The sequence below is a fragment of the Zea mays genome, chromosome 5, assembly GCF_902167145.1.
Source record: "Zea mays cultivar B73 chromosome 5, Zm-B73-REFERENCE-NAM-5.0, whole genome shotgun sequence".
Taxonomy (NCBI): Eukaryota; Viridiplantae; Streptophyta; class Magnoliopsida; order Poales; family Poaceae; genus Zea; species Zea mays.
The window spans coordinates 12,921,880-12,991,935 of NC_050100.1; the positions used below are offsets into that span (position 1 = coordinate 12,921,880).

The 70,056-nt window shown below is 49.6% G+C and overlaps 4 protein-coding genes across 6 annotated transcripts; 1 reads left to right on the forward strand and 3 right to left on the reverse strand.

Moving 5' to 3' along the window:
* Positions 1-13,289: 13,289 nt before the first annotated feature.
* On the reverse strand, positions 13,290-16,876 carry LOC100284874 (uncharacterized). Of its 2 annotated transcripts, none has more exons than XM_020553395.3 (15): positions 16,619-16,874; positions 16,371-16,479; positions 16,202-16,266; positions 16,041-16,079; positions 15,851-15,947; positions 15,643-15,739; positions 15,471-15,537; positions 15,307-15,383; positions 14,994-15,072; positions 14,737-14,867; positions 14,569-14,653; positions 14,382-14,450; positions 14,233-14,300; positions 14,098-14,146; positions 13,290-13,921 (listed from the first exon to the last, which is right to left on the reverse strand). In XM_020553395.3, the coding sequence occupies exons 1-15, from the start codon at positions 16,823-16,825 to the stop codon at positions 13,538-13,540; spliced, it is 1,623 nt and encodes a 540-aa protein (XP_020408984.1). In that variant the 5' UTR covers positions 16,826-16,874; the 3' UTR covers positions 13,290-13,537. The 2 variants fall into 2 exon arrangements, with proteins under 2 accessions (XP_020408984.1, NP_001151241.2); NM_001157769.3 differs by having other exon boundaries at positions 13,307-13,921; positions 14,737-14,816; positions 16,619-16,876.
* Positions 16,877-22,262: 5,386 nt separating this feature from the next.
* On the forward strand, positions 22,263-27,385 carry LOC100273078 (Alkaline phytoceramidase (aPHC)). 2 transcript variants are annotated; one of them, XM_008683189.3, is made up of 3 exons: positions 22,263-22,633; positions 22,745-23,100; positions 26,441-27,385. In XM_008683189.3, the coding sequence occupies exons 2-3, from the start codon at positions 22,844-22,846 to the stop codon at positions 26,958-26,960; spliced, it is 777 nt and encodes a 258-aa protein (XP_008681411.1). In that variant the 5' UTR covers positions 22,263-22,633; positions 22,745-22,843; the 3' UTR covers positions 26,961-27,385. The 2 variants fall into 2 exon arrangements, with proteins under 2 accessions (XP_008681411.1, NP_001140999.1); NM_001147527.1 differs by having other exon boundaries at positions 22,313-22,540; positions 26,441-27,194.
* A 1,935-nt stretch (positions 27,386-29,320) lies between these two features.
* On the reverse strand, positions 29,321-32,609 carry LOC100381668 (uncharacterized). Its single transcript, NM_001356631.1, has 2 exons — positions 32,338-32,609; positions 29,321-32,006 (listed from the first exon to the last, which is right to left on the reverse strand). The coding sequence occupies exon 2, from the start codon at positions 31,978-31,980 to the stop codon at positions 29,737-29,739; it is 2,244 nt and encodes a 747-aa protein (NP_001343560.1). The 5' UTR covers positions 31,981-32,006; positions 32,338-32,609; the 3' UTR covers positions 29,321-29,736.
* Positions 32,610-47,059: 14,450 nt separating this feature from the next.
* Positions 47,060-50,176, reverse strand: LOC100284550 (protein yippee-like). The gene is made up of 5 exons (NM_001157445.2): positions 49,679-50,176; positions 49,490-49,533; positions 47,853-47,961; positions 47,718-47,773; positions 47,060-47,549 (listed from the first exon to the last, which is right to left on the reverse strand). The coding sequence occupies exons 1-5, from the start codon at positions 49,772-49,774 to the stop codon at positions 47,465-47,467; spliced, it is 390 nt and encodes a 129-aa protein (NP_001150917.1). The 5' UTR covers positions 49,775-50,176; the 3' UTR covers positions 47,060-47,464.
* Positions 50,177-70,056: the final 19,880 nt, after the last annotated feature.

Below are 70,056 nucleotides of genomic sequence, written 5' to 3' on the forward strand. Positions count from 1 at the left end.
ATGAGCAACCCGAGATCGAGTAGTTACCCCCTTATGAATGTCGCCGAGAATGGTGTCGATGGGGTGATCTCGTTGGATTGCTTGGTGGACTCTTGGGTGTGGCGGTCTTGGTTCTTCCTCATCCTCCTTTTCTTGATCATTTGTATCTCCCCCTTGATCATTGCTATCATCTTGAGGTGGCTCGTCTTCTTGATTTTGCTCTTCATCATTTTGAGCCTCATCCTCATTTTGAGTTGGTGGAGATGCTTGCATGGAGGAGGATGGTTGATCTTGTGTACTTGGAGGCTCTTCGGATTCCTTAGGACACACATCCCCGATGGACATGTTCCTTAGTGCGATGCATGGAGCCTGTTCTTCACCTATCTCATCAAGATCAACTTGCTCTACTTGAGAGCCGTTAGTTTCATCAAACACAACGTCACAAGAGACTTCAACTAGTCCAGTGGACTTGTTAAAGACCCTATATGCCCTTGTGTTTGAATCATAACCAAGTAAAAAGCCTTCTACAGTTTTAGGAGCAAATTTAGATTTTCTACCTCTTTTAATAAGAATGAAGCATTTGCTACCAAAAACTCTAAAATATGAAATGTTGGGCTTTTTACCGGTTAGGAGTTCATATGATGTCTTCTTGAGGATTCGGTGAAGATATAACCGGTTGATGGCGTAGCAGGCGGTGTTGACCGCTTCGGCCCAAAACCGGTCCGGTGTCTTGTACTCATCAAGCATGGTTCTTGCCATGTCCAATAGAGTTCGATTCTTCCTCTCCACTACACCGTTTTGTTGTGGCGTGTAGGGAGAAGAGAACTCATGCTTGATGCCCTCCTCCTCAAGGAAGCTTTCAATTTGAGAGTTCTTGAACTCCGTCCCATTGTCGCTTCTTATTTTCTTGATCCTTAAGCCGAACTCATTTTGAGCTCGTCTCAAGAATCCCTTTAAGGTCTCTTGGGTTTGAGATTTTTCCTGTAAAAAGAATACCCAAGTGAAGCGAGAATAATCATCCACAATAACTAGACAGTACTTACTCCCGCCGATGCTTATGTAAGCGATCGGGCCGAATAGATCCATGTGTAGGAGCTCCAGTGGTCTGTCAGTCGTCATTATGTTCTTGTGTGGATGATGAGTGCCAACTTGCTTCCCTGCTTGGCATGCGCTACAAATCCTGTCTTTTTCAAAATGAACATTGGTTAGTCCTAAAATGTGCTCTCCCTTTAGAAGCTTATGAAGATTCTTCATCCCAACATGGGCTAGTCGGCGGTGCCAGAGCCAACCCATGTTAGTCTTAGCAATTAAACATGTGTCGAGCTCAGCTCTATCAAAATCTACTAAGTATAGCTGACCCTCTAACACACCCTTAAATGCTATTGAATCATCACTTCTTCTAAAGACAGTGACACCTATATCAGTAAAAAGACAGTTGTAGCCCATTTGACATAATTGGGAAACAGAAAGCAAGTTGTAATCTAATGAATCAACAAGAAAAACATTGGAAATGGAATGGTCAGGTGAAATAGCAATTTTACCCAAACCTTTGACCAACCCTTGATTTCCATCCCCAAATGTGATAGCTCGTTGGGGGTCTTTGTTTTTCTCATATGAGGAGAACATCCTTTTCTCCCCGGTCATGTGGTTTGTGCACCCGCTGTCGAGTATCCAACTTGAGCCCCCGGATGCATAAACCTACAAAACAAATTTAGTTCTTGACTTTAGGTACCCAAACTGTTTTGGGTCCTTTGGCATTAGATACAAGAACTTTGGGTACCCAAACACAAGTCTTGGAGCCCTTGTGTTTGCCCCCAACAAATTTGGCAACTACCTTGCCGGATTTGCTAGTAAGCACATAAGATGCATCAAAAGTTTTAAATGAAATGGCATGATCATTTGATGCATTAGGAGTTTTCTTTCTAGGCAACTTGGCACGGGTTGGTTGCCTAGAGCTAGATGTCTCACCCTTATACATAAAAGCATGGTTAGGGCCAGAGTGAGACTTCCTAGAGTGAATTCTCCTAATTTTGCTCTCGGGATAACCGGCAGGGTACAAAATGTAACCCTCGTTATCCTGAGGCATGAGAGCCTTGCCCTTAACAAAGTTAGACAAATTTTTAGGTGGGGCATTAATTTTGACATTGTCTCCCCTTTGAAAGCCAATGCCGTCCTTAATGCCCGGGCGTCTCCCATTATAGAGCATGCTTCTAGCCAATTTAAATTTTTCATTTTCTAAGTCATGCTCTCTAATTTTAGCATTAAGTTGTGCTATGTGATCATTTTGTTTTTTAATTAAGGCAAGGTGATCATGGATAGCATCAACATTAATATCTCTACATCTAGTGCAAATGGACACATGCTCAATAGTAGATGTAGAGGGTTTGCAAGACTTTAATTCAATAACCTTAGCATGCAACAAATCATTCTTAGTTCTAAGGTCAGAAATAGTAGTATTGCAAACATCAAAATCCTTAGCCTTAGCAATTAATTTCTCATTCTCATTTCTAAGGCTAGCGATGGAAGCATTCAATTCATCAATCCTAGCAAGCAAATCAACATCATCACTTCTAGGATCAATGCAAACATGAGAATCAACCTTAGCCAACAAATTAGCATTTTCATTTCTAAGGTTGTCTAAAATCTCATGGCAAGTGCTTAGCTCACTAGATAATTTTTCACATTTTTCTCTTTCTAGAGCATAAGCATTTTTAACCTTAACATGTTTCTTGTTTTCCTTGATTAGGAAGTCCTCTTGGGAGTCCAAGAGATCATCCTTTTCATGGATAGCACTAATTAGCTCATTTAATTTTTCTTTTTGTTCCATGTTAAGGTTGGCAAAAAGAATACGCAAGTTATCCTCCTCATCCTCATCACTAGATGTTTCATATTTAGTGGAGGACTTTGATTTTACCTTCTTTTTGCCGTCCTTGGCCATGAGGCACTTGTGGCCGACGTTGGGGAAGAGGAGGCCTTTGGTGACGGCGATGTTGGCGGCGTCCTCGTCGTCGGAGGAGTCGCTTGAGCTTTCGTCGGAGTCCCACTCCCGACAAACATGGGCATCGCCGCCCTTCTTCTTGTAGTACTTCTTCTTCTCCTTCCTCTTGCCCTTCTTGTCGTTGTCCCTGTCACTATCACTTGATAATGGACATTTAGCAATAAAGTGACCGGGCTTACCACACTTGTAGCAAACCTTCTTGGAACGGGATTTGTAGTCCTTCCCCTTCCGTTGCTTGAGGATTTGCCGGAAGCTTTTGATGATTAGGGCCATCTCCTCGTTGTCGAGCTTGGAGGCGTCAATTGGTTGTCTACTTGGTGTAGACTCCTCCTTCTTCTCCTCCGTTGCCTTGAAGGCCACGGGTTGCGCCTCGGATGTGGAAGGCTCATCAAGCTCGTTGATCTTCTTGGAGCCCTTAATCATGCATTCAAAACTAACAAAATTCCCGATGACTTCCTCGGGGGTCATTTGTGTATATCTAGGATTGCCACAAATTAATTGTACTTGAGTAGGGTTAAGGAAAACAAGGGCTCTCAGAATAACCTTAACCACTTCGTGGTCATCCCATTTTGTGCTCCCGAGGTTGCGCACTTGGTTCACCAAGGTCTTGAGCCGGTTGTACATGTCTTGTGGCTCCTCCCCTTGGCGAAGACGGAAGCGACCGAGCTCCCCCTCGATCGTTTCCCGCTTGGTGATCTTGGTGAGTTCATCACCCTCATGCGCCGTCTTGAGTAGGTCCCAAATCTCCTTGGCGTTTTTCAACCCTTGTACTTTGTTGTATTCCTCCTTGCTTAAAGAGGCAAGGAGAATGGTTGTGGCTTGAGAGTTGAAGTGCTCGATTTGGGCCACTTCGTCCGTGTCGTAGTCCTCATCCCCTACGGATGGTACCTGTACACCATACTCAACAACATCCCATAATCTTTTGTGGAGAGAGGTTAGATGAAATCGCATCAAATTACTCCACATAGCATAATCTTCACCGTTAAAAGTTGGTGGTTTGCCTAATGGGACGGAAAGTAAAGGTGTATGTTTGGGAACGCGAGGGTAGCGTAGGGGGATCTTACTATACTTCTTACGCTCTTGGCGTTTAGAAGTGACGGACGCCGCGTCGGAGCCGGAGGTGGAGGTCGATGAAGTGTCGGTCTCGTAGAAGACCACCTTCCTCATCCTTTTGTGCTTGTCCCCACTCCGATGCGGCTTGTGAGAAGATTTTTCCTTCTTCTCCTTATGGTGAGAAGAGGAAGATCTTTTCTCCTTCCGCTTGGAGGATTTCTTCTTCTTCTCTCTTCTCTTGGTGCGGGACTCTTCCGATGAAGATGAAGTGCTCCCTTGGCTTGTAGTGGGCTTGTCGTCGCCGGTCTCCATCTCCCTCTTGGTGTGATCTCCCGACATCACTTCGAGCGGTTAGGCTCTAATGAAGCACCGGGCTCTGATACCAATTGATAGTCGCCTAGAGGGGGGTGAATAGGGCGAAACTGAAATTTACAAATATAAACACAACTACAAGCCGGGGTTAGCGTTAGTAATGATAAATGAGTCCGCAAGAGAGGGCGCAAAACAAATCGCAAGCAAATAAGGAGAGTGACACGCGGATTTGTTTTACCGAGGTTCGGTTCTTGCAAACCTACTCCCCGTTGAGGAGGCCACAAAGGCCGGGTCTCTTTCAACCCTTCCCTCTCTCAAACGGTCCCTCGGACCGAGTGAGCTTTCCTTCTTCTCAATCAACCGGGAACAAAACTTCCCCGCAAGGGCCACCACACAATCGGTGCCTCTTGCCTCGGTTACAATTGAGTGTTGATCACAAGAGCAAAAGAGAAAGAAAGAATGCGATCCAAGCGCAAGAGCTCAAATGAACACGGCAAATCACTCTCTCTAGTCACTAGGGTTTTGTGTGGAATTGGAGAGGATTTGATCTCTTTGAATGTGTCTAGAATTGAATGCCTAGCTCTTGTAAGTGGTTGAGAAGTGGAAAACTTGGATGGCAATGAATGTGGGGTGGTTGGGGTATTTATAGCCCCAACCACCAAATGTGGCCGTTGGCTGGAGGCGTCTGCTCGATGGCGCACCGGACAGTCCGGTGCACACCGGACAGTCCGGTGCCCCTGCCACGTCATCACTGCCGTTGGATTCTAGCCGTTGGAGCTTCTGACTTGTGGGCCCGCCTGGGTGTCCGGTGCACACCGGACATGCACTGTTTGATGTCCGGTGCACCGGTATGGGCAGCCCTGACGTCTGCGCGCGCTGCGCGCGCATTTAATGCACCGCAGGGAGCCGTTGGCGCCGCAGGGAGCCGTTGCTCCGCTGGCACACCGGACAGTCCGGTGCACACCGGACAGTCCGGTGAATTTTAGCGGAGCGGCTGCCGCGCGAACCCGAGGCTGGCGAGTTCCGGAGGCCGATCTTCCTTAGAGCACCGGACATGTCCGGTGCACACCGGACAGTCCGGTGAATTATAGCGCGCCGGCTTCCGAGAAATCCCGAGGGCGAAGAGTTTGAGTCTGAGTCCCCTGGTGCACCGGACAGGTACTGTTTACTGTCCGGTGGCACACCGGACAGTCCGGTGCGCCAGACCAGGGGTGCCCTCGGTTGCCCCTTTGCTCCTTTATTGAATCCAACACTTGATCTTTTTATTGGCTAGATGTGAACCTTTTGCACCTGTATAACTTATATACTAGAGCAAACTAGTCAGTCCAATATTTGTGTTGGGCAATTCAACCACCAAAATTATTTAGGAACTAGGTGTAAGCCTAATTCCCTTTCAAAAACAATTTTGAGTTCTTATTTAATTTGATTTTGTACTTGTTCTACTTGCTTTATGTTGTGTTGGCATAAATCACCAAAAAGGGGGAGATTGAAAGGGAAATGTGCCTTTGGGCCATTTCTAAGTGTTTTGGTGATTTAGTGTCCAACACAAGTGCCTAAGTGTAAAAAGGTGGACAAAGTACAAATCAAGAATTAAGGTATGTTTCTCAGACTTAGTACATTGTTTTATGGACTAATGTATTGTGTCTAAGTGCTGGAAACAGGAAAAATCCAATTGGAAATGTCTTGGCTCGAGCAGCCAAGAATCTGCTGAGTCTGGGAGCACCGGACTGTCTGGTGGTGCACCGGACAGTGTCCGGTGCGCCAGGCTGACTCGGCGTGAACTCGGCGCTCTCGGGAATTCGCCGACGGCGTACGGCTAAAATTCACCGGACTGTCCGGTGTGCACCGGACTGTCCGGTGAGCCAACGGTCGGCCGGGCCAACGGTCGGCCGCGGAATCCGTGCGCGACACGTGGCCGAGCCAACGTCGGAAGGGGGCACCAGACTGTCCGGTGTGCACCGGACTGTCCGGTGCGCCAACGGCTCCCAGATCTGCAACGGTCGGCTGCGCCGTTTAAGGAAAGAAATCGGGCACCGGACAGTGTCCGGTGTGCACCGGACTGTCCGGTGCGCCCGAAGACAGAAGGCAAGATCAGCCTTCCAGAATTGCTCTCAACGGCTCCTAGCTGCCTTGGGGCTATAAAAGGGACCCCTAGGCGCATGGAGGAGAATACCAAGCATTCCTACAACATTCCTAAGCACCAAGACATCGATTCCACGCATTTGGTTCATTGTGATAGCATCTAGAGCTCTTGTTGAGTTGTGGACTCATTGAGTTGTGTTGCGAGCTCTTGTTGCGACTTGTGTGCGTGCTGTTGCTCTGATTTTGAGTCTTGTGTGCGTTGCTAGTTTCTCCCTTACTCCGTATTTCTTTGTGAATCTTAAGTGTAAGGGCGAGAGGCTCCAAGTTGTGGAGATTCCTCGCAAACGGGATATTGAAAGGCAAAGCAAAACACCGTGGTATTCAAGTTGGTCTTTGGACCGCTTGAGAGGGGTTGATTGCAACCCTCGTCCGTTGGGACGCCACAACGTGGAGTAGGCAAGCGTTGGTCTTGGCCGAACCACGGGATAAACCACTGTGTCATCTCTGTGTTTGATCTCTTGTGGTATTGTGTTTTGCTGAGACTCCTTTCTAGCCACTTGGCAATCATCGTGCTAACACTTAACAAGTTTTTGTGGCTATAAGTTTAAGTTTTTACAGGATCACCTATTCACCCCCCCCCCCCCTCTAGGTGCTCTCACCTCTGCGTCGAAATTTTCCTCGAAAAAAGATCCTTTCTGCCAGAATGTCTTTCGTGCTTTTCGACTACTTCGAAAGTGGATCCTGAAAACGACGGAGTACACGTAAGCAGCCAAGGCTGACCGAGCCGAGGGACTCCTACGCCTCCGGGATACGGATACCTCACTCATCACCTTCTGCGATAAGTAACTCACGTTCGGATAAGTGATTCCGCGGACCGAACAAGTCTTCACGTTCGAAAGCTCCTCTGCCGAAGCGATTCTTCGAGCCTTCTCGACTGCGTCGGTGACAGAACCCTATGGACGGGTAAGAGTGCGCGTAAGCGGCAAGGCCGACCGAGCCGAGGGATTCCTACGCCTCCGGGATACGGATACCTCACTCATCACCTTCCGTGAGAAGCAACTCTTGCTCGCACAGACAATTCTATTACCGACGAAGAAGTCCAGATACTCGAAACAAGAGGAAAAGAAACGCAGCTTTACAACACGGCGAGGGTGTGTTTGGGCCTCGGCGGCCGCAGAAAACACACGCTACAAGATAATCCGATCCTGCAGGCTCGGATCTTGACGGTTGAAGGGAGCAGCAGCACCCTCGGCGTCAACTACACCTTCGGCGAGGTCCGACCTAGCCTCCGACGGCGACACGGTCCGAGGGTCTCCACTCTGAAGGACGACTTCATCATCACGCCCGGGCCATCGCCGCCCGGGTCTCCTCCAAGAATCCGGCTCGAGCAGGCGGCTCGGCTGGTCACCCCGAGGCCTCGGCCAGCTGTCCCCCGAAGACATCAGCCCGACCCGAGGCCTCGGCAGATCAACTCCGACGTCGGTCCCGCTAACGAACGACCCGGCCAGGCTTCGGCCGACCAAGTCTTCTTTTCGAGCCAACTCTGCCTATGTCCGTGCTGACACCGCTACCCCTGGCTTCGGCTCATCGAAGAGCGACCGAGGGGTTCCTTTAACTAAGCAAGAGAAGCCTCGGACAGCAAGGCCGATCGAGCCGAGAGACTCCTACGCCTCCGGGATACGGATACCTCACTCGTCACCTTTGCACGGGGCGACTCACGCTTGGTGAAGCGGTTCAGACAACCAACAGGCGAGTCTTAGCGCTCGAAAATGAGGAAAAAACATGGCTCCGTGCCAAAAATACATACATGTTCAGGCCCCGACAGCCACAATGAACAAAAACACTGGCATTCAAGGTGCCATTACAAACGGAACTCCGGTTCCACCTCCACAGGTACGAACAACCCCACTCGATGGGGGGGACCTGCGGAGCAACAGAAGACCGACGGGCGGCTCGCCGTCGCCCGCTCCGGCAGCAACGACAATGACCCCCGCTCCGGGTGGCCGAACTGCAGCAACAATGGCCTCAGGGCGGACGCTGCTGCAACCTTGCCCTCGCCTACGCCGACGCTCGAGGGGCGAGGACAAGTACAAAGAGCCGGAGGCCCGAAGCGCGGATGGTGGCGGTGATCCCGTCGGCAACGGGGACTTCTCGAGCTGCCTCCACCTCGGCACCGATAACAGGGGCCGTCAGCCCTCCGACAGATCCCCACTCAGATCCTCCCGGACGAGTGGGGCACCGACCTCTGCGTGGAGGCGCCGTACCGGTGCAAAGGAAGGACCGCCCCAGAACACGAACGCCGCCTTAGCAGCGCGTGACATCTTGGGCGGTCCTCCCGTGCGCACGACGCGACAACCGCCTTCGCGGCAGGAGGGGGCACCGGGAGCCAAGCCGGCGAGTCCAACGCGCCGAGGCTGACGACGCCCGCCGTCGACCAGCCCCGCGTTGTCGAATTCCGCCCCTCTCGCAGGGCCAGTGAGCGCCCTCTCCCTCAAACGATGAAGGAGAGGCTGACCCACGAAACCGCGCGGTAGGTAGAGCTCCGGCTCAGCCTGGCCTCCACCCCAGCGAGGATGATGAACATCCTTGAAGCTGAGGGTGGGACCAAGATCGCAGCCCGGCTTGCTTCTCCCCACCCAGGGGCTGGTGGTCACCGTCTTGGGTGACCACCGGCGAGGGGATGCAGCCGAGCTGACTGATGAAAATCCTTGAAGCCGAACGATGGCTGAAAGGTACCAACTCCCACGGAGTTGCGTTCCTCCAACGACAAGGCGGAAGGACTGCGGGTATCCCCCATCCGGGGGCACGGAAGGTGGAAAGACACGATGCGTAAGGGAGCGCGAAGACATGGTCGCCTTTCAAGGGGATCACCCTCCTTTTAAAGGCGACCCTCCCTACTTGCGTCCCCAGCCGTCACGGGCTGAGTCTTCTCCAACACGCTCCAAGGTCCTCCCCCTACGGCGCGGGGGCTGGGTCCCACACATCATGCAAGCCGGCCCAGAGCAGAAGAAGCCAAACCGCCGCGCGCGGTGCATGCAACCGCCCAGCGGTTATAAGCAGTTCTCCACTTTTGCCCAGACCAGCGGGCGAAAGGGCGGGCAGCCATGCAGGCGGCATGCAACCGCGCCAAGTGGGCGCACCTCTCCGACTTCCAACGCGCCCAGCATGGAAGCCCACGCCCACGCGTCATGCAACCGGCGCGCCGGTCGCTACGTGCAAGCAACTGCACCGCCACTCGCACCACTGCCACGCCTCCTCGACTGCGGAACCAGTACCGCGACTCGAGGCAACCCTGCGTACGACCCAGCAGTGCCAGCCAGGCGCGACGGTCAATGCAGCCAAAAATGGGCCGGCGGTGATGGCGGTGGCAGGCGGGCGGGAGCAGCGGTCACGTCGTCAGCCAAGCTTACGTCCCATCCTGGGGCAGTGAGAGAGCCCTCTCTCACAGCGTGAAGACGACGTGCCCGTGTTCCGTTCCTCGAACGGCTCGCGCACGCGCAACGGCCGCCCCGCGAACCACTCGCCCCGTCGCATTAACTCCACGGCGGGACAGGCGGCGTCTCTGGCAGGGGAAGCGAGCGACGCTTCGCCTTCGCCATAATGACCGCGTCAAAAAAGGTACGCCGCGTCATTCGATTTCGTATCCTTTTCCTTTTCCTCTTTCTCTCTCTTACAACAGGGACCGGGAAAAGGGGATACCCTGAAAAGGACCCTTCTCCGTGAAGGAACCAGGCTCGGAGCCTCCCTACTGATCAGAGGTTCGAAGGCTGGCCCCTCGGAGGGGTTCAACAGCCGCCTCAGAGCACGTGGGCTCCACACCCACTACTGGTCAGAGGTTCGAAGGCCGGCCCCTCGGAAGGGTTCAACGGCTGCCTCAGGCCACTCGGGCTCCACGCCCACTACTGATCAGGGGTTCGTAGGCTGGCCCTCGAAGGGTTCACAGTCGCCTCAGACACAGAGCGAGGGATGACCATGGGTACGTTCGATACATAACCAAGGCTCGGGCTACGCTCCCGAGGTACCCTAGGACATTTCCGAGACCAGCGGGAATGATCTTGTAACGGAATCCCATCAGAGGGAGGCATCGAGCCCTCGGACCCCGTCGACAGGGGACCGGGTCCGGCAGATCACCCGCAGGTACTTTTGGGCGCGCCTCTGTGTCTCTAGCCGACCCCTAGCAAATGGGGCACGGACGTCCGCTCGGATTACCCGCCAGCAGCTCACCGGAGACACCATGTTCGGCGCCCACCGAGGGCAACATGGCGCTTTCCCCCCCCCCCCCCCCCCCCCCCTCCTCCTTGCGGAAAGGCGACGCAGGGGCGTATGTAAAAAAGTCGAGTTTGTCCCTGATCGTCCTCTCGCCCTGTGCAGAGGCTCGGGGGCTGCTCTCGCAAACCCGGCTCCGGCCAAACCGTTGACAGCGTCAACATACCAGCCCGAGAACTTGGAACCCGACCGTGCACACGGGCTACGGCCAGCTCGCATGAGGGAACGACCAGACCAGCCGAAGCATTACGCGAGGCATTAAGACCTCGGAGGAGTCAAACCACTCCTCCGAGGCCTCGGGGGCTACACCCGGCGGGTGCGCTCGCGCGCACCCACCGGAACAAAACGCAACCGAGAAAGGCTGGTCCCCTTGCAAAAAAAGTGCGACGAAAGCCTCCAAGCGAGTGCTAACACTCCCTTCGAGGCTCGGGGGCTACTGTCGGGGACCATAATTAGGGGTACCCTCAAGTCTTCTAATTCTCAGCTGGTAACCCCCATCAGCATAAAGCTGCAAAGGCCTGATGGGTGCGATTAAGTCAGGGATCGGTCCATTCGAGGGACTCGATCACGCCTCGCCCGAGCCTAGCCTCGGACAAGGGCAGCCGACCCCGGAGGATCTCCGTCTCGCCCGAGGCCCCCCTCCAGCGAGGAACATACTTCCGGCTCGCCCGAGGCCCTGTCTTCGCCAAGAAGCAACCCTGACCAAATCGTCGTGCCAACCGACCAGATCGCAGGAGCATTTAATGCAAAGGTGGCCTGACACCTTTATCCTGACACGCGTCCTCCAGTCGACAGAGCCGAAGTGACCGCAGTCACTTCGCCGCTCCACTGACCGGCCTGACAGAAGGACAGCGCCGCCTGCGCCGCTCCGACTGCTGTGCCGCTCGACAGAGTGAGGCTGACAGGCAGTCAGGCCCGACCTCAGGCACCATAGGAAGCTCCGCTCCGCCCGACCAGGGGCTCGGACTCGGGCTCAGCCCCGGAAGACGGCGAACTCCGCTCCGCCCGACCCCGGGCTCGGGCTCAGCCCCGGAAGACGACGAACTCCGCTCTGCCCGACCCAGGGCTCGGACTTGGGCTCAGCCCCAGAAGACGGCGAACTCCGCTCTGCCCGACCCAGGGCTCGGACTCGGGCTCAGCCCCGGAAGACGGCGAACTCCGCTCCGACCGACCCAGGGCTCGGACTTGGGCTCAGCCCCAGAAGACGACGAACTCCGCTCCGCCCGACCCAGGGCTCGGACTTGGGCTCAACCCCAGAAGACGACGAACTCCGCTTCGCCCGACCCCAGGGCTCGGACTTAGCCCTGGCCTCAGCCAACGGTCTCCGTCTCGCCCGACCCAGGGGCTCGGACTTGACCACGGCCACGGAAGACAGACTCGACCTCGACCTCGGAGGAGCCTCCACATCGCCCAACCTAGGGCGCGGACCGACCACGTCGACAGGAGGCGCCATCATTACCCTACCCCAAGCTGACTCAGGCTACGGGGAACAAGACCGACGTCCCATCTGGCTCGCTCCGCCAGATAGGCAATGATGGCGCCCCGCACGCTCTGTGACGACGGCGGCTCTCAGCCCCCTTACGGAAGCAAGAGGACGTCAGCAAGGACTCAACAGCCCCGACAGCTGTCCTTCCGCCAGGCTCCAGCGCTCCTCCGACGGCCACGACACCACACGAACCGGGTGCCAAAACCTCTCCGGCTGCCACGACGGCATGTACTTAGGGCGCTAGCTCTCCTCCGCTAGACACATAGCACTCTGCTACACCCCCCATTGTACACCTGGATCCTCTCCTTACGCCTATAAAAGAAAGGACCAGGGCCCTCTTACAGAGGGTTGGCCGCGCGGGGACGAGGACGAGACAGGCGCTCGCGTGAGGCCGCTCGCTCCCTCTCCCGCGTGGACGCTTATAACCCCCGTACTGCAAGCGCACCCGACCTGGGCGCGGGACGAATACGAAGGCCGCGGGATTTCCACCTCTCTCACGTCCGTCTTCGGCCGCCTTTCTTCCCCCCTTCGCGCTCGGCCTCGCGCCGACCCATCTGGGCTGGGGCACGTGGCGACATTTCACTCGTTGGCCCAGGGACCCCCGGTCTCAAAACGCCGACACTATCTAATATCCTTTTTATGAGCCAAAGCAAATGCATCTCAAATACACCAATTAGGTATGAGGTTGATAGCAAATTCTCAAGCACAATATCTCAATTTATGTGAGAGATTCTTTGACAAAGTATATAATTTGCTACTATATGTCCCAAAAGGATTATAGTAAAAACAGATGTTAAATTTATTGTAGTTCAACATATTATTATATGTAGAATTGTCGGTGCGTACAGCGCACTACAATACATGATATATGCTTTCAATAACATATAAATATAAATATCACTTTTTTATTGCTTAGCATAGAACAAATTAAAAAAATAAAATTTGATACATTATAAACTAAATAATAAAATATATCTATACTTTTTTCTTAGAATATCTCCAATAATTTACTCATCCTTATATGTATATTTAACCTCATACTCTGTGAACAATATAGTCTACACTACAAACAGTGTTTTAGGTTAACATATGGATAAATTGCTATACACGGTATTAAAATGACTTTTGATAACTTAATTATGCGGCAATTATAGGAGAAATTTAATTACATAATAGTTTCTCCCAATTCTGTAATGATAAATTATGTACAGCCGCATTTCCAAAAGATCGATGACCTTGAACTAGAGCTAGAAGGATTTCCCAAAAATTGCAGCTGTTTCACCATTAGTTAAGGAGAGCCGTAGTACTCATGGGTCAGGACCACTAAAAATTATGGGGACCAGCTATTTGTCAGTCAGGATTCAAGATGCGGCACTGGCAAAATAGTCTCGAATCGTTCTCCGTTTCAACGACGGCGGCGGGCTCAGAACAGAAGAGGGGCTGTTCGTCTGTGCTTCCGGGCTCTTCCTTGAATCAAGTGCCTCCTCCTCAAACAATGCCAAGGCCCTCTTCTTTGAAGATTCAGGAGTGCCGAAGTGCAGTGCTCTAGGTTGAAGGGGAGAGTGGCAACCGCTTTGCAATTCGCCATCACCGCTAGTGCAGACAACTCCGTCTCTTGATGTAGTAGCAGGCTCATGGGTAATGGACCTTCGGTACTCGGTGCTTGGTGCTGTTATCCGCTTACGGATCACTGTTGGCGAGCTTACATTTGTACAGTCCATTTTCATGGTACTCCACACACGTACCTGTGATACATAAGATACATACAGAACTGTCAGATGTCCTTATTCATTTCATATATTGCTATGCATTGCTTTGCTCACAAATTGTAGATGCTCTTGTTTACAAGAGACCAACAGAACAAATGGAACCATCTTTAGTATGTGACCAGAAAAATTCAGGCATAACCAAGCAGACTTACCGTGGAATCATCAGAAGATGTTGCTATCTTTCCAACCTCTGATGCACACCTGAAATATGGTAAATTCATATTGAAACGTGAGAATTGAACTGTCAGTAAGAGTTTCACAGAAATCTTTAAGTTTGTAGATCATACCAGTCAACCGAAGTTGCTTCGCCTTCATGGCCTTTCAGAACTATAGGAGCACTTTCAGGTTGATCCACCTATGTCAATGGAAAGAATTAGCGTGGATGTAAATATAATGTTTAGTGTGTAAGAAAGCCAGTAACAGATATGACAGGTACCTGCCACAAGTATACACTTCCATCACTTGATCCACCAAGGATGTGAGTTCCATCAGGACTGATAGCAGACTGCATGGTATAAAATTTAGGTATTACAGAACATACAATGATCGAACTAAACATGAGCAGCTATTTTGTAATTTGTACATTTAAAAGAAGTCAGAAACCCAGATGACCACCCACTGACCTTAACAAAGAAAGACTCTATTTTACTGCCAGTGTAAACCTTTATGGGACCTTTGTTCACATGAAGCACACTGTACAAGTAGATTCTGAAAGGCGTACGGTCAACATCAGTATTTAGCAACGGCATGAAAACTGTTCAGTAGTGTCTGATGGCAAAGTCTGAGTTTACCTGTTATCCATACATGACGCAGCAATGTATGCACCATACGAATCTTGAGACAGGCAAGAGATGCCATGTTTCACCCCCTCCTTCAGAGACAAAAGACCAGTATGTTTGTTCAGAGATTGTCCAGATTTGAGCTACGGAAACACAACATTCCATAATTGTTGACTCAATTTGATAGACATGATTATACTCTGAATTGCACGATTCAATTGCTTTTTGTACTGATAGTTTAACATTCTTTAGTGAGTAGAGATGTTTACCAAAGGTTGGGCCCCTGCTTGAGAGTTTTTGTTGGAGAACGGCACTTTCAGGTTTCGTGTATCCCATATTTTCACAACACTGGCATACATTTTACAAGGTACAATATTAGTATTTAAAATATATAAACGTTGGTTACTCTACAAAATAAAAAAAACAAGAAACAGAGTAGATGATATCAGGCTCACTCATCGTCAGGCAAGTGCATTATGTTCACAATAATATCATAAAATCAATAAGCTATTGCAAACCATACAAAAGTATGAAAGTGGGTAATAAATTAAAATGCAGGATAAAAATGAAAGTGTGACTTACTTGTCTGCAGCTCCAGAAGTAGCAATGGAGACACCATCTTTCAGATAAAGAACTGATGTGATACTTGTTGAAGCCGCCTAAATGTCACCAGTTTCAACAAACCAGCATCAGTAAGAGGACATAAGATCATCACAAGCAAAAACCATATCATGACAGTGTAATACCTTTGCTCGAGACCGTGTTCGGCTCCTTAGTATGGGACTGTGGGCTTCTCTGACAACAGCAGAAGACCTAACATGTAGCACAACTTTGTTCAGTGACTTTGTGTTGTCACTACAAACATTTATGATCACTTAAAATATGTACTTGAAAGAGAACATTTAATAGACAACATACGTGAGACACGTTTCACCATGGCTGTTTGGAGATTTAGGGTCACATCTTAAATCCCAAAGAGCAAATGAACCATCCCTTGAACCGGAAACAATGAGCTCTGCAAAGAAAATAAACTAATTAAACAGGAGTTTGTGGCCAGCCTTTGAGGATTAAATGTGCATAAAAATAAACTGCAAGGCTTCAGGCATTCAGGATATACATTACTAACCAGGATTGGAAGAATGACAAGACAGCGACTTCACGCTCCCAGTATGCCCTGACAAGACACCAATGCATTTCCTGTTTCCTACACTCCATATTTTGACCTGATGCAGAACGGTGGCAATGAGATTTTGGCAATATACAGATGACGAGGAATTCATATTTCGATAAATTGACGTGATCCTGTTGCGACTTACAGTTTGATCGCCGGATGCAGTCAGTATTTGGGATCCCTCCTACATTAGCAACACATAAGAATGAAACTCCGTCAGAAAGGTACACGTATCACTGAGATTTTAACCTGAGGTCGGCTCTTTCGCTGGACTGTAACTGTTCCAATCAGCGCAATGAAATTTACCTTGATCCAGCACACGTCAAAGACTGCATTGTTGTGAGCAACCCAGTCGCACACCCTCGTTTCAGCTGCCAAGGACAACGTCAGAATGGAACGGAATGGGTTGCACGAGGTACCCAATGTAAGACCGAGAAGAGCAAATCGGGGGAAGAGAGAAGGGTTTCCAACCCACCTGACTTCTCTAGTGACGAGGAGGCGGAAGGGAGGCGCCGGCGGGTGTCGTAGAGGCCAACGTACCCGTCTTCGTCGGCGACCGCCAAGAGGTTACAGGTCTGTGCAGTCTGGACGGATGAGGCAATTCATCAGAAGATTGGTACTCGCAAATCGCAACTAGAAATAAGATATAACTTTGCCAAAGCACGCGAGCCGAATGAGAGGATCCCTTGTTTCAAAAATAAAAACAGATCTCAGGCTCCGGACCTTGCCGAAGGAGATGGCGAAGGGGATGGCGGGATCGCCGGAGTGCTCGACGGCTATGACCCCGCCGCCGCGGCCGCCGGGGTCGGAGGAGAGGTCAGCGAGATACGGGAGCCCCGCCGTGGCGCGGGAGGAGACACTGGCGCCGCCGAGCTCACGGGCCCGGAGCCCGCCGAAGAAAGTCGGAGAGAGGCGCCGCCGCGTCGCCATGACAGTCAGAGAGATATGGGCACAGGCGCGGGCTGAGGGAGGGAAAGGAAATGGCGGGCAAGTCTTGAGCGCGAAGGGTTTAATGGAGAAGGATTCTGCCCCGAGCGAGGGACACGCCGGCGGGAAGAGCTATTTCGTAATCGCGCCCCGCGAAAAAATAAAAATAAGCCGCGGAAGCTGCGGCGGCGCTGGTTGTCTGGTTCTTTCGCTGCTGGATTTTCGCGGGCGATGGCTCACTGGCAGGTAGGCCCACTGCTGTAGGGGTACCGCGGGTTTCGTTCCGTTCGGTACAAGGTCCTGAAAACACGTTCGCAAAAGACTGGTCAAAGATGCGCCAGTACGATCAAAATTTGCAAAGGTTTTTCAACAAAATATAACCTTCCACTATAGAGACAATTATACCTATACTATACTTAAAGCACCAGTTTCAACGGTTGTCATGCGTCATTTTTTTTACAGAAACCCCCCTGCTTTTTTTTTAATCAACCCGCAGCCCAATACAACAGGATTGACCAATAACACGATCAGCGTCCACCACAACAATTAGCGCGCACCTAAACCCTAACTCCATCTGCTCCCAACCGTCAACAGCACGACATAGGCTCCACCGCCGCCGCCTGACCCAATGTCCATGTCCAACACAATCAACCTGCATAGGAGCTGGCGGTCATGGGGCACTCCCCAAGCGCGACCCGCACATCGCTGGTGCCAGCCGACAGGAGGTGGAGCGCTGGGATTGCCGTGGGGATTTGATCTGAAGTTCATCTTTTGTGCGATGATTTTGTGGTTTTAGGTCGGGACGGTGAGGAGGACGTGATGGGGCGTGGAGAATCACACAACACAGCCTACCACCGTCTCTTCCTCCCCCATCGGTGCCGAGGTGATCGCCTTCCGCGTGCCGTAGGAGCAGTTCACCGCCGACCACTCCATCGGCTTGTACTCCAAGGTTAGGACCTTACCGCTACTCGCTTACTACACGGGTGTGTCGTGGCCTGTGGCCGCCTGAATCATGGGAACTATGGTTATTCACCGAGGTGAGATGATGATGAAATGGCAGATGGTTCGGGCCAAGAAGAAGAACACGGATTGTATCTACACACTCAAGATCATGGACAAGAAGTTCATCACAACAAGATCTCATACGTCAAGATGGAGCGCATCATGCTCAACCACCTAAGCGTCATGAGGATCTTCTTCACTTTCTAGGACATGTACTCTCTCTGTTAGTGCCCCTCCTCAAACAATCGTAAGTAGTAAGAACAAACGATGAAGAGCTAATAATTTGAATGTAAAACAATACTGATCTTGGATCAATACCATGACTCTTTTGTCGTGCAGACATGGTGCTCGAGTCGTGTGAAGGTGGGGAGTTGTTCAACCAAATCGTCCGGGTTAATGTCCAACTGCTTGTAATATAGTTCATTCATGTTCTACCTTTGCTTCTTGTGCTCATAATTTGTTTGTAGAAAGGTCGGCTCTCTGAGGATAATGCACAGTTTTATGCTGCTGAAATCGTCAATAAATTGGAGTTTTTGCATGGCTCTGGCTAATTCATCCGGACGTTATGGTAGTGTGAAATGAAAATTAGGATGGAGTTGCTCATGACATTTTATATTTAGGAAATTTGGATATGTACCAAAAAATCTACTGCTTATTTCTGGTGGGCACATAAAGATTGCTGACTTTGGTAGTGTCAAGCATGCAAGGGATACTTCAAATCGAAGTTCTCCCGGCGAGGTTGGTGGCCCTGGCCCCTGGGGCCCTCCCCGGGCGCGAGGAACATCGTATGGAAGCCTCGGAGGTACGCAAGGAGCACAGAATGATAGCTGCAGCTAATAAAATCTTCTGGCTCCTCCCCCTTCCTCCTCAGCACTGTCTCGATTCATCGAGGGTTCGTTAGATTCGAGGGACGGCTGGCACGCCACCACGCCGGTCCGCTCGCCGGGTGGAGGCTCCGAGGTCGAGGGAGGCGTGGGGTTGACCAGGCCGTTGGCCGCTGGTTGGGGAACCAGGCTACGTAGTCGCTCGATCGACTTTCGGCGAGGAGGCCGATCCGATCAGTTGGATCATGTACTTTTTATTTGCTTGCACCTGAAAACGGCTAAACATCACTTTCTGCTTGATGTTTAGTATTAGATTGATTAGCATTGCTATGCATTTTCATTGGGCGTTATTGAAAACCACATTTAATTTATTGTGTGCCCTTAATGGTAGGGAAATAGATCTTGTGTGCACAATTTTTTGCAGTAAAGAGTTCCATTGTAGTCTGTAGGAATTAAAATTTCCTTTTTCTATATATAAAAACACGATTTCATGCAATTTTTTCTCTCTATGGTACAAGATACGTGACGATGTGGCATTTGCAATACACATGGTGAGAAAGGATACGGTTAGTTGGTCTGTCAACTCTACTTGATGAATGACAACAATTCTTTCATTTGTTGAAATTCTCAGCTTGTTCAGTTCATAGTTCTGATTTCATGGTTCGTATATGGATACACACCAATACAGGTTTGTTGTGACAATATGATAAAGTTGTACATGTTTTGTTGTCTCCTTTCCCTATGCTTATATCAACTGTAATAAACAAGATGTATTTGAAAAGATTTCATTTCACGTCACTATGGTACAATACATGATAGATGAGAGAACTGATCTCTTTTGGTTTTCTTTCTTTCTGAGAGATAAACTGTATACATCTTATGCCAAACTTCCAAGAGCTTAATAGATGTACCACTCGAGGTTTTCTGATTCATTTTAGATTTCAACGGATCATACTACTTGGCACTCAAGTCATGGACAGTTTGCATGCGGATTTGACTGAATCAATGATAAAAGGTTTAGGGTTTGGCATGATTACTTCTCTTACTACTATTCCGTGTATTTTTTCCTTCATGTTTCTATATCTCTTTTGTATGCTCTAGATATATTATGCACTAACATTTTACTAAATGATAATCTATGTCCCGTTGCAACGCACGGGTAACTAACTAGTAGAAAGTTTATGGTAGTCTGGACACGTCAGAGGTCAGACCTATCTCATCATACAGGAATGAGGGATCTTAGGTGGTAAGTTTTAAAATTAAAATTGTAAAAAAAATGATATCAATATATGCAAACGACTAGAAAGTCTCAAGTAATTTATAGTTTCACATTTCCCCTCGTGAACAAGAAAGTCAGAACTCAGATGCTGAGGACAGCGGTTAAATATCGAAAAAAATAAGAAACCAATATCAGATATTAATCATCTTAAAAATATTATATTGCCATTGATTTTAAAATCTACAAAACATCTTTAATCTTCTTACTCAACTCAGACAACTGCTAAATTATTTACTTTAACTTAAAAGAAACATTATTCATAAATCCAACGGTTTATATAAATTTATTTTATCTATCCGCATAGAACTATATCAATAACTTAGATTAGAAAAGGTACAGTGTGAAAATGTATTTATTTTATTCATGGACCAACTCGGTCCGGACCGACACTAGTCACGCACCGAGTACGGGCCGTGATAAATGCTCCACTACCCAACATGATCCGACGTTTCAACGAGTAGACGGGACGCACCCTTGCTCGCTCTCAGAAAAAAAACAAATATGTTATTCAGTTTTATGCTTATCATTGTGTCCGATGTTGTACTGGATATAGCATCGGATAAATCAAATATGATTTTGTTTTGGCCAAATAAATACTCCCTGAGTAAAAGAAATCTCCCTATTGGCATAAAATATTTTCTCCTCTTATCCATCGAGAGGGTTTCTCTAATGAAAGAGTACCATTTTGGAAGACTAACAAATTTTGAAGATACTTGGTGGTGCGATCCTTTTGCTTTGGTCTAATTATTTCTCCCCGTTTGGATTAAGCACAAAAAACATAGTATATTTGTATGGCCTTTTCATCACAAATATGGAATTTTTAAAACTTAGGTTTGAGCAAGGGTGTTTGCCGAACGAATGTGCAACGAAAGCACTCCCTTTTCTCAACAATGGATAACGGTCTTTACAATGGATACGATAATAAAGCCAATTGAGTTATACCAAGGGATCTTTGATATCAATTGAGAATGCAGTGGAAGCATTTTCCTTACACGTAAACTATATATCCCTTTCAGTTTGAGACTAAGTACAAAATAGACTTAAAACAACACTAGTCTCGAAGATTTAAAGTGCAAATATTGCTCCCTCTATATTCATGCATACAGGTGATGAATACTTGTAAAACAATGCACGTTGGAATATGAGGCATGGGAATACAAGATCTACACATTAAACCTTGGCAGAAACAAAAAAAGTATGAATTAAGAATAAGTATCGATTGAAAGAGAAATAAATGTTTAAAGACATGTCAGTGAAGCTTATTGGAATTCTATGATATAGATTGCTCCTCTTAAATATGTGTATTAAGGGGGTGTTTGGGATACCTCTAGGTTCCAACTCCAATATGAAACTGTAGTTTATAACATCAATTTAAATAGTTTTAAAATAATTTTAATATAAATAATAAATAAAATTACTTATCCAAATGTCTTTTAAAGATTTACAGCTTCGACTCCATGATTCTCTGGAGCACTTAATGACCTGCTCCACCAGCTCTACCATTTTTCTTGAAGACAAAACTGTCCCAAACAGGGTCTAAGACGAATACAAATCTTGGTCTTAAATGACAATGGCACACAATTAGGTCAATAGGCGAGAACATATTTACATTATAGCAACCGTGAAGAGCAGTGTGTCATAAAATAGCCGTGATGCTCGTGACATAATATGCACCTAAGAAAGTATTGTAATAATCATTTAATGCATTTGCCCTCAGGGCTAGCCCCTCTAACCTTTTTTTGGCTCCCAAACTAGTCATTAAAGATTCAAATATATCTAAGGAACCTCCCCTTTTAGAATAAAAAGAGCTTATTCTCGTTATAAGGTTAAGCTTTAAAATACATGTAATAAAAATACTTCTCTTTGAGATTAACCAATCATAGTAGGAAAATAATCTTAAAAAAATAATCTGACTAATTGTGTTCGTCACGGGACGGATACGAGCCATATTTATTGACAAAAAAATTCGATCCAACACGTCAAACACGGACCAACCCAACCTAACACGACACTAAACACGGGTCAGATACAGACCACGTTAAATATACCATGACCTGACATTTGAACACGTATAGTTCTTAGCAGCAAGCAAACATCGCAATGGAAATAAAAAACGTAAATCCCAGCAACCAAATAATCGGTGTTAATCATTCTACTGTAACAGATTCTGGCCGCAATTATTTCCATTGTCATTCCCTAAGCTAAACCAAAAACACCTATGATGTGTCAAAAAAAAGTTAGAAAAAATACGAAGAAAAAAGGAATATTATGGACTTTTATTTGGTGGCCCATCTAAAAGCCCATTGATTCGTTCCACGAGACCCACACGTTTCTTTACCCTAGTTTTTTTTTTCACTGAGCGAAGGCACACAGCCGCAGCCCCATCTTCATCTTCCTCGCAGCGCCGGCGTTCCATCTTCCGCTCCTCCCTTATTCGCGCTCGGCACGCAGGCGGCGGCGGCGGCACTCAGGCTCGGGATCTCAGCGACGGCGCTCAGGCTCGGGATCTCAGCGACGGCGCCCAGGCTCGGGATCTCAGCGACGGCGTCAGCGGCTTCCCTTCAGCCTCGCGCCCTCGCCTTCGATCCTCCGCACACCGGCCGGTGACCCTGCGTGCGTGCCCCTCTCTCTCTCCGCCCGCTTCCGGTGGATCGTCAACGGCGCCCGATCCCTGCGCCGCGCGCAGTGTGAGGGCCGCGGGAGCGCGTATGCCCCAAAGCGAAGCGTTACCCGTCCTCTTGGCGCTCCAGCGCGCTGAAGCGTGCGCTTAGTGCCGCTTTTTAGAATCCTGACAACATTTGCATATCATCCTTGCAGGTTATTTCTCTGAGGGCACTCATGATTTAGCACAAGTCATACTGATCTCTAACTCTGGTGACATAAGCTGTTGTTAGGGTAGCAAATCAAGAGATAAAAATGGCAGATTCAATGGTAGCGAGCTTCTGGGGGCCTGTTACATCAACAACTGAGTTGTGCGAGGAGAATTATGCACACTCATCATATATAGCAGAATTCTACAACACAATTTCTAATGTCCCATGTGTTCTTTTGGCGCTTATTGGATTAGTGAATGCTTTCCGCCAAGGTTTTGAGAAGCGATTCAGTGTCCTGCACATATCCAATATGATACTTGCTATTGGGAGTATGATTTTTCATGCCACCTTGCAACTTGTGTAAGTTTCCTTTTAAAATTGAAAGTTTATGTATGTGAAATGATACTTTTAACTATGTGATTACTAGTAGCTACTTGAGAAACTGTTATAACTAGACCTTATTCTTTTCTCCAATGCACTTGTTCGAGTTCAGCTCATTATGGAATGGCCTTGTGCATTATATTCTTGTGTTGTTTCTTTGCCATGGTACACCTACCTATATGTTTTTCTCTACTCCATCTGACCACAAAAACATGGTGTTTAAGAAAGGATTCGATCAAACCTTAATAAAAATTTACACGCAATCCATATTAAAAGTACTAGTAAATTCTCATAAATTGAAGGATTTTACGGGCATTCTAGAAGTCAAAGATATGCATCAAAGACCATTTGTCAAACATGATGAATATTTTTTGACCAGAGGGAGGCATGTATGTATTAAAGTTAGAACTGGTGATACCATTTTGGGAAGGGACGTTTGTGTAAGACTGGAGATCATTTCTTCACTTAGCCGTTTTGTATACAAAACTGCACAGAAGATGAGCTGTTAATCTTCTATAAATAAGAATATGTTATCCATTAACTGTAAAGAAATTTGCAATTTGTTCCTTCTAGCTTTGATTCTTCATCAAGAACATCTGCATTATTTATCTTTCTCAAGTATTCATCTTTTTGCTTGTCTCTGTAGAATTTTAGTTATGGAGTTCATCCATTGTTTCATAGCTTTCTTATATAAAAAATCTGTTGGACAGTTTATTGCTCCTTTTATTGTGTAATCTTTTCTAGTGTTATATATTATGATTGAAAAGCGGAAGGTATCTGTTATAACCGGGACAGCAGAAGGGGCTTAGGCAGCGCACGACGCACGGCTGGTTCCAAGGCTGCAGGAATTTACTTAGTGAGTGGGCTGTGTAACTCCTGGATTGTAATATAGGTTAATGAGTGAATTGGTGGAGAACTAAGCAGGGTAATAGAGTAGTTGTCCCTGCACTTTGTGCCGTACCCGTACCATACTCTGTTCTCTTCCACTTCTATCTTGGTGGAGCCAGCATGCTGGAGTTCCTGGGAGTGCCGGTCGCCCGTCTTTCACTCATATTTCCTTCGTTCCCTAGTCCCTAACAATATCTATCTCTTGGATTATGTGCAGATTCAGTAGATGAACTTTCAGAATATTGATACACCCATTAAGGGACGAAGTCGGGAAGAACCATTAGGGTGTGGGGGCTTAGCTATATTAAATTGCTAGGTGGGTAAACTTATTTTTTGACTGTGACTTATTGTATGGTGTGAACACACGAGTGCATATGGAGGGTCAATTTGTCGGGGTTGGGGGGGCGTTACATAGGTGAACTTTGCAAAACTTTGTGGAGTGTGCATTCTGCCAAAACCATCTGCTTTGGTGCTGCAAAGCTACATAATTTAGCACAATTTGATTTGTTGAGCTGACGGCCATTGGGTGACATGGAACATAGTATTGTTGGACTCTTTTTGTGCAATCTTTACCTTTTTGTTCTGCGCATTGCACGATATTCACGTGCATTTTGCGCTGCACAGTGGGCTCACCATGTAATGTTTGCATTGATCTTTTTTTTTGTGCAAAAGAAGTAACAACTTCCAAAAAAATCTGTTACACACTGCATGGGGTTCCTCAGGAGTGTTTTTCTTCGTAATTTCTCTTGACTGACACTGGTCCATGTGCTAGAGTAGTGTCTCAACTTTTTGGCACAGGTCTTTCAGCATTAGCTTGCACAAGAGTTTAAGCATAGCTCTGCTGTACAAAAAATCTAGCCTGCAAACAAACATGGTTGAAATTGTCTGTGAAACATTGTCAATATTGCTTATTCAGCGTTCTTTCTCCTGTTATGTTTATTTTTTCCTTGGGATTCTTGGGTTCATTTTGTGCAAACCGTTCCTAATCTACCTGAAGTTGCGAAAGGGCCTCTAGCTGAGTTGGTTAGGTGGCCCGAGTAACATTTAAGGTTGTGGTTAAAAAAATCCCCTCGTTTGTCTCACGCCAAAGCACAGGTCTAAGGTCCCGGTCGCAGTCGTGTTCTCACATGGGCTACGATGCCGCTATGTATGGGTGGGGCAGGGGTTCAGGCGTTTTCTCGACCTATGTGAGGTCTTCTTAATATAATGTTCGGGGGCTGTCTTACCCCCACAGGTCGATGTTTTTTATCTACCTCATGGAAATGGCTCTGTCCCCACTCCCACCAAATACACCTTGCATGCACATGCCTATAGAAACTACATGAAATCCATATTTTTTGTGTCCGTTTTGGCACATATGGTTTCACTTTTGGCAATATATTGATGCACTTGCTGACCAACAACCATTTGGCATATGTCGTGATTGTGATGGCCAAAATTCTATCTGTTCTGATGTCCATTGATTAGCACATTTGTTGAGAGATCCGTTTTGTTCTATTTTATGTTTTTACCCAATCTTCATCACCAGGTGCATGGAAAAAAAACTAAGGTAATGTAGTTGTCTCTTATGATGGATCAACTGGCAGCTTAAGGGTGTGTTTGGTTCAGCTTTCTAAACCAGATTTGTTGCCAAAAATCTGGAATCTCAACCAAAGGGGTATAATAGCAGAATATATTTCTGAAAATCTGTAGATTTATATAGTTCAATTTAGAATCACCTCATATCCTAGATTTTCTAGATTCCTGCCATCCATGTTACCAAGTTATCATGCCCTTACAGAATCTACAGTTGACAGTGGTTCAACCAAATATATTTTAGCTTTCTCACAACCGTCTGCTCGCAGCAGCTCACAGCCAGAATAAGATTTTTAGAAATCTATAGCTGGACGAAACAGACCCTAAGTCTGACCAATCATTTAGTGTATCAAATGATATCAAAGCACTAACATTTTGACCTTTGCCGTATACTTTAGTCAGCAAATCAGCATAGAGAATTTATTTGAAATTGGGACTGATCCATGTAACTTCAGTTTTGCTTGCCTGAAACGATGACTAGGGCCCGTTTGCTCCGCTCCTTGCTGGAGCTGCCTGGCCCAGTCAGCTACCCAGCGTCCGATTTTGGACGCTCGGATGCCTGGTAGGGCACGAACCAAACAGGAACCCATACTCAAAACTGAAATTTTATTCTGCCTTTTAGGAGTGTGAAGGGTTGTGATTTTCTGGGTTATCAGTTTTTTGGGGGAGCACACTGTTTTGACATACTGTTTACTGCTGGATATTTTCATAAACTTCCTATCTCTGTGACCTGTTTAGTCATCTTGTACTTAATTTTCATAACGTTTACTCTATTTTGTTCATAACGTTTACTCTATTTTGTGCATGATATTCTTTTTTTGGTAACATGTTCCTTTGTTGATGTTCTGTTTTCCAGCCTACAACAGAGTGACGAGACTCCAATGGTCTGGGAGATCCTTCTTTATATGTATGTCCTTTATTCGCCGGACTGGCATTACAGGAGCACAATGCCAACCTTCCTTTTCCTATATGGTGCTGCCTTTGCTGTAGTTCATTTCTTTGCCCGGTTCCAATTCGTATTCAAGCTGCATTACATTGGCCTCTGCTTCCTCTGCATCCCCCGGATGTACAAGTACTACATACAGACCAAAGACGTGGCTGCGAAGCGGCTCGCAAAGCTGTGGGTTCTCACGTTAACCCTTGGGACTCTCTGCTGGCTAGTTGATCGCATCTTCTGCAAGAAGCTTTCGCATTGGTATGTCAACCCGCAGGGGCACGCATGGTGGCATGTGCTTATGGGCCTCAACTCATACTATGCAAACACATTCCTAATGTTCTGTCGGGCTCAGCAGCGCGGGTGGGAGGCGCGAATCACCTACCTTCTTGGATTTTTGCCTTATGTCAAGGTCCAGAAACCAGAGAAGAAGAGGGAATGATTTGTCTCTGCTTAACACTGATGCTACTCAGTCCACCGCCAGTAAGCTAATGTCTATCCCCCACCCCATCCCCCACCCAATGTGCGCAGACAAGTTGTGGCATTTTTGTATATGGGCATCCAAATGATTACGGACTATAAATGTTCTGATGTCACACTGGATTTCGGTAACTTTTGACTGGCACCTGTTTTGTACCATACTTAATCATCGAACGGAGATTAGTTGGAGTGGTTGGTTGGTGTCCTAGTTTTGGCCATCTTTCTTTTGGTTTCTTTGCAATTGCCTTTTGGTGGTAATAGGACAGGGTTATTTGTTTATTCGTTTGTCGTTGAATGGAGTCCAGTTGTACTAGTTATCATCACTCCGCATGGGGATACATCCTTCCATATGATGACCGTTAATTCATTGACTTGTGTTGGTGCCAATGGACAACTCTCCCGAGTTGAGCTGTTCTCGCTCTGATGGTTATTTTCGAATGCACTGCGTCGTAGGAAGCACGACTGCAGATGTCTAGTCTGTTTATCGGGTGGCCCAGGCTGTTTATCATCGTTTTACTGATGGAAACACCTATGGGTTCTTGCCATTTTTGCAAGTTTGGATGACTACATAATACTGTCTTTGTCTGAATGAAACTTCTAAAAGACGTACTAAAGATTACCATCGTTGTTAGCATGTGTTTGCAGGCATGACAATTGACAAAGTCACTATTGGCTTGTTTGGTTTCGTTTGTTACCCGCTTATGGATGGAAATAAACGAGAATCCTATCAAACACAGATTGTTTATGTTTCTCATAGAATCGACAGTGCACAGTTGAACTAGATAACGAGAGAACAATTGAGGGAATATTTGAGAAATGGATAATCGAAAGAATTTGTGTTTCCTAGAATCTAAATAAGGTGGGGAGAAGCAAAACCAAACAAAAACTGCCGCTATAAGTCCATTTTCGATGGGAGTTTTATATTCATTAAATGGCACGTCACATAAGCAAATAGGATGATATAACATATAAAAATAGGATGATATTACATATAAGCAAATAGGATGATATAATATATAATTTTATGAGAGATGAAAAAATTTCATGGAGACAATTCTGGATGTATTGTCTTCTAAACAAATCTTGACATAGCAGTCTTGAAAATAAATAGTGTGATGAGACTATGCATTGAGAATGACCTAAAGTAATAATTAGCCAGAAAACCTGGATATTAGATGATGAAGTTACCACAAGGGATCCCATCTATTCTCAGTCTCTTACTCTAGGTGTGGCTTCTCATTTCTGATGAACCAATTGGTATTGGTACGGAGGGAAGGTGCGAGCATGTGCTCAACAGAGTGGTCCATGAGAAAGGGAGTACAGGTAGCAACTTAACTGTAGGGCATGTCCCAGGAAAGGAAATAGAGATAGCAAGTTAGCAACCCATGCGTCCTGCACGTTGGCAAGGCATGAGCCTTGCGTCGTCCTGGTTGCTGCTGCTGGACCTAGACGTACCTGAATCCCTGCGCTTTCCGGACGGGGGACCGTAGAAGCGGCGCAAACGTTCAGCTGCTGGGAGCCATGACCCTACGATCTCAAACAAAACTTTGGTGCTGTTAAATCTGATTTTTTTCGGGGGTACTTTCTACAACAGCTACCTATAGGAGTCTGTAAGTTAAATAAAACTATGCAAAACTGAAATGGCTGTCGCCACAATTTTCAAGCAGAAGCACTTCAGACTTGGATCAGCATGACTCTTCTCTTCTGGTCAGAAAGAAAGGGCAGTTGTTGCTTTTTTGTAATAAATAAAGGTGAAAAGACAAAATATCAGCATGTTTTTGGTCCAAGGATCAGCATGCTTTTTACGCACTCACGGAAGCATAAAGAACACACACACAAGAATCCTGCCACCAATACTCGTGTCCACGAAACGAAACGCCGGTGGGGATTCGAATCACGAGCTGGGCGGGGACAGACGAGGATACGATTCCAATTTCGCAGCAGTAGCAGATTAACATTCCACGCATGAGCACATCCAAAGCCCGCTAACCAAGCCATCTACTAGTCAATTTTTGCATCGCACGAACGCACAGCTGAAAAAGGCGATCGTCCCAACCGAACTCCACCAACCGTCTGTGCGACACCTCAGCATATCACGAGATACACAGGCGAGGATATAGTCCAGATGAATACAAATGGCGAGACTGGAACAACAGCAACAAGTTCGAAAACAATATTACATTATTGCAAATATCATCCAGGAGGATTACGCAGGCCTCAAGGTCTAACAAAAAAAAACAAGGCCACAAGATAATCCACGACGAATGGTAAAGGGTGGAACCGCAAAAAAAAAAACTTTTGGAACTCGACAGAACTACTATAGGATCCCAAGCAACCTCTTACACCACCAGTAGTACATCAGGTATCGATATCATATTGAAATAAACACTAGGGGAGGAAGGAAAGAATTCCGACACGGCGAACACGCCTTCTTTTTTTCTTAACAGGGGTTAATTAACAAAACAGAGAACTTCAATCAATGAGACCGATGCTGCCGGGGTGCAGTTCTACCTGGGTTGGCCTTGGAACAACCCCAGACGAGGAACTTCATTCTTTTAACCTACTGGGACCTCAATAATGCGTATGATTTACCTCCAAAATTAAAGAAAAACCAATCTCTGAGCCACCACCTTCAGCTATCCATCTTTGTTGAATACCATAATTGACAGGGGGAAAAGAACTTGGAATTCAGTAGATAAGAATATAGTACCCTCACACCTTCCAGGCTCGTTGCACGCCTATGTTGCTAGACTACCAATCTGCTGATCAAGCTGCATCTGTTCAAGCAGTGCCCCTAAAACCGCGGCTTGGTCACGCCCATCCAGCTGGGTGTTCAGGCCAGAACCTTCGCCGCCGTTGTTCATGCTGGGAGGCATTAGTGGTGAGGGTCCAACGGAATTAATTGATTCGGACGTAGTAACTTGCTTCTCTGGCGGAGATTCCTTGACCAGTGTATGCACCCAGGAGAGATCAGGGTCATCGCCGCCAGACCTGAGCTCGAACGACGATGAGCGGCGGAGCTTACCCAATTCTTCACCATCTACGCCCCAATCTGGTACCCCTGAAGGAGATCCCCACTTAGACCATGATGTGCTTAGAGGGGAGCCGAGAGCTGAAGCTCGTGCCGCACTGGGCCCAAGGTCACGAGAACTGAGGCTTCTCATCGTCTGCTGTTGCTTCTCACGCTGGGCAAGAGCAGCAGCTAGGTGGGAGTTCATCGGGGAGCCTGATTCGACACATCGTGGAGACATCCGGCCAGGGGAGGGCATCCCAAGCGATGCATGCAGCAGAGATGGGTGTGAAGGTAACTGCTTGTTGTCCACAGCCTTTGGAGAGTAAACTCCTGTGTTGATTGGAGAAAGCAGTGCTTGCTGCTGCTGCTGGAACTGATTCAGGATAGCAGCCTTGTGAGAAGGTGAAAACATAGCACCCTGATCACCATTACTATACCTCGGGGATGATACCAGTTCGGCAGAGAAGAGATCATCCAGGTTTGATGGATTCAGGGACTTGGTCCGTGCAGAGTGGTTCCCTGTGGATGAACCGAGACGGGAATAGCATAGATCATTCATAAGTTGGGAATCGAAGTCCGGCATCAGGGAGTAGTCATCAGCAGGCATATCCCTTGCACTGAGTGACGTTCGGAGCCTGCTTGACTGAAGGCTGCTGCCAGGAAGGTGTAATGTTGGAACATTTGGCTGCTGCCAGCCCAATGAAGGGGGCATCCCATTGCCCGAAGGGGACATTGGAGGGGTAAATGGGGACATCACCGCTGAAACCGATGATGGGGAACCGGGCATTAAGCCCATTGCTGCAGCCATCTCCATAGCAGCTGTTGCTGAAGCCCTTGGGGATGGCACCGCTGATCCAGTGGAGACATACAATGGGCGGAGTTCATCAGTTGTGTGGGCAAAGAAACAGACGCGGCGGTTACAGCTTGTGCCATCCTTGCATAGGCGTGTCCGGTATTGTGCTGGATGGAGCCAGCACTCAAACACTCCATGAGCATATTCACACATGTCTCCGCGACGGCACACACCCTTCCTGAAATCTGGGCATGGCACACAACTGTAGTGGTACTTGCGGGGGTCTCGGCGCCGAGCATTCTCTCCTGGGTGGACAAAGGGGCACTCAGTCCAGTCATGAGAGTATGCCCGTGAGCAAGGGCGGACCTTGAACGAGTACATGCGGAACTCATCAGAAGCATAGATGCTGTTCTTGATGTCCGGAAGGGATGGATCCACTGGGTATTCCTTCTTCTCTGATGTCGCAACCCTAGGCAAGTCAGCAAACTTTGTCATCATCAACACAGAAGCAGACGGAGACCGTGCATCCTCTGCAGTGGGGGATGAAACGGGTGATGAGATCGAGTTGGTGGACCTTGTCACCACCCGAAGCATGCCGTGCTCAGACTTCGGGAATCCAAGAAGATCTTGAAGGGCGAATTTAGCATCAAACATCTTCGGTGGCACAGAGATCACATCAGCCGGACGACGCCCAGCGTCATCCGTGGTGTCAGTGTCTGCCCCCGCTCCTAGCAGCAGCTTTACGGCCTCAACCGCCGACCGTGACCCACCAGAGGCGGCGCAGTGGAGGGCAGTGGTGCCATCCGTGCCCGAACGGCGGTTGACGTCGACAGACGAGAGGGACACCAGCAGGCGGAGCGCAGCAAGGCTCCCGTAGGTGGCGGCGACCATCAGCGGAGTGCGGTGCTCCAGGACCTTCCGGCGGCCGTACCAGAGGCCGGCCTCGTCCGCGGCGGCAGGCGGCGCGCGCTCCAGCGCGCGTCGCAGCCCCTCCGCGTTGTCGTCAGCGGCGAGCTCCAGCAGGCCCGCGAAGGCGTCTTCCGTGTCGACTGTGAGATGCCTCGCCATCTCGGTGACAGCGGCCGCCGTCATCGCATTCTTCATGGGCGTGCCGGTCGCCACCGCGCCAACGTCGACGCCTGCCGTAGAGGACGCAGAGATCGGCGTGCCGTCCATCACCGGGGCTCGTCGGATCGGAAGAACTGAAGCGACGATGATAAACAGAGGAAACCAGTCAAGAAACTAGTCAAGCAAGTCATCACTAGTGCGAGATATGGACTAGAAGTGACACGAAATCGGAAGGAATATAAAGATAGATGCTACGAAAATGAAAGGAAGGAAGCCCACACCACCAAATCGCGCAAGAAAAAAAACACCTCGAATCAACCCCACAAAAATCCAATCTTTGGCTAGATCAGGACTCCTCCACCGAGCTCACGCTCTCAGCCGGCAGAGAAGGTTAGTGAATACTACTCCCCGGCTGCTCCGTACAGTAGATCGGAGTAAGAAAGTGGAAAGTCTACGGAAGCCCACCTGTTGAGAGTCACAGCAGCGCGTGATGCGGCGAACCATCTCAGCAGCGAACCGCCCCAAAGATCTCCAGGAACCCCATGCGGAGCAAGCGTCAAAAAGAGGAAGCGCGAAAGATCGAGAGAAAAGCTGCGACCTTGCGCCGAGTCGTCCGGGAGGAGGCAAAGATAGGGCTGATCTATCTATCTAGTTCCGATTTCTGGGGAGAGGGGAGGGGAGACGAAGCTGCTGGGGTTGAGGGAGGACCGGAGGAGAGAGAAAGAGAGAGGTGCGGTAAAAATGGGGAAAGTGGGGAGAGAAACTGAACTCTATAGCCGGGGAAGTGGGACGGAGGGAGATGTGGGCGGGCCTGTGGGGTGGCTTTCGGTTTCTATTGGGCTAGGGGTATAGGTGTAACCGGGCTAAAAGGCCACCACGAGGCAATGATATTTTTGACCTGATCCAAACACGACACGGCACGTCATGGCACAAAGGCGCAAAGTTTAGCGGACCAGATCCGATCAGTCACAACACGATATATGGGTCGAGCTATAGGCCGAGCATCGAGTCTAATGGACGGCACGACACGACCCACTTAGGGCACTACCCATTTAATCTGTAGTCGTATATAAACAGTTCTATACTTCTATAACAGTTTTGTAATAATGTAATGAGATATTTGAAGTTCTATAACACTTTTATGGTTGTTGTCTTATCTGTAATGACAGGCTAAAGTTTTATAGACGGTAGTTCTCAATGTTCACAACAATTTTATAGTTGTTTTATCTATATTTAAAGGTCTATATTTATTTCATTCTACAGTTTTGCATGGGTGCTTTAACAGCCCAGCATACCTAATTGGTTACTAGGCTGTCGTGCTAAACGGGTCAGCATGGCCTACCTAAAGATTACCACACTGTGCTATGGGTCGAGCATTAAGCCCATGGGCCGGCATGGCACAGTCTGATATGTTAACCGTGCCAGGCTGAGCTATACATGAAGCATGAGTCCGATCTTTCGGGCCATGGACCAGCCCGACACGGCCCAAAATACACCTATGGCTGGAGCTACGGTCCTACGATCAGTTGACGTGACTTGACATTATTCGTGTCTAGGGATATTTTGTTTCTGGACTAAAAGTTTAGTTAGTGTCGTATTAAATATTTACTAGTACAATATCTATGTATTATAACAACATACTATCATATTTAATGTATATAAAAATAAATTTAATATCAAAATAAATATATGATCCACATATCAGAAATTAAAGGATGACGAAGATATGAGCCAGAAAAAAGCCCGACCTCATTTTAATAGGTCGCTCGTCCTTTAGCTAGCATGTAGTACTATATGGAAAGTTGATGGTTTCTCACTACTCATCTATGGTGTAATAACAACCTATTATTATAGAAAAAAGCGGGTAGAAAAACAGACATACATGCTTTACACGTGACACAAGACGACGAAACTAGTATATTAAAGTAGTCAAATATTTGAATATTAATTAAAGGTATTAAATATAGACTTATTATGTTTAATAAAACTGTCTCGTCTTTTAGTCTTCAACTGTATAATTAGTTTTGTAATTAGACTATATTTATTATTCTTAGTTATCACTAAACATTCGAAACCAAACACCTCCTAGTAGATAGAATATGGAGCTATTTTATTTGTTTTTTTAAAGTTAGTAGAACGGAGCTTTTTTTTTGTTGGAGACATATATATGCTCACTATATTTGTTTCTTAGAAGGTTATTGTTTTCAACTTTCAGTTACTTATGATTTTTCTATGCAACATAGAAATATCTATTTTTATAAAATGAAATTGGGTCTATGACCTTTCAATGAATCTGATATAGTTCCAAATTTATTTTATTTAACCTTTTTCAATTTACATTTGAAAACTCTAAGATTCTTTCAAATTAATTTAAGTCCTTCAAAATATGTCCGATTTTGATTATTTTCTGATGGACTAAGTAAACTTGGACCCTGGTCTCAAAACAAAACTTGTAGGCCTTCAATAAGATGCGCCAACAGAGTTTGATTATGATAATTTTCTATATCTTGTAACCTCCCAAATGTGTGTGTGTACAAAAACACATCTTCCGCCCCACTATTCTATCAGCATTCGTAGGGATTGTACGACATGAGACACAATAGTTATATTGACCTCACAATGTCAGATACAGCCATTACAGTGAATACACAAAGCATATGGTTTAGCAACCCTTCAACAGACCAGTCCGACGCTCATAAAGTCTCTATAGTCGCTCACAATAGTTTTATGATTTTATTTGGGATTATAATCTGTCCAGATTATATAATTCATTAACTTTTAAACTCATTTAATTTAAAAGTTATTGGATTGTATAATCTAGGTAGATTATAATCCTATTTAAACATCCCCTAAGTTGGATAATGGTGGAAGGCTAGGAGGGTAAAATATCATTTCGCGATTATAAATAAGCTACCCAATAGTAGCTTATTTCAGCTTATTTGTGGTACTAATGTGATATTTTATCCTCCTACATTTTCATCATAATTCAACTTATATAATTTAGAAGGGAAACAAACACACTCTTAATGACCTGATAGTCACCTTGTTCATAGGGTCCAACAAACCCTATCAGAACTGAAAGGGAGATGACTTCTACCATTTCTATAATTGATTTTGGTATTTAATGACCATCACACCCTTATGGATTAACTTGTTTGCCTAGTCTATGATTCACAGGTGCATAAGTCCACTTAACTCACTTCTAAGTCAGAAACAACTCAAAACCAACCATAGAGGGGTAAAACTTGGAAAACATAAATAATATCTAGTTTCATACTTTGGACAAGTTGAATATACCCCTAGTAACCTTTTTGACACATCTAAGGATGTTGAAAAGCTCTATGTTTGCAAAGTCAACATTTTGGAGCAACTTTGGGCAAAAACAAATTACTAAGTTGGAGAGAGTGTAAAAGATCAAAAAATCATGACATAGACTAGTTGGATTGTCAGCATATATGTTTGTCTAAGATGATGTTTAGTTTCTAGGGACTAATTGCTAGACCCTCTATTTTATTCCATTTTAGTTCATAAATTAACAAAAATATGAATTAGTTTACGTATTTGTTAATTTATAAACTAAACTGAAATAAAGTGAATGGACTAAAAATTAGTCCCTCGAAATTCTTTCTGTGGAGGTTGTTGAAGGGTGAATCCTCCGGTTCGATGGTCGATTGCACCCGCCCTAGTCCTCGCATGAGCAGAAAGCTTAGGTGTTTGTCTGGCCTTTACAGATGGACACGAGAACGCAAGGGTTTAGAGTGGTTCAGGCCACCAGAGCGTAATACCCTATATCCATTGAGAGTTGTGTTGCTTGAGAACTTGGAAGCCGTCGGTCTGAGTGTGAAATCGACCTCCCTCGCTCTGGAGCAAGTGCCCTCTCTTTTACAGTTTAAGGGTAGCACAATACAAGGGAGTTTAGGGCTCGACAGGTGGTCCTAGGAGTATTTTACAGCACGGTGAAAGGATCACGATGCCCGAGAGGGAGGTGAATTGGACTTTTCTAAAAATTCCACAAACATTAAAACCTAAGCAAGAGTCCAACTTCACCCAACTACTAGCAACAAATGAATACTACTAGAAAAACAACAACTCTAAGTCATTACTTCAAATATTTGCTAAGCAATTGAACAAAGTGAAATGGTCAATTTAAATATGGAATGTAAAGCAAGGTTAAGAAGACTCCTCCATTTTGTTGCCGAGGTATTGAAGAGTCGGCACTCTTCCCTAGTCCTCGTTGGACCACTCGCGCAAGGGTATCGCTCCCCCTTGGTCCCCGCAAGAACCAAGTGCTCACTATGAGATGATCCTTTGCCACTCCGGCGCAGTGGATCCCTCATGACCGCGTACAAACTTGAGTCGGGTCACCAACAAATACTCTGGGGTGATCACCGCGCTGCAATCGCCACCAAGCCGTCTAGGTGATGCCGATCACCAAGAGTAATAAGCCATAGACTTTCACTTGACCAAGAGAAGCCTAATGCATGTGGTGTGTGCTATAGGTGGCTCTGAGTTGTACTAATGAGGTCCTAACACGAGATTAAGATTTTGTAATCACCTTACTAGGCTTTGTGGTGCTTGCAATGCTCTAGCAATGCATGAGTTTAAATGTGGGCATCAAAACACTCAATAAGGCAGGTGGAGAGAGTATAAATAATCCCCACGCACCAAACTAGTCGCTGTTGAACTATTCTGCGTATAGGTCCACCAAATAGTCCGGTGCGTCATCGGTGAGTCAACGGTCGGCTCCACTGGTTTCTTTTACAGCTCAAATACAACGAATACGAGTTTACGGTACGGTCAAATACAAGTTATTTTACCGCTCGGTTCCGGCTTCCTGCATCTGCATGCTCGTGTTGTCTTGTGGATGAGGCCTCTCGCGCCAGAAACCGAGATGCCGCAGACAGGCGGAGACGAAGACGACAGACGGCGGGCGGCCTGACACGATCGATGACGGCAGCAATCGCCACCACGGCCACGCCGGTCGACCACCGCTTGTCGCCCCCGCTGGCTGGCTAGGCTAGGGAACCCGCGCGCGTCCCTTTCGGCGCTTCTCGAAGTCTCCGACGCTCACGTCCGCGTCCGCTTGTCCCCGTCCCCGCGGGAATGGATTTCACCGATGGGCCCTGCACTGCAGTGCCGCCGGATCCCGGAATCGGAACGCCTGGCGGGCGGGGGCCGGCACGGGGCCACCAGCGAAGGATCGTTCTGCCACCCCGTGGCCCGTGCGTGCGTGCGGGCCCGCGGTTTTCACCAACGGGGATAGGCGTGTGTATGTACTGTCCGCCCAGGCGTGGCACGGGAGGACGGGGCGCACGCCGCATGATGGCATGGCATGGCATGGCATGGCACGCCAGCAGCACGCCCCCGTGCGCGAACTCCTTCCTGTCCTGTTGGGTTGGGTAGACAGACAGGCGCCCGGCAGCAGCGCTACCCTGTGGTTTCCGGCCTTCCTTGCGAGATTTTGCTCGCGCCACGGAAGGAAAGGACCCAGAGAAAAAACGATGGGTACAGTTGCCAGTGCCGATGGCGTCATGGGATCGGAGGCGTCTGGCACTCTGGCTAGTTAGCTGCTCCACGAATTCAGGACCTAGTGCTAGCGCTAGCGCTAGGCTGCTAGCGGAGCGGCCTGATTTTGCCGACTCGAGTGAGGACAGGACGAACTAGTGCGCCGACTAAACTCACCAGGTCCCGGCCACGTGTTTGACGGTGGTGCGCAGGTCTGTTCCGCTTCAACTTCAATTATGCGACAACCTCGTCAGTGGAGTACTACTATGCTTTGCTAACAAAAGGACTGCTTCGTTCGTCGAGTATGACAGCGACAATTTGGCTCGAACCGTTTGGGAAGCGATACCGACAGACACACGTACTCCGCACCACTTGGTTGGATCTGGCGTTTTGGAAGCATATATATAGTACATACACACTGCCACGGTACAAAGTATTACTGCTGTAGGTAGGAGCAGCCCAGGCCAGGCCAGGCCGGCCCACCACCACCCCCACCCCCCCCGGTTGCAGTATTCATGAAGGCTGGAGAGGGAGAGGTAGAGCCCAGCCCAGCCCTGCAAATCCTTGGCTCTCCCTCCTTGCCGATCGAGGCAGCATGCAAGACGGGAGTCCCCTCCCCAACAGACGCAGCGAAGTCGCCGGATGACGCGCTCGCTCTGCCTCTGATGGTGATCGATCGTCCTGCTCCTGCACGTCATGGCATAGCTAGTGGCTGATGTTCCTAGCCCTGCCCTGAGTGACCCGGCGCATTGGGCTGGGCCGCTTTGTTGATTGAACCAAATTTCAGGCTGCCGCCCACTTCCTCCTTAAATCATTACTGTACTGTTCATGCTCGGCTACCTTAGACCGGCCGATGAATTCACTCCGCAGAGATCTCAGAGGAACACTTGTCTTCTTTTTTTTTTCTTTGGCGGGTACAAAGGAGCAACTGGGGACAACACATTGGTGAAGTCACAGAATAGTATAGTTCTAAATAAATTTTAGTTAAAATGAATAGAAATAGAATCTGATCCTAATTCGATCCTTAAATCTTAGAGCCCATTGTCACCCATATATGCCAATGCTAGAGAGCCTACCGCAAAAACAGGGCGTCATAGCACTCGAATCAAAGGCAAAATCAGGCATGCACAGCATCGCCATAGAATTTGACACACTGGTACAGTCTGCACATACCTACAACAAACGTCTGCCTATAAAAGTGTTGGGGGCCTTCGGCTTTGGAAGGTCCTCAAAAACATGATTTAACAATGTTTTCCAAGAGAAATATGCAAACAGGTACCTTCGAAGTTAGATTGCGGGTATACAAAAGCACGGTTAAAGACGAAGCTTGACTGGGACGAAAGGTGATCACGACGAAGGATAAGACGATCACGAAGCTATATGCAGAAAAGCTTCGGCATAACGGCAGAAAAGGGGAACCGACTTAAAGATGAAAAGCCAAATTAGACCTCGAAGAATTACTATAGGGTTATTGTTAAATGTAATGGGTATTAATATAATTTTGCATGGGCTGCGACCCGTGCCTATAAATAGGTGAACAGTATTCATGTACTGTTCACGCTGATTTGGCATTGACTTTTGCGTCACACTTGTACTTTTACCTTCTCACAAGCTGAAGGTACATTTGTAATTTGATATCATTTCTATTCTTTCATCATAATAAAATAGAAATGATTTGTCAATGATACATAATCGTTCATGTTAACTTATATGCTTCATATGATCCCTTCTTCATTATTATATTTTATGCTGATGAAGGTATGTCCTTCATAACCTTCGTCCAAAAATCATTATATCCTTAGGGAAATAATTCTTCGAAGGGCGAAGGATATTAACATTTAACATTTTGTGTTGCCTTGTTCTTAATTCCTAGCATTTGAGAACAAGTCGCCAACATTGGCGCCCACCTCCGGTGAACTCACTTCCATTTCTTGAGTTTTGAACAACTTCGGCAAGCATCACCTTCGTCATGCCGCCGAAAAGAGCTTCAACGACAGGGGCTGGTACTTTACAGCCGCTGGATCCCAATCAGGATGTCCTTTCTCTCAGAGAGGCCCGAAGCCAGAAGAGGAAGGCTGTTAGTCCAACACCTCCGGAGGATGACCTGGATCAGGAGATCCAAAACCTGGAGATCCTTCAGCAACAGGTGCAACGCAAGAAGGAGAAGATGGCTCGTCTAGCTGATCTTCAGAGACAGATAGACGAAGCTTCTGAGGAGGTTCGTCATCTTGTTCAAGATGATCAAAGCCGAAGGCCTCCACGCAGAGAGCTTCATCAGGAAGGCTTCCACAATGAGGATGACTGGTATGAAGATTTCCTCTCAACAGAATTGCAGGCTACACCATGACCACAGTCTTACAAGCCACCCCAGCTCCTCATGTATGACGGTCACACAGACCCGAAGCAATTCCTAATGAGCTATGAAGCAACCATATCTTCGTATGGTGGCAATACGGCAGTCATGGCAAAATCTTTCGTCATGGCCGTCAGGAGCGTCGCCCAGACTTGGTACTCTTCTCTTCGGCCAGGGACAATCACTTCTTGGCAGAAGTTGAAGGATATGCTGATAACTAGTTTCCAAGGGTTTCAGACGAAGCCAGTCACCGCTCAGGCTCTCTTCCAGTGTACCCAGGACCATGAAGAGTACCTTCAGGCGTATGTCCGGAGGTTTCTGCGCCTGAGGGCACAAGTGCAAACAGTGCCCAATGAAATTGGGACCATCAGCGCAGTACTTCGCCAGGAAGCCACCACAAACGTTGGAGAAGCTGCTCCAGAAGATGGACGAATACATTCGAGCTGACAATGACTTCCGCCAAAGAAGGGAGAAAGCATTCAGGTTCTCTGAAATGACCAGGGGCTTCGGAGGAAGATTTCACCCGAGGCATGTTAGGTCAATCCATAACTCTGCTCAAACTGATGACCGAGGGAGCCAGCAGCAAAGGCCACAACACTCTTCACAAGCTTCGGCCCAACAGCAGAGTTCTTTTCGGCCGCCAGCGCAAAGGGGCAGAGGCGCCAGGGGCTTCGGGGGAAGGTTTGGAGACCAGCCAAGAAAAATATATTGCATATTCTGTGGTGAAGACAAGGGCCATACTACCAGGATGTGCCATGTTACCATCCAGAAGCAGAAGGAAATAGCGGAAGCAGCAGCGCAACAGAGTCAGCCGAAGCAGGTCATGCATACTGCTTCGTATCATTCACCTTATATTCCAGAATATGTAGGCAACCACCCTGCAGCTTTTGTTGCTTCGGCGAGCCAACCCCAAGCATCTTGGCAGCAACCTCCACCGCCACCGCCGACCCAGCGAGGACAACAGCCAGAAGGGAGTCAGCACAATCATCTTCAGAGGGATTTCAGAGAGGGGTCCGAAGCTCGCACAGTCAACAACACGGTGCCAGAGTCGAAGCACATTTATTGACAAATATCCTACCTCAACAGCAGTTCTTTTGCATCTTCTACATTCACTATTACCCTTTTGTCAATAAGAAACAATTATGAAGAGTTTAAATGTCTTTTATTGAATTTCAATTCCCTGTAATACTTTCGTTTTCTACTATAATAAAAATATGTTTTTTCCATAGGCTTGAGTTGTCGAAGCATACAAACTTATAATGATTTGGAGGACCCTTGAATTACCAAAAACTTGATCTAACGCACACAGTACAAATTGTTCGAAACAGTAAAAAGTCGTTCCTAAGGGAGCGTAGTGTAAGTTTTCTAAACCTACAGCGAAAAATAAGCGCTGATTCCGCCGAAAGTAAAAGGCGAAGAAGCTCCTAAGGGAGGCTTACAGCGAAAAATAAACGCTGATTCCGCTGAAAGTAAAAGGCGAAGAAGCTCCTAAGGGAGGCTTACAACGAAAAATAAACGCTGATTCCGCTGAAAGTAAAAGGCGAAGAAGCTCCTAAGGGAGGCTTACAGCGAAAAGTCAGCGCTGATATAAAAAGTGTGTGTGCTTTATTACAGGGATATATATCTGTGGCACAAATATCATTTTGCATGGCATAACATCATCACATCATTTTTGCATAACATAAGCATCATACAGCATAATGCATCTGGAACAAGAAGGAGATACAGTGTTGACTTGCGGAACATATTTTGGAAAAGAGAAAATCGTGCTAAGGCACAAGACAAATCGAGATGAAGTGTAGCCACATCGGAAACGCAACACAAAACTTTTTTATAGCTTCGGAAAATATTTCACGAAGCTTGGACATTCCTGAGATATAGAAAGGATTTTCTTCACGAAGCATGAAAAGAAGGGAAGGTGTTTTTTCGCCGAAGGCTCAAAAAGCGGTATGTATGCAAAGTTTCATGCATCGTAAAGAATTAAACTATAAATAGATTATATATTACATTTAAAGTTACAATATATTACACATCTTTACGCTTCAAATGTTTCTATAATAGCATTTAATCCTCTTTAAGTACTATCTCTGCAACTTCGTTCAATAGTTGGTTGACAACCTTGTCCATAATGGCTTCAGCCATTTTTCTAATTTCATCGTCACCCTTCGGGTGGGGGCCCGGAAATGTCTCAGCAGGTTCTGGGGGAAGAAAAGATACGGCTATATTACTATTACAAACCGAGAGCAGAGTCTGGAATTAAAAATTACAGCATAATAAAAACCACTAATTAATACCTATTTGCCCTTCGGGCTCTGTACTTTTTTCGGTAGCTTCCGTTATTTTTCTAGCATCGTGGATGCCTTTTTCACTCCTTTGAATAATTTCTTGCGCCGATTCTCGGCCGCCGTTATCCCAGATATCGGTGAAGAATTTCCCACCAACCATGCTTGCTTCGGGTGAGGGGTCTTTAATGTCTTCAGAAGACAAGGTAGCTTCGGACTGCGCTAGGGATTTTACATGCTCGCAGCCTTTCCTCTCCAAAACAGCAGCAATCCCCCTAGCACCCGAAAAAGCGCAAATGTCACCACGACTATTCAAAATTTCCTCGAAGGCCTCTGCTTCATGACTGATCCACTCCATTGGGCCTTCAGGATTGCCTCTTGAAAAATTCTCTTCACTAGAGAATGCGCCAACGCTGGCGAAGCTAGATTTTATCTTTTTGACGCACTCTATGGATTTAACATAACATTTCCTCTGGGATGCACGAAGCTCTTTAATACTCATCTCTAAATGATTCGCCAGTTGATCACTAAGCTCGCGTTTTGTTTCTTCAAGTATACGCTCTTCTTTAGCTCTAGCTAGCTGTTTCTGAAGATCTTTAATTTCACGTCTTTGGGCTTCGGCCTGGGCCTTTGAGGTAGCTTCGTCCTTCTTTACCTTGTCCACCAATGTGAGCAGAATTTTATCCTTTTCCAGAGCTTCATTTCTCAGTTTAATAACTTCTGATCGTAGGTTGTTGAACGCAATTTCATAGCTCTCATCTTCGGCACTCTTTTGTGCTCTCAATGCGTTGCTTAGAATTAAACCCTATATGTAAAAAGGTTGGTATAAGAACAAAAGAATGAGCTACGAATTATAAAATTTGTAAACATCCAATTCTCATACCTTCAGGCTATTGTACGCAAGACTATCCGCAAGATCCTCCTTCGTCATAGCACATAATCCAGCCTCAAGCTTCGGAAACCCCATACTTCTAGACATCTCCCGACAGACGGATAATTCTTTATTGTCTGGGAGGCAGTATAGGAAATCCTCTTCGTCAGTCCCATTGAACACTAGTGCCCCCTTAGGATATTTCAATTCTTTGGCATAGTGATTAGCTTCAAAAACTTCTTCTTTCGATAACTTTTCCCCCGAAGCATGACGCACAATATAATCGTATATTTTGGAAGTTGCTTCGGGGACAGCAGTATCAATTTCTTCGACCAAAGTAGGCTCTGACATTTTCATTTCTTCAGTTGCCCTTACAATTTTTGTTTCTTCTGCTTCCAAAGGTATTACCTTGGTTGGTTCTGAAAGCCCGGTTCCAACTTCAGTTTGTTGCTTCGGAGCCTCAACAACGGATACTTTAGCAAGCCCCTCAGAAGTTTTAGCAGTCTTCTTCGGGATTGTGCTTGGAAGTTTAATTGTTTCCAAAACATCTAACACATTAACCATTCTTTTTCTTTTTGGGGTCGCTGTTGGCCCCTTTTTAATTTTTGTTGCTTTAATTTCTTCTGAGGGACTCAAAATTTCTGATATTTTCGTTCCCTCAGTTGATGCTTTTGCTTCTTCCATCTTTTCTGTCGATGGAGCTTCGGCCACCTCTTTGATGTCTGGTAACAGAGTCTTTGGTTCTTCCAATTCTTTTGTAATTGGCACTTCGGCCAGCTCTCTGGCTCCGGGCAACGAAGTTGATTCCTTAGCTTCGGGGGCTGAAGATGCTCCGCTGCCGAATTCAGGCACTGTGGCTAGTTCAATGTAACGTGGCCGGTGTGTGAGAACTTTCACCCTTTTTCTCTTCGGCGCTGGCTCGATAGGAGCAGCTGGAGCAGTTTCTTTCGCAGAAACTGTACCTTTCCTTTTCTGCCCCCGCACTGGATAATGGTAGTCGGGGTACACGAACCCGATTGCATCAAAAACTCGGTTCAATCTTTTCTTTCTTCGGCCTCCGAAGGCTGCTGACATTGTAGTATCTTCGGCCTTCGAGTATGCCCCAAGCAATTCATCACTTACAGTTTCAATGCTCTTTAACCAATCATCATCTGGTTCAACGAATTTGTCTCCATACTTGAATGTATACTTCAGCCTGACTAGCCCACCTTCGTCAGTTTCTTTAACAGTCTCTTTCGGCATTTCCCAATTATCTGCAAGAGGCCATACTCTGAAGGCAATGTGTTCTTGTATCAAATCCCTTGTCCCGATAAAGGAGCAGACTACGCCGAAGGCCCGTTGGCATTCTTCGGCTACTTTATCCATTTCTACCTTCGGTTTCCGGAATCCGAAGCGCTGCCAGATGGGGCGCATGATGATATCCTTAATATCTTCTCGAACCTTCAAATCATTTTTTACATAGAACCATTCTTTCATCCATTCTCCAGGCCATCTCTTCCGAAAGGTGGGCACGTGACAGCTTGATCCAGAGCGAGCACCGAAGTTGTAGCAACCAAAGTTGTTATGATACTGCTCTTTACCCGAGGGTTTCGTTTCATATAACAATTCATGTATATTGCAAAAGCTTTTCGCACTTGGCTCTAGACCTTGACTCTTCACAGCCCAGACGAAGATTTCCATTCTTATTATTGCTTCAGGGGTAAGTTGATGAAGGTAAACCTGATATATTTTCAGAACTTCTACCACGAATCTGCTTAGAGGGAATCGTAGCCCAGCTTTTAAAAAGCTTAGGAAGATAACGACTTCATCATCTTCAGGGCTCGGCACAGTTCTTTCTCCGGCATCTGCTCTCACAATAGACATATCTCGAAAGTATCTCCCCTTCATGTTTTCAAGGTGACTTTGCCCAATAGTTGATTTTCCGAAGACTGAATGGCTTGGTCGCCATGGCCGATCTTCGGAATCTTCACCCCCGCTATCTGCATCGTAACTGTCACTCTCACCAGTATCTTCAGATAAACCTTCTAAAATCTCCCTTGTAATCTTCTCCGTATTCGTCTTCGCCATTGACTCAAGAAAACCCAGATGCATCTCTTCAGAAAGGCTCAGCTTCATTTCGGCAGCAACCTTCTTCTCCTCAGACATTCCTTCGGAATTCTTGCCTCTCGCTTCCGAAGCTTAAAACTAGGGAGGCAACCAAATATTTGTAGGCAGAAAACTATTTGAGCAGGAAAAACAGATGGCAAGAGAGCGTGCCCAATAAATTGTGGCGAGCCCGTATTTATAAACCTATTATGTCGGAGACTGGAGGGCCCCATTTGCCAATGACTGTTGCTATTCTAGCAAAAGGAAGGTGTTTTTCGGACCTTCGGCTTATAGCCTTCGTCCATTTCGCAATCTGAATTTATCATTCTAACAAATTAATATTGCGAGGGGCTACTGTTGGGGGCCTTCGGCTTTGGAAGGTCCTCAAAAACATGATTTAACAATGTTTTCCAAGAGAAATATGCAAACAGGTACCTTCGAAGTTAGATTGCGGGTATACAAAAGCACGGTTAAAGACGAAGCTTGACTGGGACGAAAGGTGATCACGACAAAGGATAAGACGATCACGAAGCTATATGCAGAAAAGCTTCGGCATAACGGCAGAAAAGGGGAACCGACTTAAAGATGAAAAGCCAAATTAGACCTCGAAGAATTACTATAGGGTTATTGTTAAATGTAATGGGTATTAATGTAATTTTGCATGGGCTGCGACCCGTGCCTATAAATAGGTGAACAGTATTCCTATACTGTTCACGCTGATTTGGCATTGACTTTTGCGTCACATTTGTACTTTTACATTCTCACAAGCTGAAGGTACATTTGTAATTTGATATCATTTCTATTCTTCCATCATAATAAAATAGAAATGATTTGTCAATGATACATAATCGTTCATGTTAACTTATATGCTTCATATGATCCCTTCTTCATTATTATATTTTATGCTGATGAAGGTATGTCCTTCATAACCTTCGTCCAAAATTCATTATATCCTTAGGGAAATAATGCTTCGAAGGGCGAAGGATATTAACATTTAACATTTTGTGTTGCCTTGTTCTTAATTCCTAGCATTTGAGAACAAGTCGCCAACAAAAAGTTACACACAGCACCTTCAGGTACACAGCAGGGACCCGTTATTACAGGGTTCACCAACAAGTTTGAGCTTGTTGAGTCGAATTAGTTCCATATCTGCGTCACAAGTGTCCCGCCACAATGTCACGCTCAGACCCAAGCACAGGTCTGGTTTGCCTAAGGCTGTTCGCACTCGAAAGCTGTAAAGCATGCGCTACCGGATACAGTTAGAAATGCAGTAAAAATCTGCTGCAACGTTGCACCTTACCGCCCACCTTAAATTAAAGGAAGACATGAAAAACGCTACTTCTAGAGCTACTCCAAATCTCCCTCCTCCCGTCATGGAAACTTGTGCACTGACAGCGTGAGGCGATGTGGCTGTACGTGTGTGGTAGCGTGGTAGAAAGAAATCATGTAATATGTGGTAGTTGGTATAGAGTTGAGATATGAAGTAGGTATGACTGCGGAGAATTGTAGTATAGAGTAAAGAATTTTGCTGACTAGAACAGAATATTCCTTTTAGAGTAGAAATTTAGAGTTATATGAGTGCGGATAACCTAAGCTGGTGTACAAGTACAGCACGAGTCGACAAGGACGTCTAGTCGTTGGGTCGCGAGAGTTCGGAGGGCATCGGTGCATGTGCATCACAGAGGTCAGAGGAATGCGAAGTGCACCCCAAACGGTGTTCACTTGGAGCGTAGCTTCGACCGACCGAGATGGCGTCGCCATCGCCAGGGACACAAATGGTATTCTCCCCGCTGATGCCTGATGGTGATCAACTACAGGTCGTGTACGGTCGTACCGTACCTGGTCGAGCGCAGTGGACGAAGACCAATCGACTGGTCCCAAAATGCTGACCAGCGGACGTACACGCCACTTATATCTTTACTTTAGGGATGTGTAGTGTAGGCTCTAAATTTTACGTCCAAAAAATTTAAGGATCCAATCGTATTTCACCAAACTCTATTTCTATTTATTTCCCGAACCATTCCACAAGCGTGCAGACATTGGAACCGAACACACAATACACAGGCCAACAGCAGACATGATAGTAGCACAGGACACCTTAAAAACAAGCGTGCAGCTATTCGGTTATTTAAGAGTGACGTTGGAACCGAACACACAATACAATGCAGATTTGTACATACTGCCCTCGCTTGACACCCAGGTCGACCAGACACTTGAGAAATTTACTTTACTTATTTGGTCACTAGTGCTTGGCATACAACTCAGATGGACTTATAAGCAACACAGGTTACGCACATATACAGCGGTAACATCTAATGACTTCCAGGGACAACGGGAGGGAGGGAGGGATACGATCATGTCACCTGGAACAGCAACAATTTACGCCGGCGAATTATTTCAATGGAGCAATCCCCGGCTGTCGGCTGCCTAAAGAGCAACGCCACCCAGGTTATTTACAGGGGATCAACGACAGGCTTGAGCTTGTTGGATCGTGTTTTATATGTCATCGGCGTCGCTTCCGCCCAAGTGAGCATCTTGTGGAACCCAGTATTGGCTTCCGTCAGGGCCCGACACCTTGTACCTGCTCAGGACAAATCTTGTTGCAGTGAGTCTGATTCCACCAGATTAACAATATAATCGATGCACCAATCTGCAAACCGAGTTACAGATCTGTTTGAACAGAGGACATTTCTTTGGGAAAAAGAACAAATCCAAGGCGACAAAACCATGACAATGTTGCGGCCATCACCTCTCCAGAATAAACTTGCCTTCCTTGTATCTCTGGCCCTTCTCATGTGCCGCATCCTAGAGAAGAGCGTCATAAAAAGTTAGGTGCAAGGCAATATACAAGGAGACACTATGAAACAACCTTCGCAAATCTTACATATTTCCACCCAACTATGGATCCACAGCCAACACAGAAGATATCAGAAACAGTATGCATTCCTGTGATCATCATGCGGTCTTCTTTTACTCCAGAAGTCACGTTGACACTGGGCATAACAGACATGAGTTAATGATACATCTGCTGTCCGACAGAATACTGTAAGAAATACAACTCATCTCCAGACCTTAAATCCTACGGACCAAACAGTGAAATGCATAACATTGGGGCTAATGAACTGTTTTTGGTATCAAATCACCAACTACCAAATTTAGACCTCTTATTGGTAATACATCAAATTGTCCAAGCTGCATTATTGGGTACATCTGTTTTCTGCCACACCAGAAGCTCTGGTCTGATAATAATTGAGTACTAGCGAATTTGGTAATCTGCGGAGAGCTTTGCCTGAGATCAGGCTTACGTGCCTATGTTAACTGTCTCCTAGTTTAGATTGGGCTTCTATGAGAACTGAGTTACAGACACTCCCCAGGAAAACCTAAGTACATAACCGGTTTGTGACGGAAGATAATGATTCGTTACTTCCAAATGAAGCTTTGAATTAGGAACAAGTGTGCTGAGTTCAGTAACAGGAAAAAAAACATTTTATGTGCACATTGACATTTCCTTTCTTGACAAAGAAAGGTAAGTACTGATACATTAATATGGCATGAGAAATGAAGCAACCAGGAGAGTAGATTATGACTTAACTTTTGGTTAGGAAAAGTAGGATGAAAACTCTAAAAAGGTTCACTGACCACCTGAGTCTGGACAGTGTTATTATCTGGAAGTAAATTAAAAGTCTAGAATTGTATCCAACATGAACTGCAAGCATACGTGTTGAGGTCCATTCAACAGCACTTTAATTACATGTCGATGTAAGGCAGAACAATATGGACTAATGCTGTATGCATGTAGGTGTCAAAGATTGAACTAGGGACCAGTTGTTAAGATGTAGGGTGCTGGAAATAAATCTAGATCAACTCTAATAATAAGAACCCATGTCAACTACTACTAGATCACTGAAAGATTTCTCAGAAAAAAGGTAGTCTGAAGGCACCTCCAGCATATCCAGCGCATCCTAAAAAGAAGAGAATAATAGAGGAAAGAAATACGGGTGGGGGGGCTGAAACCACCGCGCCTTGTCTCATGGATTCTTCTCCATTTATTTCATACAGGGGATTCACATTGATATCTGTCTCTTGGGTGGGTGCTATAGCATATACCCATGCAATGCATACTATCTACTGATAGTTTCGTAGAGTCCATGTGTATCTTGCTTCACCTATTTTCCTTATCCAGATAGTGGCTTTGGGTCTCGGTCCTCAAAAGTCAATAAACACTCCAAGTTTCTCACTGGTTGATAGCTGCCACACGCCACCGCTAATTGGTGCAGACGTGCAGTATCTATCTTGGCTTATGAAACATCATATTAGCGCCACTATGAGCATAACAATAACCGGCTGACAGGTTCACACTGGCCGAAGCCAGACACATTCTGATGAGAAATGAGGAGGAGGTCCGCTGCATTTCCCCAGCCTAATTACACCCATCTATGAGCGCACCGCGCCCTCATCCTAAGCTTTAGTTGAAATCGACGAACGGGACAAAGTAAAGAGAAAGGCAACAGGCCCACTTACACCTTATGGAAGAGGTACGCCTTGCCGTGCTTGCACTGGAAGGCCTGGAAGAAATCGAAACACCAAGGAAAGAAACCGCTATCAGCCACACCGCACGCGTACATCCGCCGTGGGGACAACAAGAAATTTCCCATTTTCCTCTCTATTTTTTTTGTCTGGCAGAGGGGACGCGGAGGGGTGGAGAGGAACCTTGGAGATGATGTCGCTGGCAACGCCGAGGTGGGTCTTGCAGTGTTTGCAGCTGTAGACGTTGCCGTCCAGGTGCATCAGGAACAGGCGCCCCATCGCCGCCTTCTCTCCCACCTCCCGCAACTCCGCTCCAAGCCCTCTCTCTCGGCTTCTCGGCAATTCCACCCGCGGACGCGTCGAGGGCCACTCTAGCCCCGATCGCCGCGGCTCGAAATCCCCTCTTCCGGCTTCCTCGGATCGGAGACTGGGAGCGGGAGTTGTTTATTGCCGGTGGTTTCTGGGTTTGTGTGCAGCGGCGGTGGTATCTGGTATGGTGCGAATGTGCGATGTGTCAGCGAGCGAGTGGGGAAACGGGTGAGAAGAGTGGGGGATTTCGGTTTTCGGATGGGAGGAGTGCGTGGGAGGCCGGGCGCTCGCACAGCCACCTGCAAGCTGCACGGGCAGCACGGCATGGCAGCGCTCGCTTTGCCCCATCCGGCGGTATTCCAGACGCGCCCGCGTCTCTCCCCTCTTCACATGTACGTTGGCCAGATAAGTAGATTTACTTGACTTTAGTTCTTTCTATTACTTTTACAATATTTTTATCTCTATAAATTACTATTGTACTAGTCTAAACAACTGGCTTTAATCTGATACTGTCGGCGTTTCGAGACCGGGGGTCCCTAAGCCGACGAGTGAGTGTGCCGCGTGCCCCAGCCCAGATGGGTCGAGCGCGTGGGCGAGCGCGAAGGGGGGAGAGCGAGGTGGCCGGAGACGGGCGTGAGAGAGGTGGAAATCCCGCGGCCTTCGTGTTCGTCCCGCGCCCAGGTCGGGTGCGCTTGCAGTAGGGGGTTACAAGCGTCCACGCGGGTGAGGGAAGCGAGCGGCCCCAAGAGAGCGCCTGTCCCGCCCTCGTCCCCGCGCGGCCAACCTTCTCTAAGAAGGCCCTGGTCCTTCCTTTTATAGGCGTAAGGAGAGGATCCAGGTGTACAATGGGGGTGTAGCAGAGTGCTACGTGTCTAGCGGGGGGAGAGCTAGTGCCCTAAGTACATGCCAATGTGGCAGCCGGAGAGATCTTGACACCCTGCTGGTGTGATGTCGTGGCTGTCGGAGGAGCAACGGAGCCTGACGGAGGGACAGCTGTCGGAGTGGTTGAGTCCTTGCTGACGTCCCCCTGCTTCCGTAAGAGAGCTGAGAGCCGCCGTCGTCACAGGGCTAGCAGGGCGCCATCATTGCCTATCTGGCGGAGCTAGCCAGATGGGACACCGGTCTTGTTCTCTGCGGCCCGAGTCGGCTCGGGGTAGGGTGATGATGGCGCTTCCTGTTGACGTGGCGGGCCCGTGCCCTAGGTCGGGCGACGTGGAGGCTCCTCCGAAGCCGAGGTCGAGTCTGTCCTCCATGGTCGAGGCCGGGCCCGAGCCCCTGGGTCGGGCGAGGCGGAGGTTGTTCGGCAGAGGCCAGGGCGGAGTCCGAGCCCTGGGGTCGGGCGAAGCGGAGTTCGTCGTCTTCCGGGGCTGAGCCCGAGTCCGAGCCCTGGGTCGGGCGGAGCGGAGTTCGCCGTCTTCCGGGGCTTAGCCCGAGTCCGAGCCCTGAGTCGGGCGGAGCGGAGTTCGCCGTCTTCCGGGGCTTAGCCCGTGTCCGAGCCCTGGGTCGGGCGGAGCGGAGTTCGCCGTCTTCCGGGGCTTAGCCCGTGTCCGAGCCCTGGGTCGGGCGGAGCGGAGTTCGCCGTCTTCCGGGGCTTAGCCCGAGTCCGAGCCCTGGGTCGGGCGGAGCGGAGTTCGCCGTCTTCCGGGGCTTAGCCCGAGTCCGAGCCCTGGGTGGAGCGGAATTTCCTATGGCGCCTTTGGCAAGGCCTGACTGCCTGTCAGTCTCACTCTGTCGAGTGGCACTGCAGTCGGAGTGGCGCAGGCGGCGCTGTCCTTTTGTCAGACCGGTCAGTGGAGCAGCGAAGTGACGGCGGTCACTTCGGCTCTGCCGGGGGGCGCGCGTCAGGATAAAGGTGTCAGGCCACCTTTGCGTTAAATGCTCCTGCGACTCGGTCGGTCGGTGCGGCGATTTAGTCAGGGTTGCTTCTCAGCGAAGGCAACGCCTCGGGCGAGCCAGAGATATGTCCGCCGTTAAAGGGGGGCCTCGGGCGAGACGGAAATCTCTCGGGGTCGGCTGCCCTTGTCCGAGGCTAGGCTCGAGCGAGGCGTGATCGAGTCGCTCGTATGGACTGATCCCTGACTTAATCGCACCCATCAGGCCTCTGCAGCTTTATGCTGATGGGGGTTACCAGCTGAGAATTAGGCATCTTGAGGGTACCCCTAATTATGGTCCCCGACAGTAGCCCCCGAGCCTCGAAGGGAGTGTTAGCACTCGCTTGGAGGCTTTCGTCGCACTTTTTTGCAAGGGGACCAGCCTTTCTCGGTTGCATTTTGTTCCGGTGGGTGCGCGCGAGCGCACCCGCCGGGTGTAGCCCCCGAGGCCTCGGAGGAGTGGTTTCACTCCCCCGAGGTCTTAATGCCTTGCGTAATGCTTTGGCTGGTCTGGTTGTTCCCTCATGCGAACTGGCCGTAGCCCGGGTGCACGGTCGGGGCCCAAGCTCTCGGGCTGGTATGTTGACGCTGTCAACGGTTCGGCCGGAGCCGGGTTTGCGAGAGCAGCCCCCGAGCCTCCGCACAGGGCGAGAGGGCGATCAGGGACAGACTCGGCTTTTTTACATACGCCCCTACGTCGTCTTTCCGCAAGGAGGGGGGGGAGAGCGCCATGTTACCCTCGATGGGCACCGAACATGGTGTCTCCGGTGAGCTGCAAGCGGGTAATCCGAGTGGACGTCCGTGCCCCGTTCGTTGGGGGTCGGCTAGGGGCCCAGAGGCACGCCCAAAAGTACCTGCGGGTGATCTGCCTGACCCGGTCCCCTGGCGACGGGGTCCGAGGGCTCGATGCCTCCCTCTGATGGGATTCCGTTACAAGATCGCTCCCGCTGTTCTCGGAAATGTCCTAGGGTACCTCGGGAGCGCAGCCCGAGCCTCGGTTATGTATCGAACGTACCCCTGGTCATCCCTCGCTCGGCGTCTGAGGCGACTGTGAACCCTTCGGGGGCCAGCCTTCGAACCCCTGATCAGTAATGGGCGCGGAGCCCGAGTAGCCTGAGGCGGCCGTGGAGCCCTTCGGGGGGTCGGCCTTCGAACCTCTGACCAGTAGTGGGTGTAGGGCCCACGCGATCTGAGGCGACTGTTGAACCCCTCGGAGGGCCAGCCTTCGAACCTCTGATCAGTAGGGGGGCTCAGAGCCCGGTTCCTTCACAGGGAAGGATCCTTTTCGGGGTATCCCCCTTTCCCGGTCCCTGTTGCAAGAGATAGAGAAAGAGGAAAAAGGAAAAGGATACGAAATCGAACGACGTGGCGTACCTTTTTTGGCGCGGTTATTACGGCGAAGGCGAAGCGTCGCCCGCTTCTCCTGCCAGAAGCGCCGCCTGTCCCGCCGCGGAGTTAATGCGACGGGGCGAGTAGTTGGCAGGGCGGCCGTTGCGCGTGCGCGAGCCGTTCGAGGAACGGATCACGGGCGCGTCGTCTTCACGCCGTGAGGGGAGGCTCTCTTGCTGCCCCTGGATGGGACGTGAGCCTGGCTGACGACGTGACCGCTGCTCCCGCCCGCCTGCCACCGTCATTACTGCCGGCCCGCTTTCGGCCGTATTGACCGTCGCGCCAGGCTGGCGCTGCTGGGTCGTGCGCTGGGCCGCCTCGAGTCGCGGTATTGGTTCCGCAACCGAAGAGGCGCGGCGGTGGCGCAAGTGGCGGTGCAGTTGCTTGCATGCAGCATCTGGCGCGCCGGTTGCGTGACGCGTGGGCCTGGGCCTCCATGCTGGCGTGTTGGGAGTCGGAGAAGCGCGTCCACCTGGCGCGGTTGCATGCCGCCTGCATGGCTGCCTGCCCCTTCCGCCCGTTGGTCTGGGCAAAAGCGGGGGGTCGCTTGTAACTGCTGGGCGGTTGTGTGCGCCACGCGCGGCGGTTTGGCTTTTTCTGCTCTGAGCCGATTTGCATGACATGCGGGACCCAGCCCCCGCGCCGCAGGGGAGGGCCTTGGAGCGTGTTGGAGAAGACTCAGCCCGTAACGTTTGGGGGCGCACGTAGGGAGAGTTGCCTTTAAAAGGAGGGTGACCCCTTTCGGAAGGCGACCATGTCTTCTTCCTCCCTTATGCGTCGTGTCTTTCCATCTTCCAAGCCCCCGGATGGGGGGTACCCGCCGTCTTTCCACCTCATCGTTGGAGGAACGCAACTCCGGAGGAGTTGGTACCTTTCAGCCATCGTTCGGCTTCAAGGATTTTCATCATGCAGCCCGGCTGCACCCCTCCACCGGCGGTCACCCAAAATGGTGACCTTCGGCTTGATGGTGGGGGAAAGCGAGCCGGGCTGCGGCCTCTGCCCCTCCCTCAGCCTCAAGGATTTTCATTACCAAGGCTGGGGAGGGGAGTGTGCCGAGTTGGGGGTCGGCCCCTGCGTGGGCGGTGGCCCGCTCCTTCACTCAGTGATGGGGGGGAGGAGCGGTTGTCGTCCGTGGCGCTGGCAGCTGCAGCGTGCCCGGCTTTCGGGCGCGAGTGGCTTCGGAGCCGCTCGCGGCGCCAGCGTCTGCCACGGCAGCTGGAAGAGGTTCTTCCGCCGGCGTGATAGCCAGGGTTGGCCACGGACTGACCTCCAACTCTACGGCCTTCTGCCCGTCCTTGCCTTACGAGTTTCGGCATGGGCGGGGGCCTCCTGGCAGCAGCATCCGCCCTGAGGTCAGTGCTGCCGCTGTTCGGCCCCCTGGAGCAGAAGTCGTCGTCGTCGCCGCTGCTGGAGCAGGTGACGGCGCGCCGTTCGTCGGTCTTCCGTTGCTCCGCAGGCCCACCCCCATGGAGTGGGGTTGTTCGTACCTGCGGAGGGGGAACCGGAGTTCCGTTTGTAATGGCACTTTGAATGCCAGTGTTTTTGTTCGTCGTGGCTGTCGAGGCCTGAACATGTATGTAATTTCGGCACGGAGCCGTGTTTTTTCCTCATTTTCGAGCACTAAGTCTCGCCTGTTGATTATCTGAACCGCTTCACCAAGCATGAGTCGCCCCGTGTCAAGGTGACGAGTGAGGTATCCGTATCCCGGAGGCGTAGGAGTCCCTCGGCTCGATCGGCCTTGTTGTCTGAGGCTCCTCTAGCTTAGTTAAAGAGACCCCTTGGCTGCTCTTCGATGAGCCGAGGCCAGGGGTAGCGATATCAGCACGAACAGGGGCGGAGTTGGCTCGAAAATGAAAAAACCTGGTTGGCCGGAGCCTAGCCGGGTTGTCCGTCAGCGGGACCGACGCCGGAGTTGATCAGTCGAGGCCTCGGACCGGGCTAGCGCCCTTGGAAGATGGTTAGCCGAGGCCCCTGGGGTAACCGGCCGAGCCGCCTGCTCGGGCCGGATTCCCGGAGAAGTCCCTGGACCGCGTCGCCGTCCGAGGCTGGGTCGGGCCTCGCTGAAGGTGTCGTCGAAGCCGAGGGTGCTAGTCCCCTTTCCATCGTGAAGACCCGAGCCTACAGGATCAGATTGTCTTGTAGCGTGTGCCTTCTGCGGCCGCTGAGGCCAGAAAACACACCCTCGTTGCGTTGTAAAGATGCGTCTCCTTTCCTCTTATTTCGAGCATCTGGACTTTTTGTCGGTAACAGGGATGTTTGTGCGAGCGAGAGTTCCTTCTCACGGAAGGTGATGAGTGAGGTATCCGTATCCCGGAGGCGTGGGAGTCCCTCGGCTCGGTCGGCCTTGCCGCTTACGCGTACTTTCACCCGTCCATGAGGCCCTGTCACCGATTCAGTCGAGAAGGCTTGAAGGACCGCTTTGGCAGAAGAGCTTCCGAACGTAAAGACTTGTTCGGTCCGCGGAATCACTTTATCCGAACGCGAGTTACTTATCGCAGAAGGTGATGAGTGAGGTATCCGTATCCCGAAGGCGTAGGAGTCCCTCGGCTCGGTCAGCCTTGGCTGCTTATGTGTACTCCGTCGTTTTCAGGATCCGCTTTTCGAAGTGGTCAAAAAGCACGAAAGATATTCTGCTAAAAGAGATCTTTTTTCGAGGAAAATTTCGACGCAGAGGGGGTCTCCCCCCTTTTAGCCCCCGAGGGAGGGTCGGGCTTTGCCGAGGCGAGGCCGACCCTTCCTTGATGACTAAACTTTGCGTGGGTGCGAGGTATATGAACAACTTGAAAACATCTTAAGGGTAGAAGCGACGTAGCTGTTTGATGTTCCAAGCGTTGCCGTAGATCTCGCCTTGATTGTTGGCCAGCTTGTATGTTCCGGGCTTCAGAACTTTGGCGATGACGAACGGCCCCTCCCAGGGGGGCGTGAGCTTGTGCTTCCCTCGGACGTCTTGCCGCAGCCAAAGCACCAGGTCGCCCACCTGGAGGTCTCGGGGCCGGACCCCTCGGGCGTGGTAGCGTCGCAGGGACTGCTGGTACCGCGCCGAGTGTAGTAAGGCCTTGTCCCGAGCCTCTTCCAGCTGGTCCAGCGATTCTTCTCGGCTAGCTTGGTTGCTTTGATCGTTGTAGGCCCTCGTCCTCGGGGAGCCGTATTCCAGGTCAGTGGGCAAGATGGCCTCTGCCCCGTAGACCAGGAAGAACGGCGTGAAACCCGTGGCTCGGCTCGGCGTTGTCCTCAGGCTCCAGATCACCGAGGGGAGTTCCTTCATCCATCGCTTGCCGAACTTGTTGAGGTCGTTGTAAATCCTGGGCTTGAGCCCTCGTAGAATCATGCCGTTGGCACGCTCTACTTGCCCATTCGACATGGGATGAGCCATGGCGGCCCAGTCCACCCGGATGTGGTGATCCTCGCAGAAATCCAAGAATTTTCTGCCGGTGAACTGGGTACCGTTGTCGGTGATGATGGAGTTTGGAACCCCGAAGCGATGGATGATGTTGGTGAAGAACGCCACCGCCTGCTCGGACCTGATGCTGTTCAGGGGTCGGACCTCGATCCACTTGGAGAATTTGTCGATGGCGACCAGCAGGTGCGTATAGCCCCCGGGCGCCTTCTGCAAGGGACCGACGAGGTCCAGACCCCATACAGCGAAGGGCCAGGTGACGGGTATCGTCTGCAGAGCCTGAGCGGGCAGGTGGGTCTGCTTCGCATAGAATTGGCACCCTTCGCAGGTGCGGACAATTCTAGTGGCGTCAGCCACCGCCGTTGGCGAGTAGAAGCCTTGCCGGAAAGCATTCCCGACAAGGGCTCGAGGCGCTGCATGATGGCCGCAAGCCCCCGAGTGTATTTCTTGCAGGAGTTCCTGACCTTCGGCGATGGAGATGCATCGCTGGAGGATGCCCGAGGGGCTGCGGTGGTAGAGCTCCTCCTCGTCGCCCAGCAAGACGAACGACTTGGCGCGTCGCGCTACCCGCCGAGCCTCGGCTTGGTCGAGGGGTAGCTCTCCTTGGCGGAGATATTGCAGGTACGGGGTCCGCCAATTTCGATCAGGCGTGGCCCCGCTCTGCTCCTCCTCGACGTGCAGCGCCTCGCCCTCGGGGGCCGAGGGTACCTCGGGCTGAACCGAGGGCGCCTCGGGCCGAGCCGAGGGTGCCTCGGGCCGAGCCGAGGGTGCCTCGGGCTGTGCCGAGGGTGCCTCGGGCTCGGGCGTGTCGTCGATCTTGACGGAGGGTTGATGCAGATCCCGGGAGAAGACGTCCGGGGGAACCGTTGTTCGCCCCGAGGCTATTTTAGCCAGCTCGTCCGCAGTCTCGTTGTAGCGCCGAGCGATGTGGTTGAGCTCGAGCCCGTAGAACTTGTCTTCCAGGCGTCGAACCTCATCGCAGTAGGCCTCCATCTTCGGGTCGCGGCAGTGGGAGTTCTTCATGACTTGGTCGATGACGAGCTGCGAGTCACCGCGGGCGTCGAGGCGTCTGACCCCTAGCTCGATGGCGATCCGCAACCCGTTGACCAGAGCCTCGTACTCAGCCACATTGTTGGACGCCGGGAAATGGAGGCGTAGCACGTAGCGTAGGTGTTTCCCGAGGGGCGAGATGAAGAGCAGGCCCGCGCCGGCTCCCGTCTTCATCAGCGACCCGTCGAAAAACATGGTCCAGAGCTCTGGTTGGATCGGAGCCGTCGGCAGCTGGGTGTCGACCCATTCGGCTACGAAGTCCGCCAACACCTGGGACTTGATGGCCTTCCGAGGGGCGAATGAGATTGTTTCGCCCATGATTTCCACTGCCCACTTTGCGATCCTGCCCGAGGCCTCTCGGCACTGGATGATCTCCCCCAGGGGGAAGGATGACACCACAGTTACCGGATGAGACTCGAAGTAATGTCGCAACTTTCGCCTCATCAGGATCACTGCATACAGCAGCTTCTGAACCTGTGGGTAGCGGATCTTGGTCTCGGACAGTACCTCGCTGACGAAGTAGACTGGCCTCTGAACGGGCAATGCATGCCCCTCTTCTTGCCTCTCGACCACAATCGCGGCGCTAACCACCTGAGTGGTCGCGGCGACGTAGACCAAGAGGGCTTCTCCGTCAGCTGGGGGCACCAAGATATGCGCCTTTGTAAGGAGCGCCTTCAGGTTCCCGAGAGCTTCCTCGGCCTCAGGGGTCCAAGCGAAACACTCGGCCTTCCTTAAGAGGCGGTACAGAGGCAGACCTCTTTCGCCGAGGCGTGAGATGAAGCGGCTCAGGGCCGCGAGACATCCCATGACCCTCTGTACGCCTTTTAAGTCCTTGATGGGCCCCCATGCTGGTGATAGCTACGATCTTCTCCGGGTTGGCTTCGATGCCTCGCTCAGAGACGATGAACCCCAAGAGCATGCCCCGGGGCACCCCGAAGACACACTTCTCGGGATTGAGCTTGACGTCTTTCGCTTTGAGACATCAGAATGTCACTTCAAGGTCGGAGAGGAGGTCGGAAGCCTTCCTTGTCTTGACTACGATGTCATCGACGTAGGCCTCGACCGTGCGACCGATGTGTTCGCCGAACACATGGTTCATGCACCGCTGGTACGTCGCGCCCGCATTCCTCAAACCGAACGACATGGTGACGTAGCAGTACATGCCGAAGGGCGTGATGAAAGAAGTCACGAGCTGGTCGGACTCTTTCATTCGGATTTGGTGATACCCTGAGTAGGCATCGAGGAAGGACAGGGTTTCGCACCCAGCAGTGGAATCCACGATTTGATCGATGCGAGATAGAGGGTAGGGAACCTTCGGACATGCTTTGTTGAGACCAGTGTAGTCTACACACATCCGCCATTTCCCCCCTTTCTTCCTCACAAGCACAGGGTTGGCAAGCCATTCGGGATGGAATACCTCTTTGATGAACCCTGCTGCCATTAGCTTGTGGATCTCCTCGCCTATCACTCTGCGCTTCTCCTCGTCGAATCAGCGCAGAGGCTGCCTGACGGGTCGGGCTCCGGCCCGAATATCCAGCGAGTGCTCGGCGACATCCCTCGGTATGCCGGGCATGTCCGAGGGACTCCACGCAAAGACGTCGGCGTTTGCGCGGAGAAAGTCGACGAGCACTGCTTCCTATTTGGGGTCGAGCCCGGAACCGATCCGGATCTGCTTGGAGGTGTCGCCACTGGGGTCGAGAGGGACGACCTTAACCGTCTCCGCTGGCTCGAAGTTGCCGACATGACGCTTCATGTCTGGCACCTCTTTGGAGAGGTTCTCCAGGTCGGCGATGAGGGCCTCGGACTCGGCGAGGGCCTCGGCGTACTCCACGCACTCCACGTCGCATTCGAACGCGTGTTTGTACGTGGGGCCGACGGTGATGACCCCGTTGGGGCCCGGTATCTTGAGCTTCAGGTAGGTGTAGTTGGGGACGGCCATGAACTTCGCATAGCATGACCTCCCCAGTACCGCGTGGTAGGTTCCTCGGAACCCGACCACCTCGAACGTCAAGGTCTCCCTTCGGAAGTTGGAGGGCGTTCCGAAGCAGACGGGAAGGTCGAGTCGTCCGAGGGGCTGGACGCGCTTCCCAGGGATGATCCTGTGGAAGGGCGCAGCGCCTGCTCGGACGGAGGACAGACCGACGCGCAGGAGCCTGAGGGTCTCGGCGTAGATGATGTTGAGGCAGCTGCCCCCGTCCATCAGGACCTTGGTGAGCCTGACGTCGCCGACGATGGGGTCGACGACGAGCGGGTATTTCCCCGGGCTCGGCACGTGGTCGGGGTGGTCAGCTTGGTCGAAGGTGATGGGCTTGTCGGACCAGTCTAGGTAGACTGGCGCCGCCACCTTCACCGAGCAGACCTCCCGGCGCTCTTGCTTGCGATGCCGAGCCGAGGCATTCGCCACATGCCCACCGTAGATCATGAAGCAGTCGCGGACCTCGGGGAACTCTCCTGCTTGGTGATCTTCCTTTTTGTCGTCGTCGTGGGCCCTGCCACCCTCTGCGGGTGGCCCGGCCCTGTGGAAGTGGCGCCGAAGCATGACGCACTCCTCGAGGGTGTGCTTGACGGGCCCCTGATGATAGGGGCATGGCTCCTTGAGCATCTTGTCGAAGAGGTTAGCACCTCCGGGGGGCTTCCGAGTGTTCTTGTACTCGGCGGCGGCGACAAGGTCCGCGTCGGCGGCGTCGCGTTTCGATTGCGACTTCTTCTTGCCTTTTTTCTTGGCGCCACGCGGAGTAGACGCCTCGGGGGCCTCTTCCGATGGGCGGCCCTGGGGCTGCTTGTCCTTTCGGAAGATAGCCTCGACCGCCTCCTGGCCAGAGGCGAACTTGGTGGCGATGTCCATCAGCTCGCTCGCCCTGGTGGGGGTCTTGCGACCCAACTTACTCACCAGGTCACGACAGGTGGTGCCGGCAAGGAACGCGCCGATGACATCCGAGTCGGTGATGTTGGGCAGCTCGGTGCGCTGCTTCGAGAATCGCCGGATGTAGTCCCGGAGTGACTCCCCCGGCTGTTGTCGGCAGCTTCGGAGGTCCCAGGAATTCCCGGGGCGCACGTACGTGCCCTGGAAATTGCCGGCGAAGGCTTGGACCAAGTCATCCCAGTTGGAGATCTGCCCCGAAGGCAGGTGCTCCAACCAGGCGCGAGCAGTGTCGGAGAGGAACAGGGGGAGGTTGCGGATGATGAGGTTGTCGTCGTCCGTTCCACCCAGTTGGCAGGCCAGGCGGTAGTCGGCGAGCCACAGTTCCGGTCTCGTTTCCCCCAAGTACTTTGTGATAGTAGTCGGGGGTCGGAACCGGGTCGGGAATGGCGCCCGTCGGATGGCCCGACTGAAGGCCTGCGGACCGGGTGGTTCGGGCGAGGGACTCCGATCCTCCCCGCTGTCGTAGCGTCCCCCACGCCTGGGGTGGTAGCCTCGGCGCACCCTTTCGTCGAGGTGGGCCCGACGGTCGCGACGATGGTGCTCGTTGCCGAGGTGGCCCGGGGCCGCAGGCGCGGTGTTGCGCGTGCGCCTGGTGTAGACCGAGGTTTCCCGCATGAATCGGGAAGTCGCGGCATGAGGTTCCGAGGGGTATCCCTGCCTTCGGGAGGCAGAGCTCTCGGCCCGTCGGACCGCAGCGCCTTCCAGGAGATTCTTGAGCTCTCCCTGGATTCGCCGACCCTCGGTGGTTGATGGCTCCGGCATCGCGCGGAGGAGCATCGCTGCGGCTGCCAGGTTCTGACCGACCCCACTGGATGCGGGTGGCGGTCTGACCCTGACATCGTTGGCGACGCGGTGCTGGAAACCCTGGGGCAGGTGACGTATTTCTCCGGCCGGGGGTTGGCCCGCCCATACCTGCCCGACGTCCCGGCGGATCGACTCAAGCGCTCCTGCTCCCTCGTCGAGCCTGGCCTGCGCCCCACGGACTTGCTCGAGCTGTGGGTCGTGACCCCCCGCCGGAACGGGGACCACAGCTAGCTCCCGCGGGATGTCGGCGCGAGGCACCGGCCTAGGAAGATCACCGTCCTCCAGCATGCCGAGATGGTTGCCTTCGGAGGGATCCCCTAGCTCGACGTGGAAACATTCGTGGCTTGGGCCGCTGTCCTCGTCGTCAAGGCTGCGGCTACCGTCAGAACAGTCGGAGAGGCAGTAGTCACATGCGGTCATAAAGTCCCGCATGGCACTGGGGTTGCCAAATCCGGAGAAATCCCAACAAATGCTGGGATCGTCGTCTTCCTCGGACCCAGAGGGCCCGTAGGTCGAGACGTCCGTCAACCGGTCCCAAGGCGACCGCATACGAAACCCCAGAGGGGTTGCACTCGCCTCAACGAGAGCGCCCGCCAAAGCAAGATCGCTAGGCGGGTTGAGGCCGAGTCGAAATGACGTAGGATGGGAATTGGTCGGTACCTTTTGATCGACGAGGAGCGTCATAGTCACGTCGGGGACTGATTGCACCGTCGTCTCAGGTACGAGGGCGACGTCCTGCAAGCTCTCCGCGAGTGCGCTGGCGTCGTCCACCTGCTCAGGATTGGCGTGTCGCGGGGGGACGGCGCTCGCCTTCGTCTCGAACGCGAGGTCGACGCCCGGCGTGCCCCCCGTTGGGGCGCTGGGGACGTCGATTCGCTCGACAGCTGACGAAGCGCGGCCTCCCGCTTGGCCTTGGTTGCCCCGCCTCCTCCTCCGTTGGCGGGGGAGAGGACGGGGCGAGCTCGAATGTTGTTCTTCCACCACGCGGGGAAGATGTCGTCGATTCCGCCGCCGGCGGGCGGGTTGTCGGCCGCCATTGTCGTTGTCGCGCGGCGGTGGAAGGAGTATCATGTCATAGCTGCCGTCGAAGGACATGAACTCAAGACTCCCGAAACGGAGAACCGTCCCGGGCCGGAGAGGTTGCTGGAGACTGCCCATCTGGAGTTTGACGGGAAGCTGTTCGTCAGCACGCAGCAGGCCCCTACCTGGCGCGCCAACTGTCGGCGTTTCAAGACCGGGGGGTCCCTAAGCCGACGAGTGAGTGTGCCGCGTGCCCCAGCCCAGATGGGTCGAGCGCGTGGGCGAGCGCGAAGGGGGGAGAGCGAGGTGGCCGGAGACGGGCGTGAGAGAGGTGGAAATCCCGCGACCTTCGTGTTCGTCCCGCGCCCAGGTCGGGTGCGCTTGCAGTAGGGGGTTACAAGCGTCCACGCAGGTGAGGGAAGCGAGCGGCCCCAGGAGAGCGCCTGTCCCGCCCTCGTCCCCGCGCGGCCAACCTTCTCTAAGAAGGCCCTGGTCCTTCCTTTTATAGGCATAAGGAGAGGATCCAGGTGTACAATGGGGGTGTAGCAGAGTGCTACGTGTCTAGCGGGGCGAGAGCTAGTGCCCTAAGTACATGCCAATGTGGCAGCCGGAGAGATCTTGGCACCCTGCTGGTGTGATGTCGTGGCTGTCGGAGGAGCAACGGAGCCTGGCGGAGGGACAGCTGTCGGAGTAGTTGAGTCCTTGCTGACGTCCCCCTGCTTCCGTAAGAGAGCTGAGAGCCGCCGTCGTCACAGGGCTAGCGGGGCGCCATCATTGCCTATCTGGCGGAGCTAGCCAGATGGGACACCGGTCTTGTTCTCTGCGGCCCGAGTCGGCTCGGGGTAGGGTGATGATGGCGCTTCCTGTTGACGTGGCGGGCCCGTGCCCTAGGTCGGGCGACGTGGAGGCTCCTCCGAAGCCGAGGTCGAGTCTGTCCTCCATGGTCGAGGCTGGGCCCGAGCCCCTGGATCGGGCGAGGCGGAGGTTGTTCGGTAGAGGCCAGGGCGGAGTCCGAGCCCTGGGGTCGGGCGAAGCGGAGTTCGTCGTCTTCCGGGGCTGAGCCCGAGTCCGAGCCCTGGGTCGGGCGGAGCGGAGTTCGCCGTCTTCCGGGGCTTAGCCCGAGTCCGAGCCCTGAGTCGGGCGGAGCGGAGTTCACCGTCTTCCGGGGCTTAGCCCGTGTCCGAGCCCTGGGTCGGGCGGAGCGGAGTTCGCCGTCTTCCGGGGCTTAGCCCGTGTCCGAGCCCTGGGTCGGGCGGAGCGGAGTTCGCCGTCTTCCGGGGCTTAGCTCGAGTCCGAGCCCTGGGTCGGGCGGAGCGGAGTTCGCCGTCTTCCGGGGCTTAGCCCGAGTCCGAGCCCTGGGTGGAGCGGAATTTCCTATGGCGCCTTTGGCAAGGCCTGACTGCCTGTCAGTCTCACTCTGTCGAGTGGCACTGCAGTCGGAGTGGCGCAGGCGGCGCTGTCCTTCTGTCAGACCGGTCAGTGGAGCAGCGAAGTGACGGCGGTCACTTCGGCTCCGCCGGGGGGCGCGCGTCAGGATAAAGGTGTCAGGCCACCTTTGCGTTAAATGCTCCTGCGACTCGGTCGGTCGGTGCGGTGATTTAGTCAGGGTTGCTTCTCAGCGAAGGCAAGGCCTCGGGCGAGCCAGAGATATGTCCGCCGTTAAAGGGGGGCCTCGGGCGAGACGGAAATCTCTCGGGGTCGGCTGCCCTTGTCCGAGGCTAGGCTCGGGCGAGGCGTGATCGAGTCGCTCGTATGGACTGATCCCTGACTTAATCGCACCCATCAGGCCTCTGCAGCTTTATGCTGATGGGGGTTACCAGCTGAGAATTAGGCGTCTTGAGGGTACCCCTAATTATGGTCCCCGACATATACGAATAGCTAGATCGCACCTGTAAAGAGAAATGTCAGAAATGACTCCATACAAAAATTCTTCTTCCATTGGATAAAGGGGGTGTTTGGTTTCTAGGGACTAATGTTTAGTCCCTAGATTTTATTTCATTTTAGTTCCAAAATTGCCAAATATAGAAACTAAAACTTTATTTTAGTTTCTATATTTAGCAATTTATACACTAAAAAGGAATAAAATGAATGGACTAAACATTAGTCCCTAGAAACCAAACACCCCCAAAGACCAAAAGTTTGGGTGGGAAATTTTGGTAATGTGGCCTTTTTTGCTCTTTTAAGGATGGTTAGTCGGCTCTCAAATTTCCTGTTCAATAGGCATCTATCATTAACTCCTCACATGCACTTATCTTCCAGAGTGAGCAACTCTTTAGTATCTTGGATGTTGGGGTTAGCTAGCTTCTTTAGCACCTTCTCGTCCCGGATGCTTTGTTAGGAGGCAGCAACAATGGATGCTGTCAAGATACACGAGATGATGTTCATAACCTAGCAAAAGCGTTGCACGAAGGTGTGCATAGCAGGTTGCTGTTGAACTACGTGGAGGTCACACTCCGCGTTAGGCCAGGAGTAGGTTTCCCTCAAAGTTGGATATTAATCGTTGACAAAGCTCTTCCCAACATTAGATATTGGCCTCATAAGGATTCACGCACGGTTTACAAAACAGTTTCATATATAAAAACCGCTACCCACCGGTAACGGTTTACCAACGGTAAACCGGTAAAAACAGGTAAAAACCGACCGGTTTGACCAATTCAAATCAATTTGAATTCGAACCGGTTTACCGGTGAAAAACCGGCGAAAAACCGTTCTAAACCGCCGGTTAACCGCAAAACGAACCGGTTTTTGCTGTTTTTTACAGAAAAATGAAATTTTTTGACAAGATTTATTTGTAGTTTGCTCAATTCACATTGCATAGTAAATAATAATTGATCCACACAACATGTGTTCACCAAAATAACATATAACATACATATGCAACCATAAACTCCAGTTCTCATGCAACAAACAACTAGCGAACTTCGCAATACTCAAATACAAGTTCTTTTACAACTCTCCAACGAGGCAACGGCACATAGGTCGACTTATTTCACAATACTCACATGTTTATCTCGAGTCATAGTGATAGTACTAAGGCATGTTGGAAGGATCGTGATATTGTTCCAATCCGTTATAGTGATAGTGATAGGTCTATACAAAATATATGAGATACATTAACGAGAAAACAAGAACGGCAAATAAAAATTTATCCACAAAGAAAAAAACATACTGGTATGTGTGTTTGGTGTTTGTGTATTGCATATGCACCTCACCAAGTGTTGGACTTTTCTTCCGATCAGCAAATCTTAGGAACACATATAGAAGAACTGGAGCTAAGGGTTCTAGATTGAGTCTTGTCTAGACGGATAGTTATTAGAAGAACTGAAGCTACTTGATCCACGAATTCCATCTTGGACAGGAAATGAAACCGAAATTGACCACTAAATGCCTAAACTGGACTTGAGCTATGGGTTTATCTTCACATATAACATATAACATCTTCACATATAGCATATAATAGTAAACAAGACTAATATGCCTAAATTGACAACTAAATACTCAGTTTTGGCATTAAATCCGGTTTTTTGGCAAAAAATGGCGGTTTACCGGTCTTAAATAACGGTTTACCGGTCCTAGAAAATAGTTTACCAATGATTTTCGGTTTTTATGAATTTTTTAATTTTTTTTGAATTTAGAACGAATTTTGAAAAACCCGGTGGTTTACCGAAATCACACCCCGGCGGTTTCGGTAAACCGACCGATTTACCGCCGTTTTTACCGGTTTTGTAAACCGTGGATTCACGAGCCACAACCGGACAGAAGCGGTCAAGACAACATATATGTAGTTCACTATCACCTCTTCTTCTTCATCAATGGCGAGGAGGGTAGCATCATAGACATATATGACCTCGATGTGATTGATGGTCTCGTCACACTTCTCCAGAAGGTGAGAGCCAACCTTCTATGGCCATAACGTTTGTTGGAGCATTGGGGTGAGCACCATACAACTAGCGCCAGGAGGATGGACCACATGAGCACATGACATGTGGGTGGCATTGGATAGAGAGAGTGTGGCTACTTGTTGGCTCCTTCATCACAACGACAACCACACTCATATTGGGCAATGTGCAACTAGCAAAGTCGATGTTGTAGTGCACAAAGCTAAGGCTGAGGAGGTAGAGCTCTGTGTTATGGCTGTAAAACCTAAGGTACGGTCCTGGTAACACATCATGGCCGACTATAGCCTTCTTAAAGCGAGGTGCATATGCTTAGAGGGTCATGACTTAACCCTGGTGGTGGCTATGAATATGGCAACATTTTTTCGCTATTGCTCAGTGGAACCATATCTAGTGTTGGGTTCCAAAGGATTATGGAGAATAGCTTATAGTGTTGACTACGACATCGTTAGCGCTAAAGTCGAGTCACCAATGAACTCAATGGGATGACCACTACTTAGATGAACCTTCATGTTTATAGGTTGCCTTGTTGTGGTCCTAGCTTGAATCTAGGGGTGTCTGGGTGTGGCATGTGTTGGAAGGTCATTGTCGTGGTTTCGGAAACTGGGGGACAATGAGAATTGTGTTCGACAGGGGATGCTAGTGCGGACTCACTCTGAATGGTGGATCACTGGGACTCAACGAGGAATCTAAGATAGTGGGTTATACTTGTTTGGGCTTGCACCCTACTCCAGTATTGTGTTGATCGTAGTATTGCTTGGAGTGTGTTACAAATGGTGTGCTTATGTGTAAAAGTTGTATTGCCCTTTTATAGCTCAAGGGTAGATTTTACTGTGGAAACTTGTATTCTACCGGGGGAGCTCGGCCTATTGCCTCTGGGTGGTGTAGCCCTCTTGATGTCGTTAGTTGGGTCGTGTGTTATTGTACTCCTGGTGTGGCGTTCCGTCTCCTTCATCTGCCATTTGAGTTCATGTAGACCCTTGGTGGGTTCAGGGTCGTGTTCAGTACAACTTCATCTTCTGTTATGACCCCTACATCATCTTCTGGCATGCGTAGGCATACACTCGGTATGGGGTATTGTCCAGTATTTTATGGTATATGGGTCACTTTAGAGACTCTGGTGTTGAGGTCCTTATGATTGGGGTTAACTGACCCATGAGTCAGCGGGTTTATCCTTGAGGATGCACGCGAGAGCGCATCATCGTGATTGATAGAGACCTTTCCACATCGTTCCCACAGGTCATACGTGGTTTGACAAAGACCTCACTAGGGCATGTCTACGTGTTGCGTGTAGCAATGTATAAGACTAAGCAGGATTGTGACACCGTTTGTGTTATGGCTCATTGTAGAAGTTGCTAAAGCAAATGTCGAAGGCACCTGTTTCTCCATGTGGATGAGCCAATGATGCCATGGATACACAACAAGTAAATGCCACCAAAACTAAGAATGGATGAGCCTTTACCTAAGGCACCAAATGTTGTCATGGTACGACCCCAGAGTACCACATGTCCTCCACCAAAAGGGACAAAGTTCATGGACAAAGCAATTAGCATAGTCTAGAGGCACGTTGATCCTTAATTGAGCTTGGTTATCAGCACACAAGCAGTCTATAGAGGTTCATGCTGCAAGATGTGTAATACTGAAAGTCGCCTAGAGGGGGTGAATAAGCAGAATCTGAAAATTATAAACTTAAGCACACACTACAAGCCGGGGTTAGCGTTAGAATTAAATTCGAGTTCGAAAGAGAGAGGAAAACAAATCAACCAAGAAATAAAGCGGATGAACACGGTGATTTGTTTTACCGAGGTTCGGTTCTAAAGAACCTAGTCCCCGTTGAGGTGGTCACAAAGACCGGGTCTCTTTCAACCCTTTCTCTCTCTCAAACGGTCACTTAGACCAAGTGAGCTTTCTCCTTAATCAAACGGGTCACTTAGACCCCGCAAGGACCACCACACACTAGGTGTCTCTTGCTTTGATTACAAGTCACTTTGAGAACAAGAATGAGGAAGAAGAGAGCGATCCAAGAAACAAGAGCTCAAAGAACACGAACAAATTCTCTCAAGTCACTAGGTGAGTGGAATGTATTTGGGACTTGGAAAGGCTTTGATTCTATTGAAAATATGTCTAGGAGTGAATGCACTAGCTCTTGTATTGAATGTGAAGTGCTGGAAACTTGGATGCTTGGAGTGGTGGTGGTTGGGGGTATTTATAGCCCTCAACCACCACATAGTCGTTGGGGATGGCTGCTGTCGATGGGCGCACCGGACAGTCCGGTGCGCCACTAGACACTGTTCGGTGCGCCAGCCACGTCACCCAACCATTAGGGTTCGGGAGCTTCTGACTGTTGGAGGCTTTGTCTTCTAGTGGCATCGGACAGTCCGGTGCCGCGCCGGACAAGCACTGTTCACTGTCCGGTGCGCCTCTGACGACTGCTCTGACTTCTACGCACACTGTTCGCGCACTGTTCATCTGATCCGCACTTTTGCAGTCGACCGTTGCGCCGAAGAGCCGTTGCTCCGCTGGTTCACCGGACAGTGCGATGAATTATAGCGGAGCGCGCCCTGAGAAACCCGAGAGTTGAGAGTTGGACACTGTTCACCTTTATGTTTGTCCTTTTTTAACATTTGAACATGTTCTCTAAGTTAGGTCTCCTACCTCGATCCGACCCTCATAAGTCATTGTTGAAATGAATTTGGCCCCCTCTATGTTGCTCTACTATTGTCTTTTATAGGCCAAGATAAGTGAGAAAGAGAGAGTTACACGCATGCTTGGCTATGTGCCCCTCCTAAGAGCCTCAACAACTCCTATCTTATCATGGTTGTGGAGTCATACACGATGACTTGCCTTGGTTATACCATAATATTGATCATGTCTTGTTGTAGTGGAAAATGTGTATTATTGTAGAAACATGTATGACATTCGTACCATTAGGTATCCACATTGGGTACATCATAACTGGTAAGCGGTGTAATAGTATGTACTTTATAATGCTTCTTGATATTGTGGCGCGTTCAAGCGTGGCTACAAGGACGACTACATGCATCAAATAGTGGTCTTCGGTATGCCTGCTCTCTATAACATGGCAATATTAAGTCTATTTGGTCGTAATGTCGCCTATCATATTTAAAGTGGTATACGAGAGCCTTAACTAGACCACCAATACCTCGAGGTCATCTAGAGTAGGTTTGAACGTAGCATCATACCTTTGGAGGCATCCTGGTCATAGTGGCAAGGATGGACTATACTCTTTGATTTGTAACTCTCATACTTAGTCAAATTAGGTGTATTTTTACCTCATGAAGGTCTTGATCTAGGGGGGCTCTGAGACTCGACAATTGATAATAACTCTAAGGCTTGGGGCTAGAGATCGAAGGGGACCTTATAGGGCTCGGGTGACCGTGAGAGCTCTAAGTCTAGGAGCGCCCCAAAGTCTAAAGTGTTTGATATCAAGTCCTCAGGCATGATGGGTTCCTACCTTAGTTAGAGCCAATGTGTGTTTCTAGGGCGTAAGGCCTCGGGAGCACGTGTCCGACAACAACGAGACCCCTGATAATTTTTATATATTGTGATGAGTATGACCTTCCTCAACACTAAAAATATTATAAGATACATCAAACATTCAACCACTCTTAAGATCAAATTAATTAGGTCTAAGTTGATGTTAGTTAGTGCTTTTCTAGATGTAGATGAGATGCTTGGACGATAAAATGCGCACACGTGGTTTCACATTCTTCTTATGACCGAATCGTGTATCCTGGTGTGGCAAGAAACAAGCGCTTGTGTTGAGATAAAGCACAAAAGCAGAATACAAGGCTATAACTAGTGCTATTTGAAAGGGAAATGTGCCCTTAGGCCATTTCTATAATATTTTGGTGATTAAGTGTCCAACACATAGTGAGTGA

Excerpts from the sequence above, each read along its gene's own strand:
- LOC100284874 (XM_020553395.3), bottom strand. The coding sequence starts at position 16,825 with ATGGCGACGCGGCGGCGCCTCTCTCCGACTTTCTTCGGCGGGCTCCGG. Across the intron at positions 15,384-15,470 it reads GAACACGGTCTCGAGCAAAG|GCGGCTTCAACAAGTATCAC; the intron begins GTATTACACTGT and ends GGTGACATTTAG. Across the intron at positions 14,654-14,736 it reads GCGTCATGTATGGATAACAG|AATCTACTTGTACAGTGTGC; the intron begins GTAAACTCAGAC and ends TACGCCTTTCAG.
- LOC100273078 (XM_008683189.3), top strand. The coding sequence starts at position 22,844 with ATGGCAGATTCAATGGTAGCGAGCTTCTGGGGGCCTGTTACATCAACA. Across the intron at positions 23,101-26,440 it reads CATGCCACCTTGCAACTTGT|CCTACAACAGAGTGACGAGA; the intron begins GTAAGTTTCCTT and ends TCTGTTTTCCAG.
- LOC100381668 (NM_001356631.1), bottom strand. The coding sequence starts at position 31,980 with ATGGACGGCACGCCGATCTCTGCGTCCTCTACGGCAGGCGTCGACGTT.
- LOC100284550 (NM_001157445.2), bottom strand. The coding sequence starts at position 49,774 with ATGGGGCGCCTGTTCCTGATGCACCTGGACGGCAACGTCTACAGCTGC. Across the intron at positions 47,962-49,489 it reads GCGTACCTCTTCCATAAGGT|TGTCAACGTGACTTCTGGAG; the intron begins GTAAGTGGGCCT and ends TGTTATGCCCAG. Across the intron at positions 47,550-47,717 it reads GGCAAGTTTATTCTGGAGAG|GTACAAGGTGTCGGGCCCTG; the intron begins GTGATGGCCGCA and ends TGTCCTGAGCAG.